Here is a 72,089-nt window from a genome sequence, read left to right as displayed (position 1 = left end):
AGGAGGCTGAGGCAGGAGGGTGACAAGTTCAAAGCCAGCTTCTCAAAAAAAAAAAAAAATCACTTTAATAAAATGGACTGGGATGTGGCTGAGTAGTTAAGCAACTCTGGGTTCAATCCCCCATGCCAAAAGAAAGAAAGAAAGAGAGAGACAGAGAGAGAGAGAGAGAGAAAGAGAGAGAGAAAGAGAGAAAGAAAAAAGAAAATGGTTGCTAGAAGAATTTACTCTGTAGGATTTCATGTGGACATATCTTCATACCACTATATGTACACTGTATATATATGGAGGATAATGATTGCAGTAAATTAGAGCAGGACTATGTTCACCTATTGTTTTACATCCTTGCCATCAGCAGTTATTCAAAGGTCTATTTTTTAAAGCTTATTTTATTTTATTTTTTAATTTGTTTTAATTAGTTACACAAGACAGTACAATGATCTTGACAATCATACATTTGAATCAGATGGGGTATGATTTCTCATTTTTCTGAGTGTACAGGTTGCAGAATCACATTGGTCATGCAGTCACATATATACATATAGCAATAATAAACTCTATTTTATTCTGCTGTCCTTCCTTTCCCCCCTTTTCCTCCCCTCCCCTCCCATCACTTTTCTCTACTCAATCTAATGTGACACACTTCTCCCCCCCCCCAAAGGTCTATTTTTGTATTTTAGCAGTTCTAATAAGTGTTTGGTGATAAGATGTTTGTTACAAATGATGTTGAATATCTTTTAATATGCTCATTTTCCACCTGTGTATCTTATTTGCTAATATCTGCTTAGGCCTTTTGTGCATTAAGACAATGAACTGTATCATGATTTTTTGTATATTTTGGATACAAGTCTTTTATTTGATATGTGATTTTCAATCATCTCTCTTAAGTAACTTCTCATTTAGTTCTCTTAAGTGTTATTCAGGAAAAAAAGAGTTTTTAATTTTAATAAAATCCAACTTACAAATTAGTAATGTTTTCTTTTATGATTTGTGTTGTTATTATATGTATTATCTTATCCATGAGCCCCAAAAAAATTCTTCTTGATTTTTTGATATCTTTATTTTATTTATTTATTTTTATGTGGTGCTGAGGATTGAAACCAGGGCCTCACACATGCTAGTCAAGTGCTCTACCATTGAGTCACAATCCCAGCCCCTCTTCTTGATATTATTTTAGAAGTTTTATAGTTTTGTATTTTATTAAGTCCATACTCTACAATGAGAATTTTACATAAGATGTGAAGTGTATGCCAATGTAATTTTTTTCATAAGGTTATTGAAGTATTCTAGCCTCGTTTCCTGAAGAAATGTGCATGGGCACACTTACATGTATAACTACATAACACTTATGAGTAGACACACACGTATTTTCCTGCTTTGCTCACTGAGGGCTTGTAAGTAATGAAACTCCACTAGTAAGAGTTTTCTGTGTGACTTTTGGCAAAAAATCAAATGACTACATTGTCCTGGATGTATTTCTGTGTTCTCCATTCTGCTCTGCTTATTTATTTATGTATAATTTCCTCAATAAAATGATATATTGATTAATGTAGCTTTATACTAAATTTTATAATAAAATAATTTCAGTCTTGAAACTTTCTTCTTCCCCAATATTATGTGACTATTCTAGATTCTTTTTTCTTTCCATAAATATTTCAGAGTCAGCTAATCAATATCCACAAAAGGATTTTTATTGGGATTGCACTGAATCTGTGGATTGGTTTAAAAAGAGTTAATATTTTAAGAATGTCAAGTCATTTGATTCATAGACAAGGGATCTATCCATTTATGTAGTTATTGGATTTTTTAAAAGTCAGTGTTTCGTAGTTTTTCTTGTGTGTATTTCCAATGGACTTTGTTACATTTATATGCAATTAGTAATCATCAATAAGGTATTTTATTTATTCGCTTGTTGTGGTACTGGTGATTGAATCCAGTGGTGGTCTACATCTGAGATATATCACTAGACCCTCTTATTTTATTTGAGACCAAGTCTCATTAAGTTGCTGAGTCTGGCCTGGGACCTGCAAAACTCCTGCTTCAGCTTCCTAAATTGCTGGGATTACAAACATGTGTCACCCTGCCTGGGCTTAAAAAGAGTTTTTTGTTTGTTTGTTTGTTTGCTTGTTTGTTTGTTTTAAAGGTAGTTTCTACCTCTGACATTTTCTTTGAAAATGATTGTTTACTATATCTTATCTGTTATGTCTAATTACCTGATAATATGTACAACCCACAATAATTTATTTTAAATATATGGTTCTTTTTAAGCAGCAGTTAGTTGATATATCACCATAGTTACTTCATTCTGGAGAAACCTGTTTATTGATATGCCCTTTTCTCTTAATAATGGTCAATTTTATTAACCCTAATGTTTAAGACACAGAAGATACTGAAGTTTTTAAAAAATAACAAAGTTTTATTTTCATTATGCAGTGTTTCTTCCCTTATAATGGCTTGTAAAACTGCAGCATTCCCCTTCCCTCTTTCACTTGCTATGTAAATTAAATAATAAGAATAATATAAACTTAAAGCTTAGCAAAGGGTCATATATTCTCTGGGGAAAGCTGAAAGCTTTTATTTTATTAAGTTTTTTTTTTTTTTTCATAGCTCTGCAATTCACAGAGCTGGAATGCAGCAATGCAGATGGAATTTAAGCAATGTGGGTGGGAAATGGTCAGTAGAAAGCAGTCAAGAGCCCTTCCATTTATCACTTAATATGACTTTCTGTGGGTTTTATTTTTAGGCTCCAGGCTTCTTCCTAACACTTTTGTCCAAGTCTTCTTTGAGCTTCAAATCTGCTTTATGAACTTTCTACTCCATCTTTGTAACTCCTAATCTATTCTTATTTCCTTCATAAAAAATGCTATTGAAAGAAATTAAACTGTCCATGAACCAGTAACTCTCACTGTGATTTTACTTTTGATCTCTAGGTTGCATTGGACTGTTTCATTTCCTCAGCCTAGGTTGGATAGATGAATATAAAGTTATTTATTATGACAATGATGGCTGAAATTGAGTTCCAAAACCAAAATCATATCGTTTATTTCTAAAGACTCATGTCTCAGAAACCTGTTGAGAAAACTCTGAAATTTGTAAAAGCTCACAATTAATGAATGGATCTTTTCAGTATGATGGAAATTGAATGAGCCATGAGTCTAAAAATGACATCTTTCCTTATACCTCACAATTGGCATCAAAACCAAAATTCTAAATGTGTAAGACTGCAGTCTGAGAATCTAAAAGCTTTGAGAAATTAATTTATAAGGATTTAGGTGTTCCACAGTAAGAGTTAATTTGAAATTTGCCTTTAGCAAGTGTATGTACTAGTGACTAGGTCACTGAAATTGTTTGCTGATTATAAGATATTAGGAATTCATACTTTTTTTTCCTAATACTGTCTTGTTACTGAAACATCACTCAGATGTCTATAGCTATTAATTTAATAAACTATTGGTCAACCACTAGTTTAATGAAAAACTTACAAAAATGTGGTAACTCCATGATTCCCATATGAATATTTAGAATATATGGAACACTATCAAAAATAAAACCATTTTACAGGACTGTAATTGCGTGGTAAAGAACCTACGGAGCCTTAAAGCCCAAGAAAAAGACCCTAGTGGTAATGGTGGTAATGTTTTTAATGACTTCAGCTGAGTGGCTTTTATAGAAGATAAATATCTTGGGTAATGGATTTTTTAAAAATATACCAAGAGACATTTGATTTACTGAACAGAGAACTTAATTTTATAGGATTTCTGAAATAAGCGTTTATGAAGATAAAATGAACAGTTATGACTAGTCCTCCCTTAGAACAGGTTTTCCAAGGGGGCAATGTTCATTGCTAATAGATTGTAATTCCCTGTATTTCCAAAGCTATTACATACAAGGTTGCCTAACAAAGAAAGTGTGGACCCAAATCCTTTTTGATATTAATTTTAATGTTGATGCTAATTGTAATTACCATCAAGTAATAATGGCCAATGTCCTAAAGTCTAAACTAAAAAATAAGAAATTAGATTGAATTTAAGTTTTCAACTAGAGGGAAAAGGTGTTTCCCAAGAGGAACATTCTACAAATTGAAATCAAGCATCATAAGAGAAGTCACTGGTTTTATCTTCTCATAACACCAAAACGAATGACTGTATTTTTTTTCAGTCAAATTAGATGTCATACCTCATTCTTTACCTGAATGCTTACATTTCTATAAATTAACTTAAGAAGACATAATATTCTATTTTCATTCTCAATTACAGAGTGAGAATGGTTAATATGATTACTACTAAACTTCTCCTTTTGAAAAAGAAATTCTAGTTAAAAGAGACAACTAAGTACATATTTCTTTCTCCACACTCTTCCAAATTCCATTTGAAATAAGTATATTACTACAGTACAAAAAAAAAATGGAACCATAAGATTGTTAGAAAATAAGAAATAGAATCAGAAGCAGGCCAAAAATTTGGAGATTATTTTGTAAAATGGAAGGTAACTGAATTAGAAAATATAACATATTCATGGCAGGAAGAGGAAGGGAAGGATTGGGTAGGCAGTTTCAACAGATGCCCATTAACTTGATGGGTCACTTGAGTAAATACAAATATAACCCACCAGATTCTTTCCAGGATAGGCCAAAATAGTCAGATTGTTATACCCATAGCACAGTAAGTCCCTGAACATATGATGTCCTGTGTAAGGCATTACTTTAGGCAGAGTAGCTCCAAAGCTGAGAGTGCCTCTGAGGGAAAGAGCAGGAGAGCTGTTCTGCTGACAGCAGCACTAATGCATGAACAAGTTCTTTCCTGAAGGAAATTGAGATTGTGTACCTTTATTTCTCTCAAGCTGGCATTGCCTGTAAGACAGGCCTTCAGGCAAGAACTGAAAGCAGCTAAAGATGGCATTATGCTAAGTGAAATAAGCCAGGGACAGAAATGTAAATATTACATGATCTCACTTATATGTAGAAACTAGAACAATGGAAGTCACAGAAGCAGAGAGGAGAAGAGTGGCTCCCAGAGGCAAAGAGGTGACAGGAATGGAGAGATTGGGCAGAAGACAGAAATTTCACTTAGACAGGAGGAGTAAGTTTTTCCAAATCTATTGCACAACATTGTGACTACAGTATTATATATTTCAGAATTATTACAAGTAAATTTCAAAAGATTTTGATACAAAAATATAATTGTTTAAAAAGCAGCTAAACAGAGGGGATAAAGACAGTCAGTGAGGAGGTTAGGTTGGCACCATGATATACATCACACCTCCAACCACTTCTTCATCATGAGATGACTACTGTGCCCTAGGAATCAGATACTCCTTACAACATAAAGATAAAATAATCTTATTATCACTCCTAGCTACAAAGGAAAGAGTAATATAAGTATTTTAGTATCCAGCATTCCTGGGAAAATAAAATGAGGGGCAAGTGAGTCAATTTATAGTCATTAACATGGAATGAGACCACAGGAGAATCTGCATAGTGGGATCTTGCTATTTGAATGCACATGGTGACTTGGGTATGTAATATGAAAGCCCGTGGGGCAGAAAAAGCTCCCCACATAATTGTTCTAAATTCATTAGTCCTTGAGGGTCAAACTATCAAAATTAATCAAAACAAATATCAGGCAGGTAAAAATAAATCCATAGTTCAACATAGATTTAAGTGACAAGCAAAAAATTTGTGTATTTCCTTCGACTTTGGCAAAAGCATAACATATACTTCTGGATTTTCTTAAAGATACCAGATAATGAAAAATAACATGACTGTGCTTTTTATCTGTGATGAACATATATTTATGAGATAACTAAAAGTCAGTTCCCATGTTTTCATTCATTTAATATTTGCTAAAGGATCTGGTTTTGCATAAAATTTTGTGTTTATTTTACAAAAAAATAAAAGTATCAGAGAATGACATAAAATTTGGAGTATTAACAAGAATCATTTCCTGAAAATGGTGCATGTCACATATATTTGTAATAGCATACACTGAAATAGAATGTGAATATTAATTTCCAACTGATTTGTATTAACTTGAATGTGCTAGCTGGTTTTATGGAAACAGACAATATTGTAAAGATACGGATTTGTAAAATTGCTCAATTTGAAACTTTTGGATCAAGTTTTAACTCTTTAGAGAATTCCTTTGCTGTTATTATCTCACATCCTTAACTGAGTTTGATATTGTGATTGAATATAATAGTGATAGTCAGGTGTGGTAGTACAAGTCAGAAATCCCAGTGACTTGGGGGGTGGGGGTGGGTGCACTTCTGAGGATTTTCAGTTCAAAGCCAGCCTTGGCAATTAAGCAAGATTCTAAGCAACTTAGCAAGTTCTTGTCTTAAAATAAAATAATAAGGGTTGAAAATGTGGTTAAATGTTTAAAAGTCCTGAGAGTTCAATTTCCAGTACATACATATATAAATAATATAGTAAGATAACAATATATTCACTTACCTGAAGTATTTTTTAGATATGAATTACAGCTCTAAAAAAGCTGTCATTAAACACACTAACTAATGCTAAAGAAAATAAAGAACTAATTGAGAATTTTAGTCAAAACTTCAGATGATTTATTTGTATAAATAATGCCTTTCATTTCTATTATTTCCTAAATTTATTAGATTCTTTTCATTTTAACATATTTATAATTTAATCTTCTATAAGAAGATTAAATATTGCTACTCATTATGTCATAAATACATACTCTTCATTAACATACAGGTTCTACATATTCAAACTTAATTCTGTATTTGTATTTAAACTCAGAAACGAAGCTACATCATCATTATCATCTCATATGTATTATACTTATGTGTTTTTCCCCCAATTTGGAACTAATAAGCACTTTTTTTTCAGTGTACAATCATTCCTTCTCTTTTCACATCACCTTTCAGTTGTAGGAGCAGTTAAGAAACATGCTTTTAGCAATTTATATGTCTTGTCCTGAATGAGTGTTGAAGACACATCATTCATGAAAAAGGCTCCTATAGAAAATTTCCTTCGTGAGGGGAAAAGTAATCACTCAGGAATTACATAAGTGAAGGAAAATGAAATCTGAAATGGAAAGTCATCAAAGAAGGTAACAGGTGAAAATGATGAGAAAACATTTTAAAGAACCAGAAAATGTGTAACAAAACAAGATTTGTTTGTTTCAGAGTCACATGAATTAGAAATCTTAACCAGCATAAGCCTTACTACAAATTTTAAGAACAGAATATTTAAGAGTTTTGCTGAGGCAGAGGTCGATGCAGGACATGAAGAGGCTCCCCAGGTTGCTTCTTCAAACCTGAGAGATGTGCCCATGATCCAGAATGGATGAGGTTGCTGGAGTGAGATCACTGACACTATAAACCATCACCACTTACACTACCTAGAAGTGCTGGTCTCAGGTGATATTGTCCAGGAGCTACACCTCCTAGACTGCCAGGCCATGAGTCTCACTTACTAGGTATCATCTGGTAGCAAGAGATGTCATCTTAAGAGCATTTTAGAGATGGGGGAGCTTTATCTTAGCAAATATTTCTAATTTATTTACTTGTAAGTACAATTGACAGGAAGATTAGACCAGATCCTGTTACTTCTTATTTTATTTCCTGCTGAGAGCTATTGCCAAGTAGGAATGACACATCAAAATTTTCTTGTCAGCCTACCCCATGTTGCTTAGAGGAAGGACTCTCCATTGTGGAAATGGGCTTGCCTTTGGACCCAGGTCATTTGCAGTGACATTGCATGTATGCTTGAGTAAATTGACCTTGCTCAAGGACCAGGGCGGATCTGGGTTTAGGGTGGATCAGGTTTTAGGGAGTATCCTGCTCCTTGGGTTTAGGGCGGTTCCAGGTTTAAAGTGTACCCTGATGGGAATAGGGCGTATCCTGCTGCCTCAGGCACACCCACTCCTTGAGTTCCCGTTGAGTTCTCCTGGGATTCAGAGAGTATTTGGGATTCAGAACATGGATTTCCCCAGAACGTGTGTAGAGTGCCGGTGTGAGTTCGGGAGTAAAGAATTGCTGTTTGAATCTACAAGGCTGTGAGTGGCTCGTGATTTTGTGCCCAGCCAGACTGCGGCAATTTCCCTAGATACATTCCTATCTTGGAGTAAATAGATCGCATGTCAGATGTTTTAATCTCTTAGAACGTAAAAGAAAATATACTATGAATCAGGAATTAAAGGATTCTTCTTCAGATAAAAATGTAGTGACATGAGATACCAATTCTAGAAATCCATCTACATTAGGTTTAATTGAGAATAATATCCATCAAACATAACATTATCATATGGAATTCTTTTTCATAGCAATAACCTCTAAACAAAATTAGAGTTATTGAACAGCATGTGATTCAAAATTTTTAAAATGTAAAATCAGTGTTCCAGGTCCAAGTAAGATAAACATACCTTTCAATATCTCCATTGGATTCAAGTATAAAACCTGCACAGAATGCAGTAATGCTTTTGGGGACTCTGAAACTTAAATATAAAGCATATATATTCCCCATGCAAAGACACTTCGCCGGGAGAATTCCAATTTTATTGCAAAAAGCTGTGTGCTTATATAGAACTAAAGGGGAGATGGTAGGGCTTAGATAAATGCCAGGCCACCCGTTTATTGGCAAGTTCTTCCAGATATCAGCTCCCGCGCCCAGGAATTAGTTCTCATTGGGGCTAAGGTTCCCCGCCAGCGAGGTTTGAAATTGGCGCCGGCGGGAGAGTTCACAAGGGCGGGAACTTTTCACGCCACTGCAGAGAAGAAGAAGGTAGGAAGGAGAAGTCCTTAGGCGCCATGTTGGGGTTTTTTCTCTGGGGTATGGCTGCCGTTTATACTTTTCCCAACATTCCTCCCTTTTTGTTTTCTTAGGAATTGGGGCGTCGTTAGTCAGATCCGGCTGCTTCCTGCTGGGTGGGGGCGCCGTAGGGCCTAGAAAGGGAAGTGGAGGAATGTTGGGGGGGGGGCAGGTCTGGGGATATCATAGCAGCCAGAAATAAAACCCAGTGGCTATAGACAGCTACTTCCGTAGGGGTGAAGTCTATGAATGTTCCCTGAAGCCACAAGTCGTCGATGGCATCGAACCAGTCCTGGATGGAGAAGATTGTTGGTATCAGCCACTGGTCCTGTAACAGAGACTCTAGGAAATACTGGAAGCGTTGCCTGGACATGGCATCACCAGCACCTGAAGAAGATCAGAGCGAATAAGAACAGAATGAAGATAAAGATTAAAGCAAAGGTCAATTTTTGGCAGAAGTTCCATGTTGGGGGACTGACAGAGAAGAGGCCAAGGGCCATGAGGAGGCTTAAAAGGACATAAAGACTTATGGATCCAGGATGGCAGATTAAGAGGTTCTTTGGGCTCGTTGTCTCCCGCTGTCTGGTGTCCGTTGCATTCCATCGTGCCTGGTAGGGAGCCTCAGCACTGAGTGAACTGTTCTCTTGGAGATGTTGGGGGTTCATCGGTCATCAGAGGCTGGTAGTGCCTAAGCAGAAGCTGGTTGAAAGTTTGATTAGAAATTTTCTGCAATTGAGTTTGAAGGAACTTTATTATGCAGGGCAAGAGAGCACAGAAAAGGAGCATCCCAATAAGGGGCCCCAAGATAGGTAGTAAGTACGTGGCAAGAGAGGATTGGAAGAACCCCGTTATGGGATTAGGGGAGGTGGGTTTAAGCAATTGGGTCGATAATTCCTGCAGTTTAACAACATTTTTTTCTATTAGCCCAGACTCGTTAACATAGTAGCAACATTCCTCTCTGAGGAACAGGCATGTACCCCCTTTTTCTGCAGTAAGAAGATCAATCGCTCTTCGGTTCTGTAAAGCCACTTGTGCCAATGAAGTAACCTGCCACTGCAAGGAGCCCAGAGACTCAGCAGTGGTATCAAGTGCTTCCTGCAGTTTTTGTTGTAGGTCATTGGATGCCCATAGAGCATGACCTAGAGCTCTGCCAGAGAGTCCAAGACTCGCCACTGAGGTTGTTAAAGTGAGGCCTACCAGAACCGGCAGAAAGACTGCCCTACCGGTGCGGGAAGGTAGGGCCAGCTGTCGGAATTCGGTGGGAGTATATAAAGACAGCTGAGGAACTACAGTAACCAAGAAACAGGTGCCAGAGATATTGATTGTTGAGGTACTTAAAGACCCGTTACACCAGAGGAAATGTCCAGGTTGCATAAACCCAGGGCTCGATGGGGTGCTATAGCTCAAGGAACAAATGGGTAAAGGATTCATTGTTGGCGGGTGGAAACAGATGAAAGGAAATGAAGTATTGGTGGAATAACTTTCCCATAGTGGGATACGTGTCACGTGTAGAGGTTGTCCTTTCTTAGAGAAATTGTAGGTTTCTGCTGAAATATTTCCTGCTGCTAATGGGACCGCTGCTAGAAGTGGACGACTAAGTGAAGCACAGAGAAAGCACTGAGAAGTAGGCACAGAAAGAGGGGTGGAGTTTAATAATCGAAGAGTTTGGTGTAGCAAATTGAGCCATGTGGGAGGGAGGCCTGAGGGGGCTGAAGGCTCTGAATCCTCTTTGGATGGGCTATGGATAAGATCTTGAAGTTTTGATTCTGACTCCTTGATGTGCTCGACTACCTGGATGGTTGCCTTAGGTGGCGTAATCAGGGTGCGGCCGACAGTCATCCACCCTGTGGGTTTGGCTGAGGTTGTCCGAGCATAGACAGCAGACTCAACATAGTCCCAACGTTTGGCCTTGGGGTCAGGTATATCTAAAGTATACCATCCATGGTTATCTGATGAAGAGCCTTTATGCCATTTTAGGTAACTAGAAGTCCATCCTACAGGGTAACCAAGTGAGTGGTAAGAATAGCTACCACGTTCATCATGGAACCTGCATGACCAATAGGGGCACCCATTATATATCTCAGGCCACCAATGGCAATAGCCTTTGGTTTGATCAAAAAGGAAGCAAATGAAAGGCCAGTTCCAGCTACCAGGGACGAAGGTCCTGGAAGTGACAATTTTAGGGAAATAGAGGTGCAGTTGTGGATGAAGCAAGTAGTTGCATCAGCTTCGCGGACCTTCAGCATGCCATGTTCTGAATATCGTTCCCGGAGAGTGAATAGATACATGGTAGGAGAGGAGGGTAAAGACCGGTCCCGACAGAACACAGAAAAGAAGCAGAGCACAAAAAACAAGCAGAGAGAGAAGACTGGGGTGTTGGGAAAGCTCATTGTGCCTTTTTTAAGAGGAATTGGGCTGTGGGGAACACCGTGTGAGCCACAACTTAAAGGGGTGAGATGGGTGTGGAGAGCAGGAGTAAAGGGGAGTTTCAGGAGGTGATTCTTGGAGTTCCTCTGGGGTGGTCCTGTCGTCAGCAGGTGGGGCCTCCTGATGATATGGCTTCAACCTAGAAATGTGAATCCAGGGAGTGAGATGGTTGTCTGGTAAGGAGAGTTTGGTGGCGGTGGGGGTACAGAGAATGACAGGATAGGGGCCTTCCCATTTTGGGGTAAGAGGCCCTTTCTCCTCTGGGGTATTATAATAGACTAAACTTCCAGGTGTTAAGGGAGGAGTGTTTGGAGAGGAGACTGGGTCCGGAAGAAGCCAGTCCTGATATTTCCAGAGTTCCGAGCGGGAGGTGAAACAAGAGAGGCAAAGACAAATCTCGGGTGAGAGGTCCTTGTGAAATGACCAACCCAGGGGGTATGAGAGGTCTTCCATACATTATCTCAAAGGGAGACAGTAAAGATGGTTTCTTAGGGAGAGCTCTGATTCGAAGCAAAGCCAAGGGAAGGAGTTTGACCCAGTCTAAGTTTAATTCCATTGTCAATTTGGTAAGGACTTCCTTTAGAGTCCGATTTACCCTTTCCACTTTTCCTGAAGCCTGGGGGAAATATGGACAGTGGAAATGCCACTTGAAGGAGAGGGTTTGAGAGACCTTTTGTGTGATCTTAGAAATAAACTCAGGACCATTGTCAGATTGTAGGGAAGTGGGCATACCAAACCTAGGGATGATGTCTGTCAGTAAGATTGAAGCTACAGTGGAAGCCTTTTTATTGGAAGTGGGAAATGCCTCAACCCAACCAGAGAAGGTGTCCACAAAGACAAGGAGGTACTTAGTATGCCGTACTGTGGGCATGTTGGTGAAGTCTACCTGCCAGTCAGCAGCAGGAGTGTGTCCCCAAGCTTGGTGGGAGGGGAAAGGTTTAGGCCTTAAAGGAGTATGAGGATTGGCCCGCTGACAGATCTGACAATTAGAGGCTATATTCTGTAGCATGGGGGTGAGGGAAAAGAAGCTCTGTAAAAAGAGGGTCAAAGACTGAGAGTTGGAATGGAATAGAGTATGAAGGAACTCTAAAATATCCTTGTTCTTACTGGAAGAAATAGGGGCTTCAGATGAGCTGTCTAAGGTGGCCATTATATGTCCCCCAGGGGGGCCATAATTGGAAGTGGTAGCAGCCATGCGTGCCGCCTGATCAGCCCTGGCATTGCCCTCAGTGATAAGAGAGCCGTCCTTCTGATGGGACCTACAATGGACGACTCCCAACTGGGTGGGTAAGTGGGAGGCCTCTATCAGATTGGTTATAAGAGCCGAATTAGTGATTGCATTACCTTTGGTGGTAAGTAGGCCTCGCTCCTTCCATATTGCAGCATGGGATAATAGAATATGGAAGACATATTTTGAGTCAGTATAAAGGGTGAGGGAATTGCCTTGAGCTAGAAGGCAGGCACGAGTGGCTGCTATGAGTTCAGCCTGCAGGTTGGTAGTTCCTGAAGGCAGAGCTTTGGCCTCTATAATCTCAGTGGCTGAAACTACAGCGTATCCAGAGTAATGAGTGCCATTCTGTCTAAAGGAACTGCCGTCAGTAAACCAGATAAGGTCAGGCTTGGTGAGTGGTCCCTCAGAAATGGAAGGATGACAGGGGAGGAAATCATCTAAGGTTTCCAAGCAATTATGAGTTGGCGTGTCAGACGTGGGAGTCATTGGGAGCAGTGAGGCAGGGTTCAGTGCAGAGCAGGGGAGGAACGTAATATTAGGGTTTTCCAGAAAAGAAGTGAGGAGTGACAGAACTCTGGATGGAGGAAGGGTTTGAAGGCCCTTATAAGCTAAAAGATCCTTTAAGTGATGTGGGGAGTGGATAGTTAAAGGGGCCCCAAAAGTCAGCTTAGAGGCTTCTTTGTGTAAAATTTGTCCAGCAGCCAGAGCTCTTAAGCAAGGGACCCACCCACGGATGGTAGGGTCTAGTTGCTTGGACAAATATGCCACCGGTGCAAATGTAGGCCCATAGTTTTGACCTAAGACCCCAAGTGCTTGTCCCCTTTTTTCATGGACATATAGATGAAATGGTCTTGAAAGATCAGGAAGGTGAAGAGCAGGTGCCTTTAAGAGGAGTTGCTGAAGCCTGCGGAAGTGGTAGTTGGGGGAGGAGGCAAGAGATTCACTAGGGGGTCCCTTTGCTAGGTCATACAGGGGTTTGGCTAGAAGAGAATAATTTGGGATCCAGGCCCTAAAATAACCTGCTAGTCCTAGGAATGATAGTATTTCGGGTTTCGTATGGGGCATTGGACGATTAGAGAGGAGTTGCCTCCTATCCAGTGTTATTTCCTTTTTCCCGGGTGTAAGGCAAAAGCCAAGATAGGTGACAGAAGACTGGGAAACCTGGGCCTTGTGGGGAGACACCCTATATCCCTTGTCTGCTAGGAAATTAAGAAGCTGGGCGGTGTGGGATTGAGAGTGTTCCCAAGAGGGACTACATAGAAGAAGGTCATCGACATATTGAAGGAGAGTAGCATCAGGACAGGTGGGGTGAAAGGATGTGAGGTCCTGGGCAAGAACTTGGCCAAAGAGATGGGGGCTATCCCTGAATCCCTGTGGGAGGACAGTCCAGGTAAGCTGACAAGAATGGCGGGTGTGAGGGTCAGTCCACGTAAAAGCAAAGATATCCTGAGATTCTGAGGACAAGGCAATAGAAAAGAATGCATCTTTCAAATCTAGGACTGAGAAGTGGGTAGTAGTGGCAGGGATCTGAGAGAGGAGGGTGTAAGGGTTGGGCACTAGTGGGTGGATAGGGACCACAGAGGAGTTGACAAGGCGAAGGTCTTGAACCAGCCTGTAGGACCCGTTAGGTTTCTTAACTGCCAGAATGGGGGTGTTGAAAGGAGAGTGTGTAGGCCTAAGATATCCCTTTCGTAATAAATCTTGGGTGATGGGTTCTAATCCGAGGAGGGCTGTGGTTGTGAGTGGATATTGTGGTTGACTAATATATCTTGAAGGGTCCCGTAAGACAATATGAATAGGACTGCATTTAGCTATAGAGGGTGTAGTTGTGTCCCAAACCTCAGGGTTAACTGGTTTAGATAGTTGTGGAAGAGTGTGTGAAGGAGGTGTATCTGCCCCTAGGAACATCATGAGGAAATGAGAGGTGGGAGAAGTGTGGGGTGATATGTGAATGGTGACTTTCAATAGTGAGAGTATGTCCCTTCCCAGAAGGGGAGTGGGGCAATGGCTCATAACGAGAAAGGAGTGTGTGAAGGACAAAAGGGATCTCTGCATATAACATGATAAGGGAGGGGTTTTTCGAGGGAAAATCTGTTTACCTCCTACCCCGACAATAGGAGTTTTGAGGGTGTGGTAGGACCCCAATACTCCCTCAAGACCGAAAAAGTGGCACCAGTATCTAAGAGGAAGGTAATGAAGCGTCCATCCACCAGGAAGGTGACCCTAGGCTCTTGCTTCTTGATGGTAATAGTCGGGAGGGAAGGCCCAGGGCTCCGTCAATCCTCCTCTGCCAAGCCCAGGAGAGGCTGGGGCTGCCGGGCGGCTGACCAACCTCCCTTCCAGGTTGTTGGGCAGTCCACCCCCCAGTGTCCCCTTTGGTGGCACTTTGGGCAGGGGGTGGAGGGTGTCCTTGGCGAAGGACAATCCTTGGCCCAATGTCCCTCCTTACCACATTTGAAGCAAGCTACAGGGGGTGTCTTATTAGGACGGCGTGGTGATGACCTTCTCTGAATGACCTGGGCCAACATTTGGAACTTGGCATTTTCAGCCCTCTGCCTACGGCGTTTGCTTTCATCCTCTCTACCATGAAAAACCTTGAAAGCGACAGCGAGGATTTCGGTCTGAGGAGTAGCAGGGCCCTGTTCAAGCTTTTTAAGCTTGGCTTTAATGTCAGGGTAGCTTTGGGCCAGAAAATATGTCATTAAGACAAGACAGGGCTGGGGATGTGGCTCAAGCGGTAGCGCGCTCGCCTGGCATGCATGCGGCCCGGGTTCGATCCTCAGCACCACATACCAACAAAGATGTTGTGTCCACCGAGAACTAAAAAATAAATATTAAAAATTCTCTCTCTCTCTCTCTCTCTCTCTCCTCTCTCACTCTCTCTTTAAAAAAAAAAAAAAAAAGACATGACAGCCATCAGGGGTTTCTGGGTCGAGGTTTGTGTACTGTTGAAGGGCCTTGGTTAGTCTATCCAAAAATTCTGAAGGTGTTTCTTCCTTTTTTTGAATGACCTCCTGCACCTTTTGAAAGTTAACAGCCTTGCGGGTGGCCTTTTTCAGGCCCGCCAAGAGGCAGGATGTAAAAAGGTCACGAGACTGCAAGCCTTCAGGGGTGTTATAATCCCATAGGGGATCCTGCTCTGGGACAGCATGAGGGCCCGTGGGGTGGTTGGGATTTGTCCTATGATTTTCATCAGCATGGGCTTGGGCTAGCTCCCAGACCCGTCGCCTTTCCTCAGGGAGAAGTGTATTGGCTAAGAGCATGTAGATGTCATGATGAGTGAGGCTATATGCCTGCAGGACCCATTGAAACTCCCGAATGTAAGTGGTGGGGTCAGTGGTGAATGAGCCTAGCTTTCTCTCTAGCTGAGTAATGTCCGACATGGAGAAGGGCACGTGGACTCTGATGACACCCTCGGGACCAGCTACCTCACGAAGGGGTGCGATTATCTTGGGGGTGGGAAGGAGTCCCTTAGACCTGGTAACAGGAGGACTGAAAGAGGCAGGCGGCGGACAGGAAGGAGAGGGAGGGGAAGGGGGTGTCTCTGCGGAGGAGGAGGTGGAGCAGGCAGAAGAGGGCGGAGGGGAGGGGGATGAAACGGAAGGCTGAGGATCCGTGGAACCAGGCGGAGGAAGAGGAGGGTATAGCGGGAGAGAAGGAGCAGATGGGGCTGGAGGATAAGGTGAGGGTTCATCTGCTGGGTCAAATGAGGAAGAATCTGCAAAGCCAGGAGGAGAAGTAGGGGAAGGGAGGGGTTTGCAAGCAAGGAGGACTTGAGAAGGAGAGCAGGAGGAGCAGAGAGCAGGGTGCTGTGCAAGAAGGCTAAAACCTTCAACGCAGGGAATCTCCCTCCACTTTTTCAGATGCTGGCAGTAGTTAAAAAGGTCTCAAAGTAGGTTTGAATCTAAGGAGCCTTCTGGAGGCCAGTGATTGCCATTATCCAGTGGATATGTAGGCCAATCTTGGGTACAGAATTTGATTAAAAGTTTGGGCTTGATGTCTGGTGTGAGGGAGAGTGTGGCCAGATTTTTTATTAAGCATTTGAGAGGTGAGGCTTCAGGTATAGACGAAGAGGTGCCCATAGTCACAGGGAGAGATGGAAGAGAGAAAGAGAGAAAGAGAGAATAAGCGTAAGCGAGAGAGGCAAAGGGAAAACCCGGGCTGGAACAGCTTCCAGGAAGCCCAGGGCGAACGGGGGTCAGGTGGGCGTCCTCAAAATGACCAGCCGTCGCCAGGAACTGCAGAGGGCACTACCTGGTCGTCACCAGTGGAGTGCGATCTGTGAGACCCAATGGGGTCGGAGCCACGGGCAACCTGACGTCAGGAAAGTTTTTGACTGCAGCGGAAAAAGTCAGTAATGAAAACAGAACTCCGGTTCCGGCGGAATGCAGTTCCAGGCCGGGAGTTCAGTTTTCCCCGAGTAGAAAGGCCAGATACAGTAGCCGGCGGGAGATAGTAGCGGCAGCGGCAGCGGAGAAGGGAAAAACCACAGAACCTTTCGTGTAAACTCAGAAGCCTCACGCCCCAAAGGGAAATGGATCACCAGAGGGTCCACTGTGGCCAGTAAAGGCCTTAGTGGTGGGAATTCCCTCCCCCCAACGGGCGTCCGGAGTGTGCCAGGTGATCAACGGTCACAGTACCAGCTGTAGCCCGAAGGGAGCTGGCGAGCCAGGGTCAGGGGGAGCCTTACCTACGGTCGAATCAATGGTGAGTGCAGAGAAGCCGCGTCTGAAAACAGCAGACTTTGGGCGGAGAGTCTTCGGCGGGGCAGGGGACAGGGCTCTTGTTGGAAAGAGCTCACCCGGATCCTCACACGGGGCACCAGAATGAAAGAATTCCCCACGCAAAGACACTTCGCTGGGAGAATTCCAATTTTATTGCAAAAAGCTGTGTGCTTATATAGAACTAAAGGGGAGATGGTAGGGCTTAGATAAATGCCAGGCCACCCGTTTATTGGCAAGTTCTTCCAGATATCAGCTCCCGCGCCCAGGAATTAGTTCTCATTGGGGCTAAGGTTCCCCGCCAGCGAGGTTTGAAATTGGCGCCGGCGGGAGAGTTCACAAGGGCGGGAGAAGAAGAAGAAGGGAGAAGAAGAAGGTAGGAAGGAGAAGTCCTTAGGCGCCATGTTGGGGTTTTTTCTCTGGGGTATGGCTGCCGTTTATACTTTTCCCAACAGGGGGGATCCCTGAGTTTGAATGACCATGAAACTAATTAGTGAGGTTCCATTTTTCTCCCTCTGGCATCCTCTGACCTTAACTAAATGCAGTCTAATACTCATAAGTGAGCACTTTGGAGTGAATGAGTAAAATCTAGAAAATACTCTAGTATTAGTTAGAACAGCAATAAAGAAAACTAGAATTCTAGTTCATCAGAACCAAATTAATTTGCCACGTAATTTGATTGACACCAGAGACATCCCAATGCTAACTTTAACAGAAAAAGCAAGAGCAACCAAACCAAACAAGCAAAAAAGAAAGCAAATTTTAGGAAGCCATACCAGCAGCAATTTGTGCTGAATAAAAAATATTACAAAATATTCCTGACAAATATCTAAAATAGCACTTACTTTCCCTACTAAATATTGAACTGTAAGAAAAATCAAAACATGCATGCAATGTGGGACTCTCCCTATAGCTTTTGATCTGGGTTCTGAGAAACAAAACATAGGAAAGACGAAGGGCATATGTGTGTTGCTGCACCTGTGCTCATATATTGGGTCAATGAGAAAGAAAATAGGAAAACATCAAGTGGGTAATAAAAACAATAATTCTTTAGGTCTGTAAGGAAATTACATATATCACACATCAATAATCAAAATCATCCTCCATCACAGGACAGTGTTCTGGGTAGCCTGGACCAACCCAGCACTTGCCCAGTTTTTTCTTATAGTCCTCAAGAATAACTATAGTATGTGCCATAAATACCACACCTCAGGACAAGGGGAATCTGGTCCAAAGATTTGGGTTCCACTCTGGTCCTCCCAGGACTGGATGTCCTCTAGAACCTTAGCCCATGATTCTTGTGACCTTGGGTATATGGTCCAGGGTGAACTGTTTTCAGGGTCTATCCTCTGAGATGCAAATGAGGCAGATGAAGCTTTCTGAGCCTTAGGAGGTCAGTTTGCAAAAAATCCTAGGAGACTACTCTTGTTCCTTTCTATCTATAACTAATAGGTTCATGTAACTTGCTGATCAAGAGTGTGTTCTGTCTCACCAGACTTAGATAAGCTGGTAATCAGTGTCCAGTGAACTTGATTCACACCTACATCTTTCTTTAAAAATAGAAAAAAAGAAAGTATTTCAGTAAGGTACGGTGGTGCACACTTATAGTTCTAGCAACTTGGGAGGCTGAAGAAAGGAAGACTACAAGTTTAGAAGCAATCTGGGCAACTTGGTGTTTCAGAATAAAAAATAAAGTGGGTTGGGATATATTTCAAAAGTAAAGCACTTCTGTATTCAATCTCTAAAAACAAACACGCCCATACACATAGACACACACACACACACACACACACACACACACACTCACAAAGTATTTCAAAGTGAAAAGAAAGAAAACCAGGGTGAGCAAGATATTTTAGCCTAGAAATTTAAAGTAATTTAAAATGAAAGATACGTGATATCAAATGCTAATATGCATTTTCTCCCAATCTCAATTTAGGATACAAAAATCTGGCAAGAACTCCATTCAAACAATATAAAAGAAAAAAAATGTTATTCAATCTATGTAACCATAGCTTTTCTTGATCTCATCAAGCACCCAAGGCCATAGAGCTATCAACTAGCATGAAATCTAAGAAAATAAAAGCATTACTAAGGAGACACATGAATGTAAGCTCTTGTTACCTGAGGAAAACACTGGGTTTCATGCAAACTGGTAAGAGCAATTCACCTAAAAATTTCAATCAGTTAAATTGAGCGGGAGATAACCTGAGAGAATAAAGACCCTGGAGCAAAGCCACAAATAATTACAAATAATATATATATATATATATATATATATATATATATATATATATATATATGAATGACAGATATACTGACATACTGATTAACCTCGTTTGCTAATTCCAAAATGTGTACAGGTACTAAAACATCATGCTGTACTCCACACACATATACAATTGTTATTTATCACTTAAAATATTTTAAAAATTAAACTAAAAAAAAGGAAAAAAAGAAACAAGGGAAATCTATACCCATTTTCAGGCTTTCAACAATATGACTCACGGAAAATCATTGGAAAGACTGGTCCCAGTACAAAAAACTATACAAAGCCTCCTATACATGACACACTTAGGATAGCCAGGGAATGGCCAGTCTGGGATAACTAGAAAGCCATCTAGATCATTCTTCTCTAACTTTTCTGTAAACAAAAACCTTAAGCTCCTGGGCACAGGATGGTAAACCCTGACATAACTATGGCATTGATGATACCCATTGCAACTGGAGGAAAGAAATAGAAAAAATTTCTACCTAGAGGGCCCAGACCATGACAGACCCTTAACTACTGACAGGGAAGAATCACTTTAGAGCCCTCATTCCCAACATCTAGGGACGAAGTTCTGTATTAGTCACTTCTTCAGAAAACAGAACCAATAGAATATATGCAGTTATAATAGGGGATTTATTATATTGGCTGACAAGAACAGAGGCCTGGAAATGGAACAACGACCATTTCCTAGTTGAAGAACCAGTAAAATCAGTAGCTGCTCAGTTCCAATTGCTCTGTTAGCAATTATCTAGACATGTCTCAATCTCAAACACATACCTAAAACTAAGTCTACATTGGAAAGACAGAATGACAAGTAAGAAAAAAATTGCAGTCTGCTCTCAGGGAAGAGTCAAAAGTGTGGGGAGAGAATAATACCTCTACGTTGCAGGGTTACAGGGAAACAGAGCTGTGATAGAAGAGAATCATAAGAAATGGTTCAGCCACCATACAAAACACATTGTAACCCTGAAAGAACTTGAAGTATGTGGTGGCCAAAAACAGAACAAAAGCAAAAACAAGGCCCACTCCTGAGTCAGTCCCTCTCATTGAAATCCTACCAAGCAAGAAACTCTTTTACACACACAAAAAAAAATTGAAGCTATGCTTCAAACGTTGAAATGCTAAAGTTTCTTAGATGATATGAATGAACATGTGGGGAATTCCAATACTTGTATTTAAAAACTATTGGATGGAATGGAAGAGAATTTCACATTTACTTCCCTATAGAACTTCATGCAAAGACGAAAATGTCTCATTAATCTTTCCCATCCCAGTACCATATATGACTGTTGAACACTTGAAATATATCTAGTATTACACAGATATTATAATACTAACTTTATTGAATTATGCATAATTTTAATTTTAACAGGTTTATAAGGTTAATTGTGGAGAGCAGTGTCTTGGATCATGGTCTTTGACTGCCTCCTGGCTGTGGCTGAGCTTGCACTGGCAACTTTCTCTAGTAAGGTGTAGGTCAAGATTGCCCAGTTTCTATGGTAATGCCCTTCCTGAGGAGGTTCTGTGAAAGCCGAGGGACTATTAGTCTTGACTGTGAGTTCAGACACCAGAAGCTGGGGATAGAGAATTATGGGCATAGTTAGATAATTATAATTGCTTGCAAGGCTCCAACCTTCAAGACTACCTACCTGCTTTGAAGAAACTTTTTAAAAGAAGCTTTCTGATGATAAAACCTGTATAGTAAACGTGCTAAACTAGCTCTGGGTCATTATACAAAGTCCCGCAAGGTCCCAGCTTTCTCTCTAGAAGTTTTTGTTTGTCTTTTTAAATCTCCCATCACCTTTTGCTGGTTTCTAAGATTTAGTGTGCAGTTTGTGGCAGTTAATGGCTATTACAATGGATAACTCAAGACACTACTTCCTTTTAAAAAAATCAGAAAAATAGAATTGGTCTAATAGTTTCTATTTTTGATATTTTTATTGAAAATCATTCACCCTTTCCTTTGTTTAAAAATAAAAAATTTATTAATGTGTTCATGAAAGATGGGATTCCTACCAAGAAAAAAAATGTTTCTTATAAGTAGTTTACTACATTTCTATGTGCATTTCTCTATTACTTATGCAAAATTTCTTCAGGAATTACATAAAACACAAATAATGTTTTTAAATATATTTTTAAATAATATACATCTCCTATTTAAGGTCCTAGGAATTAATTTGCCTGATTAGATTGTTCACAAAAGTTGAAGGAAGACTAAAAATTGATTCTTACAAAAAGATGTGTATTTATTCTTTTCACATCAATTTAAGTAGTGGCTTACAGAATATTTTACAATTTTAAATATGAGTTTATAAAAACATCAGAAACACAATTTACTAAAAACATGACTTTTTGCTTTTTTTCCCCTATGGAATAAAAATAACCAGAGCTCAGGACACACAGACATATCTGCTTTATATTTCAAGCATTTCCCAAGCTAAAAATTTTTATCTATTTCTTAGAATAATTTTGTAAAAATATTTTAGGAGTTATTATCATCTTACTCTTTTGTTGTTCTGTTAAAATTTATTGTAACAATGTAGTTAATGACTAACTGTTTTTATATTTGAAAATTGTGTGGGTGTTTCTTTAATCTTTAATGAAATTTTACATAAGTAATATTTAAAGAAATGCAAAAAGGAAACATCATAAACCCTTCTCATAAGAAATTATTTTTATTTTATTGAAATTATATCTTTCATCATTTATCTTTAAATCATGTATGTTTCTTAAATATCTAATTATACCTGTAGAGCAGCCAATGTTGAGTAAGATATTCATAAAACTTAAGTCTTGGAAAAGACTTCAGAGACATTCTTATTAATATGTTTGACTTCAATATAAACCACACTTTTTTTTCACAGAGGAGTATTCAGCTTATGTACACAACTATCTAAACAAGTATCAAGAGACTTAGTATTATCCTATTACTGGTTAAGAAAGCCCATACAGATCCGTAAGGTTAGTCATGGCTGTGTTAGTCCCCATCACCTATTTTCCCATTTTTTTTCTCATTTCATCTCTTTTCTCATTCCTGAATAACTTTTTACCTGTCATGAATCTATTAAATAAAAGTAAAGAGTGATGTTCAATATATTTAATCACAATAATGGTACTGACATCATCTTGTCAAAGTAGAGCAGTAAATCCAAATAATGCCAGCCACCTATATATTGTGCCAGGTGGGTACCAACCCTTACAACACACAAATTAATGGGGAAAAAAACAGAAAAAAAAATCTAGAAGAATTATGTGTCAAATGTTTTCACAATCATGAGACTAAATTTTCACACTAGACCAATAAATCGTTACCATCAATATTAGGACACTGTACCAATAAAATATTACCTACAATATTAGGACACTAAAGCTTGGTGAAATAAGTTAATTTCATGAGAGCAACCTCAGAAGGCACAACTAGAACATAAATCTATCTACAGTGCAGTTTTTATTTATTACGTTAAGTATAGAAACTGAATAAGAATTAAAAGAACTAGACTAATCCCAAATAATGTATAAGGTAAACATCATAGTTTTCTTCTTCCTTTGTGGTTTCTTTCAAAGGTATTTGGAACTGATTGTAGAATAAGAAAATTTATCACAAGCATATGTCTGTTTTCCCCTTGGAATACAGAGTTATGCAGAAAAGCCTTGTCATTCAGGGAAAAATTGCCAATGATCACACCTGAAAATGGAGATTAGGCCTTTGCTGAAGTATTATGTAGTAGAATGGTCCTAAAAATCTGGAGCTCTTCCACCGAACCCGTACTCTTCTGGGATCACACTCCTCTTCATTCCCTTCTAGCAACCTTTGTGTTGATTGCCCTCCCCAGTGAGGGGTCTAGTTCCAGCTTCCTTTTCCATAGCTCATTTAATCACATTCTTACTGACCCACAGTCTTCATGATGTTTCCTGCCAACATGTTGATGGCCACCAGTCTTATTATCCCCAATCCCATCTTACCATATATTTTATAAATATGTCTCTGTATTAAATTTGTTCAACACAGTTGAGTTGTTGCGTCAGTACCCATTTTTAGACCTGAAATGTTTGTCTGAAATCCAGTTATAACCTGTCACCCTAGTTCTGGTTTAAACTTCTCCTTTCCATGTAGTTCTTTGCAACAGAACCTACTCAATCCTTATCCCACTGAACCAACAAAACACACTCCACAGTTGGTAGCCTCCATACAACCTAAGGATCAACCTAGAGTCATGAATATAAATGTCCATTTGGGCATGTTTCCCTTAAACACAATCCACAACTCCAGAAGCACAGCCTAAGAGATAAGGCTCATGGTAATGGCATAGTCCCAGAGGCCTCTCTGAGTTCCCACCCCACCCTCTGGATGAGCAGCCTTGTGTTTCTAGACTTTTTCTTGGCCCTACTGGACACCCCTCTTCTCCCAGGATCTGTAGTTAATGATGCATTTCTATTATTCCAGGTGTTTTGTGATTCTGCTCCTCTGTGTCTCACCTGACCAACACACCCAAGCCTAACTCTTCTCCTAGTCAAGCACCCCCTAGGAGAGCTATCTATGTCAGATAAGAACCACGAAGGCATCTGCCTTTATAAGTAAGTTTTCTGTGAGAGGGAACCTGACCACAGGTTGGATACCTAAGCATTAGGCTGTCCACCAGCATGAAAAGGTATCCTTTGAAGGACATACTGTGAATATCCATGGTCACCTCTTCTGGAGCCCCTTCTGGATAGCACTGGAAATCATAGTCACTCTCCAGAGAGAGATTGAGACATATCAGAGAAAAATGCAAGTCTCAATAAAATTTGTCTTATTGTCTTTATCACTGAACTCTGGTTATTCAGAAATTTAATCAAAATATATTTATTTGTATATGTATATAATTGAACTTTAAGCTTTAAATTTCAAGCATTTTACTAAATATGAATGGCTTAATGTTAAGACATACATATTAATTTTAAAATACAAAACCAACCTGTGATTTTGTAGACATAAGCAATATTTAAAGAAGTCTTTGGATTTGGGTTATACATGCTAAAAACATAATATTTTGTTATACTAGGTATGACATTAATAGTTTTCAAAAATACTGATTTGATTCATCTGTAGAAATCATGTTTACTATATAAAGACAACTGCAAAAATCCCTCTAATTTTAGTAGGTTGGAGCTTTCTAAATCTTGTTAAGTTAGATGCGTGGTGAAAAAAAATATGAGCGCACATGATGCTGATGAAAACATTCTCAAGAAAACCTATAAATGTTTAAATTCAGGACATTTTACAAGAGTCTAGTTTAGTGCAGTTCCTTCAGTGAAACACGTTTTTTCTGTCTATAGTAATCATGTTAGGAACATTTTATCAGAAGTGCTCCCGTGTTTCTGTCGAGGCATTCAACTTTTGCAGCCCAGAAGACAATGAGTTAGAAAACTTCTGCAAGACCCACTGAATTTAGTTTAGTAGTGATGGCAAGATGATAGGCTCGAGTTTCCAAGCCTCACAAAGCAAATTTATATATGTTTACATGTTATACAAGATGCTTTTATACCTTAGAGTTCTGGATAAAATAACTGTCATGAAATATTTTAAGGGAAACAAGGCATAACTTATTTTGTTCAGCCTGAGAAATAGCCAAATATGCTCCATCTTTTCCAACTACAGCTGATAATCACTCTCTAGTCCCTCATGTTTGTGGGGATCATATGAATGAAACTGAAGCAATATTCCCAGAAGCCGGATATTTAATACTAATTCTGGATAGTTATCATTATAATAATCATCTCCACACAATCCTGTGTCTCCATCTCTTAAGCTAGTTCACAGGGGAACATGAACACACACACACACACACACACACACACACACACTTTCTCTCTCTACCTCCTGGGAAGTGATGGAGGTTAAGCTTTCAGCCACCATGACCATGAGACCTACAGGTGTACAATACCATTTTTTTAAGATACTAAATCATATAGAAAAAAGAAAACAGATGTATGAGAATTTTCAGTAAATGTTGCAGATAGAAATAACTGAAATGTTAACCTCTTAAAATATTCTCTGGAAATTATGGTTTTCTCTGAATGCAAAGTTTGCAGTAAGATTTACAAATTTCTTATAAAAACAAATTAATATATTAAAATTGATTAAAATATCTATGTTTAGGCAAATATGCACTTCACTTAATATATGTTACCTTTATTAAATGCTAAAACAATAATTATTACATGATAAAATATTCAGTTATTGTATATTTTATGAAAGACTTAGGCTTGAATAATATAAAAAAAATTCAAAATTCACCTCTATATTAATATTACATGGCAGTTGCAAATGAGCTATCTTCCACAAATAGCTCAAAATCTGAATGGCTGAATTTTAGAAATTATGTGATAAGTGTCATTATAGAAAAGTAGATTTTTAAAAACCATGCAAAGTAGACATTTTGGGATGAAAAGTAAAATTCTTTGGTACTAAGGGACTATTCATTGAAGTAGTTAAATTAAGCTACTACTGTTAATTTGGTACCAAAAATGGGGCTGGCTGAAGATACTTGGAGCTATTTTCCGGGCACTAAGATTACATTTTTATGACACAAGCCTAACCTTTGAAAGCTGGAGCAAGTTGTTTTAGAACCATTATACTCAACAGAACAATATCTAAATGAATCAGTTTTTATAAGATGAACCAACTCAAGATCTTTCATGGCTGAAATGCTGCCTAGAAAATATTTTTTTTCCCTACCAGAATTAGTCAGAATGAAACAATGCATCAGGTGGGAGACATACCAATGCAATTACTGCAAAATCTCCACCTGGCTAATGGAGTAATCATTTTAGAGACAATCAAGACTGCTGATATTACCCCTCATTGCTTAGTGATTCTTTTATAGCTAGAAGGACAGAATAAATGAAAAGAGATTGAGTTTATATTTCAAACAATTAATGCATACAAATCCTTTCATTAGTATCATAACATCTAAATAATATATTTAGACACAAATTTGGCATAGACTGCGTGAATCTGGGGACTGTGTATTAACCCGCCTTTTATTCCTTTAGCTGGCAATGACCTTTTTCCCCTTTGACTGAAAAAAAATATATATACCTTTGTTTCTGGCTAAGTTAAAGCCCTTATTTCTATGCATGCCAAGTTTATATACTCACTTTAGAGATGGTGACCATAGCACAAATAAACATCACTTTAAACAAAGTACACTTCAAAATATAAGTAGTCATTCTTATTAAAAGAACAAAAGGAAAAATAACAGGTAGAGAAACAATTTAATTTCAATTTTTATCTTTCTGTTTTTATTGGTATAATTATACATTAGTGGGATTAATTGTGACACATTCATACATGCACATGATATAATTTGTTTTTATTTCATTTCTGGTACCTTTCATTCCTTCCCCTCCTTACACCTCCTTGGTTTCTTCCTCTACTGTACTGTTCTCCCTCCTATTTCTGTGAGACCTGTTTTATTCTTTTTTCCTCTTTATCTTCTGAACATGAGAAGGAACATTTGGCCCTTGACTTTCTGAGTCTCGCTCATTTCACTTAACATGATGTTCTCCATTTCCATTTACCATCACTGATATCAATTCATTCTTCTTTATTATTTTTTTTAATTTTTATTTTTAGTTGTTCAAAACATTACATAGTTCTTGACATATCATATTTCATACATTTGATTCAAGTGGGTTATGAACTCCCATTTTTACCCTGTATACAGATTGCAGAATCACATTTGTTACACATCCACTTTTTTACATAGTGCCATACTAGTGTCTGTTGTGTTCTGTTGCCTTTCCTATCCTCTACTATCCCCCTCCCCTCTCCTCCCCTCCCCTCCCCTCTTCTCTCTCTACCCCATCTACTATAATTCATTTCTCTCTCTTGTTTTTTTTCCCTTTCCCCTCACTTCCTCTTATATATAATTTTGTATAACAATGAGGGTCTCCTTCCATTTCCATGCAATTTCCCTTCTCTCTCTCTTTCCCTCCAACCTCTTGTCCCTGTTTAGTGTTAATCTTCTTCTCATGCTCTTCCTCCCTGCTCTGTTCTTAGTTGTTCTCCTTATATCAAAGAAGACATTTGGCATTTGCTTTTAGGGATTGCTAGCTTCACTTAGCATAATCTGCTCTAATGCCATCCATTTCCCTGCAAATTCCATGATTTTGTCATTTTTTAGTGCAGAGTAATACTCCATTGTGTATAAATGCCACATTTTTTTTTATCCATTCACCTATTAAAGGGCATCTAGGTTGGTTCCACAGTCTAGCTATTGTGAATTGTGCTGCTATGAACATCGATGTAGCAGTATCCCTATCGTACGCTCTTTTAAGCTCTTTAGGGAATAGTCCAAGAAGGGGAATAGCTGGGTCAAATGGTGGTTCCATTCCCAGCTTTCCCAGGAATCTCCCTATTGCTTTCCAAATTGGCCGCACCAATTTGCAGTCCCACCAGCAATGTACAAATGTACCCTTTTCCCCACATCCTCGCCAGCACTTGTTGTTTGACTTCATAATGGATGCCAATCTTACTGGAGTGAGATGGTATCTTAGGGTGGTTTTGATTTGCATTTCTCTGACTGCTAGAGATTCATTCTTCTTTACAGCTAATAAAACTCCATTGTGTATATATACTACATTTTCTTTATTTATTTATTAATTGACAGTTACCTAGGGCAAAAAAATCAATAATAATATATCAATAAAGAATCAATCAATAAATGGGCAAATGAACTAAAGAAACATTTCTCAAAAAAGAAAAAAAGAAATACAAGGGCTGGAGTTGTGGCTCAGTGGCAGAGCACTTGCTGCACACATGTGAGGCCCTGGGTTCCATCCTCAGCACCACATAAAAATAAATAAATAAAGTAAAGGTTTTGTGTCCATCTATAACTAAAAAAAAACATGGCCAACAAATATATGAAAAATATTGAACATCCTTAGCAACCAGAGCAATGTAAATCAAAGCTATGCTGAGATTTTTATCTCACCCCAGTTAGAATGGTAATCATCAAGAATACAAATAATAATAAATGCTGGCAACAATGTGAGGGAAAATACACTTATATATTGTTGCTGGGACTGAAAATGAATACCACTGCTGTGGAAACCAGTATGGAGTTTCTTCCAGGTTGCAAAGGAAACTCCATATGACCCAGATATTCCCTTCCTTGATATTTATCCAAAAGAATAAATTCAACATAGCATACTGATACAGGCATACCAACATTATTAGCAATGCAATTCACAAGTCAATTTTTTAAAAGGTCTATCAATATCCTCCTATAGGAAAGGTATCATTCTAAATTAGATTCACTCTTAATATATTCATTTATTGTCTGTATTTATTTTGCAAAAAAGAGCTTGGATTATCCAATATTGCATAATAAAAAGAGATACATGTATACAATTCCCCAGGACATCTGCTATTATACCTTAAAAATGAGAACAAAAGCAATATCAAGACTTATTAGAGCTTGCTAAAAAAATGTGAATAAATATGTAGTTTGACCTTGTGAAAAGTAACAACTGAGAAGACTTCCATATCCTGTCAGATGAAGGAATTTGCTTCATTTTCACACATTTCTACATCATCCTTAGTCAATTAAATATGTTTTTGAAGTGCTTTTCTGATATATTGGAAGGAAGAAGAAATGAATTCTATTTATTACATCCTCCTCGACAGACCGTGTAACAATGATTTGCCAGGTCTTTTATTTAAACTGTGTTTAAATGAGTTGACCATTCAAATAGCAAATTTTTAATGCCATCTGTCAAATGTTCACTAAGTTCACTGTTTCCTCTCTTTCCACTCTGTCTTGCCTTAGATGTCAGCAAAAGGACAATAAGTGAGAAACACTTGTAAATGTAGATAACTCACTCAGATATAGGTGACAGTGAAATACTAAATATGAACATTTAAGTTTCCCAAAGGCTAATAGGGAAGAAACCAAATAAAAAATAAATAGGAAAGGAATAAAAGAGTGAGGTGGATGCTAAAACATCTGAGTGTATTGACAAGATGTTCTGTCACTACAGCCAGAACAGCTGGGCTCTTAGATTGAAACACCCTGTAAACAAAATAGTAAATAAGTTCTCATTATTTCAGTGCCTTGTTTTCCTGATGTTTGAGAGAGGGGGCTTTAATTCATTAATATTCACTTTAGCCTTTTATATTCAGAGCAGAAAAATATCTGGAATTGCAGCTGTCAATTGATCTTAAGGTTCATTAACATCAATTAATTTGTAATTATAAAGTATTTTGTGTTTTTTAAAATTTCAAGGAAGCATTATTTTATGTTTAAATATCCTATGAGGCATGCTAATTTAAATAATGAAATATATAAAGTTTATTACAATTTTAGCATTTAAAATAGATTATCTGATTTTATGATGTTTGGGGATTAAATGTGTATATATCATACAGAATGCTTTCACATACTCAAATGTGAAGGAGAAAAAAAAAGGAAGATGGATAGATATGATTGTCAATTTTATTTTATATTTTTTATATGCAACCCACAAAGCCAAAATTTTACGACTCAAAAAGCACATTAGACCTTTCCTGAGAAGATAATGCACTTCCAAAGGCATAGACAGCAATCCTTTGAAAAAAAATCAGTTCCTCAGCCAGCTCAGGAAGGCTTACCTCACTCTGATGATTTCCTGCAGTCTAAATGCTGTCATTGCAGGCTGTTCTGAACATAGCCTTAGGTACCAAAATGAGGTGAGACATTTTCTAGGCCTCCTGCTGTGCTTGGAGAAAAGGAAGTTAATATTTTCCCTCAGCAGTGAGGATCTGCAGTCCAATGTCTTTGATACAGAGATTGCCAGGGGAACGGGAGGTGATGCTGGAAATTACTTTATCCCTTTCCCTCTGTGAACAGTATGAAGAATATATCTAAAAGGCTAAGATGATTTAGCTTGGAAATAGGGTAAAAGATTGCATTTCTTCCTCTTTTTCTTCTTTTTGCTGATTAAAACTCATCTTCTACCTCCAAGGCAACAACTTGTCTCAGAGATTAAATTCTCCATTTTCTCTGGGGAAATACAAACACTAACTTGATCTTTATTTAGCAGTAATCTCTAAAGTGTAGCACGTGTACACAATTACAATGACTTTGTAGCAGCTCTCAACGTTTCTTTGGTACCTACAGAGAATACCTTAAGTGCCGATATTGGAAGAGGCAGCTTAGTATCATTTATATGTGTTCATTCCGTAGTTGAGTGAGGCCTAAGAATTTTCATTCAGCAACCCTCAACTACTAGCCAGACAGGTTTGGGGGAAGAAAGCATGATGGCATAAGGTCATATCTTCTGAGAGCCTAGTTTTAGGAAAAGGCTAAGATGGCAATGAATAATCATAATACAACTTATGAGTGGAGTGTTCAGTGTGTGAAAAACAAAATAGAGCTTGAAGCACAGACTTCTCAGTTTTATTTGTCTTTGAGTTCTATTTTTCATAGGCTGCACACACATATACAAGTACATGTTTGTATACACACTTAATTTTATACACACACACACACAAACACACACACACACAGAACACAAGTTCAAGAAAAAATAGTTTCTACTTGAGCTTTTTTACTAGATCTCAAGGTAAAATCAATCCTGGTGATTGACAGAAGAAGATGCAAAGAATAATCTCTTTTAGGATAGTGTTCAGATTAGGGCCCAAAATCAAAGCATTAAGAAATATAAAATTGGATTTAGCACCTAATATTTCAACACAGCAATGATAAGGAAAAAAAAACCTTCCTGGGGGTGGGGTTAGGGAAGTGTCATTCAGAAAGAAAATACAAACTCAAGGAAAAAAAAATTAAAAAGGCAGGAAGTTTTGCCCTGGACCATTAGATCAAAAAGAGGGAACACCATCCCCAGCCTCCTGGATCCAGAGAAACCTCTAGACTTTCAGGAGACCATCTGAAAGACTATCCCTGATATTTGCATAAGTCAGAGAATCACTCATACCAACTTTTGCATAGAATGAGGTAGTAATAGGGAAAGGGAGAAATATGAGTCCCCCAAATGACCACAAGTTGTGACAAATATATCTGCAAAGTGTTTTGTTGGTTTTGGTTGGAAGAAATTACAAATTAACTTTGGGTGGGGAGATTCAAAAAGCTTAAAAGACAGATAGTTGTATTTCATGATAAGCATGCCTACTACTCCCTCAGACATCCTGGAACAGCTCCAATTATCTCAGCAATCAGACCCCTTTGGCTAGAAACAATTGTTTAGTGGTATATTTGCCCTGTATTGTATAATAACGTTTACCTTGCTTTGCAATATGCCCTTGTTGAAAATATTTACTAAATAATAATAAAGGCCATAGCAACTTGATGCAGAAAGCAGTGAATTGGGATACACAGATGGACTGTACTGTCTATTCCTAAGATCAATTTGCATTTGTTTGCATTTTTATAAAATCTCCCACCGCAGCTTGAAAATAGTTCTCTGTAGTATACATGGAGCCCAAAAAGCTACTCAAAACTGCTTTGATAATATGCTGGATGGTATGACAGGAGCACAAATTACACCTGCCCTTGCTCTGCCTTCCAGTGCTGTCATCTGGACACTTCTGCTTATGATGAAATAGAGCATAGACAGAGGCTAGAGATACAACCAGAAAATCTCACTTCAAACCTAGCCTCTGCCCTTTCAGGTTTGGAAATTGTGTAAGTAATGTGATTTCTCTGGGCTTACTTCTTACACAATGCTTTTATCATCAAATCAAAGAAAACAAGATACTGTTTCATGTACTTTAAGCCACTAATATTAAAAGAAATGATTTTAGAAATTCACATTTCTTTATCACTTTCAAACTATGGGAAATTACAGAATGTTAAAAAGATAAGTGAAAGTCAATATTAAGCAGAGATAGTTGAAAATAATGAGATTATAAATATATACAAGTTTCAAGTCTGTCTTTGTATATTCCTACATTGTCTGCTGACATTTTTTTTAAATAAGTATAATCCTACATTCTAGTTCTAAGTAATGAAAAAGAAGAAGAAAAAAAGAAGAGTCATGCTGATTACAACTTTTACAAACAAATTTGAATGAAATACACTCTCTGACATTGAGTCTGATTATATTTTGGCTTACAATTTAGACTACTTTGTTCACATATTTTAAGTGTAATAATTATTTTAAAGGGAAGAAAACTGTTTTAAAACTAAGAGCCTCTCATAGAAAGGAGCAAAAACTGATAAAGAAGAAAGAATTATAAAACTATGACAGTTCTATGATATTGTTTATAATGATTATTCAGGAAAAAGCACTTCAAAAAATATTTGTAATCTATTTTATGTAAGTGAAGCATATTCTAGAAACAAGGGTTATAAGGCTAAATATTCATTTTTGTGAAGTTTACACAATTCCTAATGTTCAAAAGAAAACAGGCTCTCTCATTTCATAAGCTGTTTAGAAGTGCTTAAAAATTAAACCCATCCTGTTATGTCTAGAGGGACTAGAAATTGAAGGAATTCTGAAAACGCCAACTCTCAGGGCCAATAAACTAAACTTTAGAACCTAAATAAGTAAATAAAATAAAAACCAAATATTTATTAGTTCAAGCTTATCTAGTAATTTTCTAAGTTCCTCTTATTAGTAAATATTTTTTTTTCCATTTCAAATTGATTCAGCAAACACTTATGAGTACCTGCCACAATACAGGAACTCACGGCAGAGAGGAAATAGACCAAAACCCCACACTATGGTATTCACATTTTAGTGACAGGAAGGACAGACTCTACATAAACAAAGAAAAAGTATAAGTTGTATGGAATGTTCAAAGGCAATGAGTATTTGATAAAAGGAGAAAAAGAAAAGTAGAAGAGATAAAGAAAAGTATTAAGTTTGAAGAGCAGGAAAGGCAGAGAAAGTAGAGTGGTAAAGTCAGTAAACACATCAGCTTACAGCATGCACACGTGTAGTTGCACTTTGGTTTTCATTTTCTACCACCTTTTTCCTACTACCTTTCTGACAAACACGTGCTTGCAGATTGTTATGCACCTCACACAGTTGCGTGCATGTTGTTCAAGCTACCCATACCCTACTATCCTTGAGTTAATACCTTACTGAATAATTGATTTGGAGCACAGCTAAAATATCCATCAGCCATTTTGAATATGTGTAAAAAACAGCAGTGGTATATTGTCAGGACATTCCTTAGCTGGGGCTGCTGTAACAAGTGACTGCTTACAAAGTTGTTAACTTCAACATTAGGAGTTCTTTTTCCCATGTTCCCATAATTAGAAGCGTGAGAACAAGGTATCCACACTGCTATACCACAAAATCTAGTTCATCCTTCTCTCTTAGCTTCTGGTGGTTGGTTATCAATCTTTGTTGTTCCTGGCATGTAGAAAGCATTTTCCCTGTGTCTTCACATGGTCTTCTCTGAATACCTGTCTGCTTCATACACATGGTGTTTCTTCTATGAGGACATTAATTGAACTGGTTTAGGGACTCGCTCTACTCCATATGACTTAACAATTAAGTCTTCAATGGCCTTATTTTCAAATAAAGTCTTATTCTGAGGTACCCAGGGTGAGGACTTCTACATATGAATTTCAGAGGGCCACAATTTAAGTCATGATAGTCACCTTTATCATCTACAGGTCAATCCACATATATTAAATTTACCAGAATGTAACTTAATTTGCTTAGATATTTAAAGCCTAAATTTCTGTTTAAGAGATTGCTTTGCCTCACTATCACTGGTGAGAGTGTGAGTGTATACATGTATACTATGTATAATTATATAATGCATCTACAACAGAATACATCAAAAGTACTGTGAGTCAGTTTCTCTTTTTAATAATAGTGAAACTATTATTGCAATACATAACCATTACTTTATTTACTAGGGGAAACAACTATTCTTGTGTAAATAATAGAAAAATGAGACATTCTTTTAATGAACATATTTACTCAGGTTCATCCATTATTTGCTCCCTACAAATAAACATATATGTAGCTCTCAGAATTTAACAGGATATGTATAGTTTTTATGTTAATATCTAAACACTATTTGCTGTGTAATTACAATAAACTATCATTTTCCACCTAAAATAGGTGATTCATTGGCATTCACCCTCGATACTCCCTTGCCAGGTATGTTCACTCCAGAGCTAAAGCAAAGTTCACTCCTATTTTCCTTAGGTAGGAAATTAGAATATTTTAAGCTACTAATTTGCCTCTGGGCTCATAATGTCCTTTGTTGAGTTACCATACAGAACATATGTGTTAAAAATGAGAAATATACCCAAATACCAACTCCTGCTTATCTAGGACATCAAAGTTAAATATTAATAGATAACACTATTCAAATTCTTCATCTATCTATAGAAAAAAAATAAGTGATAAGTTGTTTCATTCACATAGACAGATATTTAAGTACAAATGGAGAAAAAATGCAAGTTTTTTAAGTCCAAAATTGTCTTTCTCTATTAAAATAGCCTAAATGACCTACAGAATTCAGTTCAAGGTTCTCAATCTATTGCTATATTCAATGTTTCATTCATTCATTCAGTAATTATTAAGCATCTGCTATGTGCAATGTTTTGGAAAACTATGATTGACCTGTGGGTTAGTAAGATAGTAGGGTGCACTAGAGAATTTTATATTCTGAAGAACTTCAAGGAAGGCTTTTCAGAGGAAATGACATCTTTGCTAATTCTGAAAAGATGATTAGAGATTAACTATGTAGTCAGCTGGGATGGGTGGAAATGTTAGATGACACAGTGAAGTGGATTTCAGAGAATTTTCAAAGAAAATAGCATAAATAACCTAAATAATGATTTGAAGCCAATAAGCAGGTAGCATCTTCTGATTTAAGCATGGCTGCATTCAGGCAAATGTGAGGTGGCACGTGAGGCAAGCAGGCATACACAGCCTTGAAGCCATGTTAAGAAAATTGGAATGGGTGCTATTCACAATGGGCGGCCACTGAGAAAGTTTTCCTTGTGAAGTGTATGTACAGTTTACTATTTTGCAAATCTCATTCTAACCAGCCACACCAGAGGCACAACAATGTAAGAAGTGAAATTTCTATCCACATCAAAAAGGACAAATTATTGCTGATCAGTAGGTAATTAGAACCTATAGATTTAGGTGATGATGATATGTCATGAGCTTTGTAATGTTTTGAACAACCAATAAAAAAAAAAGATTTAGGTGAGAAGGACTTTTTGCTCACCTATTGGCCTATTTGGGAAAGATCTATGATTTTGAGATATATATGATATCAATATTGGGTTCAAAAGATGATACTAGTGGTAAGAATGTTCAATCTTGTCCACTGACTCCCTACTCCACCAGTAGTTTAATTGGTCGTATCACAAATATACTATCTTTAATCTTTATGATTCTAGAGTTCCCCAACAACGTATATTTAACAAACATCTTTATAATTTGCATGCCTTATGATTCACCTCCTTTAAGTTGTATAATCAGTATTTTATTAATACATTAATAATTGTGCTATTATTACCATAATCCAGCCTAATAACATTTGTCACATCAAGAAGTTGTCTTGAATCAATTTTTAGTCCCTTCTCCCATGCCCCACTCTAAAGAACAAATGATCTATTTCTACCTCTTTAATTTTTCTTTAATAAACATTTAATATAAATGTAATGCTATGATTTAGATATGAGGTTCCCCTCAAAGCTCATGTGTGAGACAATGCAAGAATTTTCAAAGGTGAAATGTCTAGACTCTGAAAGTTATAACCATTGTGGATTAATGCACTGATATGTATTAACTGGGTGGTAACTCTAGGCGGGTAGTGTGTGGCTGGCTGGAGGAAGTTCATCACTGAGAGTGTGCCTTTGGGGTTATATTTTGTCCTTGGTGAATAAAGCTCTCTCTGTCTCTCTCTGTTTCCTGGCTGCATGTTCTGAACTGTTTTTCTCCACTACAACCTTCTTCCTCATTTTGGACCCAGAACTGTGGAGTTGACTGACCATAGACTGAACCTCTAAAACCATGAACCAAAAATAAACTTTCCTTTCATGTGTTCTTGTCAGGTATCCTGCTTAGAGTGATGAGAAAAATGACTAGAACAGAAGTTGATATTATGTAATATTTTTCTCTTTTCACAATTTGTTTGGATTTATAAATATTGTGCCATATATCTGCATATGTGCTTTCTATTGTTATATAAGATTCCATGGTCAGGCTATGCCACATTTTGCTTTTTATTTACCAGTTGACATCTATTTTTTTGCTATTTTGAAAAATGCTGCTGTGAATGCCTTTGTATCTTTGTTTCTAAATATTCTTTTGTTCTTTTTTTGATCCTAAAAGTAGAATTGTTAAGTTTTATGTTAAATTTATATTTGACTTATTTTTCCAATTTTTCTCAAGATAGCTGCACCATTTTACCGTCCTTCCAGAAATGTATGAAGATAGTAATTTTTCCATATGCTTGCTTATACTCAATATTATCTGTGACTTTATTAAAGTCATTCTAGTGGGACTGAAATAGTATTTCCCATAGGTCTGAATATGTATTTTTATAATGATTATTAGTAATGTTGACCATCATTCTTGTATTAGGGATTTATACATCTCTTTAGTAAAATTTCTAACAAATTACTTTATCCATTTTATTTGTATTTATTTACTTTTTTTGTTTAAGTACTGGGAATTGAACCCAATGGCACTTCACCAATGACCTACAACTTCTGGAATATAGGTTATTAGCTTCTATGTTTTGTACCAGAACTTCTATTTGATTAAGACTTACTCCCATTTGATAATCCATTTTGTGTTAATTTATTATATGAAATAGTTAAAAACTTTAGGTTTCTATTTTCTTTTGTTCTCTCTCTCACTTTTTTTGTCTACCTGTTCATCTTCTTTCCTTTTTCCCACCCCCTTTTTCTCTTTCCTCTCTTTTCTTCTTATTTTTTTTTTCTTTTTTGCTTGTGGACACCCAGTTATTCCCAATACCATTTACAGAAAAATCTTTCCTTTTCACATAGAATTGTCTTGTCACATTTCAGTTTATTTAAATATAAAGGGTTTTGGGGGGATTATAAGTCCTATTTTATTACTCATATACTAATATCAAACATTCTGATGACTCTGGTTTTATAATGATTTTGAAATAAGACAGTTATTTGAAATCAGTTCTTTTTCCAAAATTGATCTGGCTCTTTCACATCCTTTGAATTTCTTTCAGTCTTTAAGATCAGTTTATCAATTTCTATCAAAATCAAAAGCCTACCAATGTTTTGGTAACCAATGCATTGAATTTTAGATTGATTTGGAAGAAGATTACTATCATGATAGTACCATATTTTTCAGCCTATGTGTTTTTATTTAGATGTTAGGTAATGCTTTATTTTTTTTCACTTCATAATCTTGTCTGTCTTTTGTTAAATTTATTCTCTGCTTTCTAAAAAATTCTATTGTGAATGGAAATCTTTTCTGTACCTGAATTATTTTCTGTACTTTTCTTACTAATACATAGAAATACATTTGATTTTGCAAATTCATCTTATATTTTATGATTGTGCTGGTTTTTCTTCTTTATTTGGTATTTTGTACATAAAAGATTCTTTCATTTGCAAATGAGAAATTTTTGTTAAAAGATTCTTTCATTTGCAAATGAGAAATTTTTATTTATTTTTCAATCTGTATACTATCTCTTTCTTTCTTTTGCTTTGTTTCACTTACTGGCTAACAACTGGAGTAAAACATTATATCACAGCTGTGAGAGAAGCTCCTGGTCTCTGATCTGGAGCAGCAATCAGCACTTTCAACACTGAGTATAATGCTAGAGGTTAGTGTCTCATAAATGACCTTTACCACCTGGGAACTGTTCTCTCCACTCCAACTTGCTAGGAGTCCTTTGTTATTGTTGCTGTTTATGTCAATATTGTCAAACATTCTATCTAGATGTGATTTTTTTCTTTGTTTTATTAAAGTGACTTATTACATAAATGATTTCCAGATATTAAACCATTTTTGCATTATATTTGGTGCACAATCCCTTTCGGATGTTACTGAAGGAATTATGATGATAATTTATTAGGATTTTTGAGGTGATATTCATGAGGAGCTTCAGACAGTAGTTTTATAGTCTTATAATAAATTTACCTAGTTGTGTCAGACTAGTATTGAACTACAATTAATTAGTATTCACTTCTTCATTTGCTGAAAATGTTTAGTGATTTGATGGTGTTTATTCTTGCAATATTTGACAGAATTCACCAAGTAAGCTATCTGTGTTTTTCTTTATGGGAAGGCTTTTGAATGAGTTGTATAGTCCATTATTGTTTTCTGTATTTTCTTGAATTGCTCTAGTAAATTTGTTTCATTCTAAGAATTTTCCAAATTTTTTAAAATTATATAAATATTTTATTTAATTTTCACAATATTCCCATAGAGTTGTTTCATTTATTCATTTTTTCTAGTTATTGATGGACTTTTATTTTATTCATTTATTTATATGTGGTACTGAGAATCGAACCTAGTGCCTCACGCATGCCAGGCAAGTGCGCTACCACTGAGCCAAAACCCCAGCCCCTCCATGGAGTGTTTTAATTTCTGCATGGCTAATAGGAACATCTTCCGTTTAATTATAATAATGTGATTTTTTTTTACACTTTTCTACTTCAGTCTAGCTATAAGTTTGTCAGTTTTGTTAATCTTCTCAGATAACCAAACATGGGGATTTTCTCAGTATTTCTATTATTTTTCTCCATTATATTTGATTTCTTTTATACTCATTGTTGTTGTTGTTGTTATTTGTTTGCTTTGGATTAAATTTTGAATCTAATTTCATCAACTATAAGCTTAAATTATTTGCCTTGAGATACTTGTTCTTTTAAAGAGAAGATTCACTTTTCATGAAGTGGACTTTAAATATTAACGCTTTAATCATCCCCCAAATTTTGCTGTACTATATTTCTTTTCTTTTCATTCTGTTAAAGATATTTTCTAATTTCCCTTGTGATTTTTTTTCTTTTCCACAGGTTATTCAGAAGTATTTTGCTTAATTTCCAATATTTTGTGATTTCCCAGTCTCCTTTCTGTTATTAAATTCTAATTCAATATCCTTTCCATCAAAAAGCACACTCTGTATGATTTAAATCATTTCAAATGTATTGAGATTTGTTTTATAGCTAGTACATAATCTAGAGAATGTTCTATGAGTACTTGAAAAGAATGCATATTCTATTGGGTGATTCCTTAAGTTTCAATTAGGCCAAGTCATTTGTAATGTTTTTCTAGTCTTTCTGATACTTATACTCCTATTATTTTGTCAATTATTGAGAGTGTCGTATTAAATTTTCCAGCAATTATTGTTCAATTGTGACTTTCTCCTTTCAATTCCATCAATTATGCTTTAAATAGTTTGAGAGTTCACACGCTTTTATAATTATGGTATCATCTTATAAAATTGGCTATTTAATCTTAAAAAACATGTCACTACTTTCCCAGGTTTATTCAGGTGTTATATATAGTACATATTGTCTGTGTATAGTAATCTTATATAAGTCTATTTTTATTGATATTGAAAGGTCACTATAGTCTTTTTATTCTTCCTTTGCTTGGTTTATCTTTTTCTATCTTTTCACTTTCAGCCTATCTGTGGTTTTGAAAATAATGGATGCATTTTGTGAACAACATGTAGGTGAACCTTGCTTTTTTAAAATCTTTTTTTATAATCTCTAACCACTAAATGTAATGCTTAAAACTTGTGCATTTAAGGTAATTATCAATATGAGTGGATATGTGACTTTCATTTTGCTATTGATTTTGTAGATATTTTCTAAATTTTCTGGATTCCTTTTTTCTTCTTTATATAATTTAATCCTTTTTTGGATTCTTTGTTTTTTTCTTTACTACCTTCATTTATGTTCCATACTTATTTTAGCAAGCCTTGTAAATTTCTCTGTTGATGTTTTGTACTTTTAATTTTCATTGTCTTTTGGTAACTTCTTTAGAAGTCAAAATACACATATAATTCTCCTCCTTGTACATATGCACAGGCTTAGCCATAAACATGCTTTGTCTAATGATGATGGCATCCTCAGGCTTTCCTTGTTACTAAGATTATTATAACTTCCAATAGTAATACCACTGGGTGAGAGTATCATTTACTGATGCAAATTAATCGAGTCCTTTTTTGAATATGGCAAAGAATCCTGCCAGTCCTCACCACTTTCTCTGACCTGGTAGGACATATGTCCAGACAGAATTAGTGGTAGAATAACTAGGGAATCATAGACCCCAAAAGAATGTCACAGACTCCCACTGCTTTTACTTGAAGTTCAGCAATTTTCAAGGGTAATGTTTCTCAATTTATTCTTAAGAGTTTATTTGATAGCTAGGGTACTGAGATTATTATTTTTGTAAAATTTGCTTGTCTTGATAATTGTGTTTGTGAAAAGGATTTGGTGATCTCCTGACTAGAACAAAGCAGAAAATCCCTCACCAGAACTTTTGGATTATAACTTATAAGACATTAAATAATTCATAGTGACCAGGTTACAGGGTTGAACTATAAAAAGAATGAGGATCAAACAGGACTTTTCCATGGTTAGTATATACAAGACAGCTCAATAAGCCTGAGTCCCTTTTCTTGCTTAAAGCAACTTAATGTGGAAACATCAAGTCTACCTTAGGATGCATCAGGTGTTATAGATATTCTAATGCACAGTGTCCTATACTTCCAGAGCTCTCTCACTCACTCATGGTATCATTACAAAGTCATCATAAATATCTAGACATAATAAACTACATTCAACTACAACATGAACTTGGATATTATACTTGCTTAGCAATGCATTGCTAATTTGGTGCTAGATAGTGGCTAAAAGAAACTAACATTTAAGGTCTCCAAACATACATTTGAGATTCAGTGTTATTTTTTTTCTGAACAGAATGATATCCAGAAAAATTAAAGAGGAAAATAAAACAATCTTAGTAGGTAGTAATCTACTTATGCAGGCTGCATTTTTCCAGATTAAAAATAATACATATGATACATCTATAGTTAAAGGACAAATTTATTGCCAGAACCATCATGTTTAATTTAGTCCTGAAAGTTATGAAGAATATCATCTGGGTAGATATATTTAATTCATATATTGAACTAGAAATTAACATATCTGACATTGTGCAAGTTATGAAAGTCTGAAAAGCATTAGGAAAGGGTTCTAGTTTTCATAGGTTCTGTAGAAAATTAAGGAATGGGCAAACTGGTACTGCAATCATTTTGTGAATGATGTTGTGGTAGAGATTGATCAGTCCTACTAGGTAGTAAGAGGAGAGAGTACTGGAGCAAGGGTAAATGGTCAGGGTGGACATAAAATCCTGCACAGCTAAATTTGCTGTACTCATTGGAGACAGGGAGTAATGTTTTCCTCACACAGTGAGGAAATCATAGACAACAAGGACAATCTGGACATCATTCACAATGTGTGTGATTGATACAGTTAAAATGCAATATGATACAGTTAAAATGCAAGGTCATTGTGCGCTTAATACAGTTAAAATGCAATATGAATTTTTAATAGCTATTATTTCAATTATAAAGTCAAAACTGATAGCTCATAGTGTTCCCATTGCCTAGAATCTTCAACTAGAAAGTAATTTAGGAAATACCATATTCCTATTAATTTTTAAAGAAAAGTTTTGCTTTATTTGTTTACAAGTATCCATTATTAAAGATAGATAAACTATCTTGGGGCTCCACATCCTTCACCTTTTAAAAGTAGTCTGTAATGCCTTCAAAAGAAGGGAGATTTTGCCATCACTTGTACCAAGAACGATGACAATCATTTTACTATAAACATAGTATTCGGTGGTACAAAACATTTAAAACTTTCAAACGCATTTTCTTTTAATAATTCTTGTATGTTTCAGATTTCAAGCAACCATATACCTCCAGATTTACTGGGATTTATTTGATTATAATCAATCATGATCAGGAAAGCTGACTTGACCCAGAAAAATTAGAAATGTGTTAAAATTGCAAGGAAAGACATAGTAAGACTGAAATATGTGTGCCTCAAATAAAAATTACAATTAACACTATCATAAACTATATTTCAGGAGGCAACATAGACCATTCAAGTGCAAATAATTACTGAATAAATAAGGTGACATTTAGAAATTGAATATAACTCAAAGAGCTGTGAAAATCAATTAATCAAAAATAGCCTATTCGAAAATAAATGAAACAGGTACAAATGAAATCATATTTTAACCTCTAATTTATGTTTGTCCTGAGTCATATCTGCTAGACAATATTCAAAAAAAAATGTTAGACCTTTCCCCAAGGATAATATCTTCTGGGTTAAGTGTGCTAGGATAATTTCTCTTGTTACCCACATACAACTCAGACAGATCTAATAATATATATTGATATTTAACTTTCTTCATTGTCCTGTAAATTAAAAATGTCTTCATCCATAAGATTTTATTTCCATTTGTACAAAGCTGTGCTCAAAATTCTACTTATCACTGGTACATTTAATACTCTTCAATTTCAAATTTAATTCAGTAAGTACTTATTAGTAAGCTATTCTGTTTTACTGGTTTGGATAAGAGGAGTCCCCCAGTAAGCTCATGAGATAGACAATGCAGGAATGTTCAGAGATGAAATGATTAGATTATGAGAGATAGAACCTAAGTAGTGGATTAATCCATTAGACATATTAATAATTTAAAATGACTACTGTTCTGGATGGTAACTGTAGGCAAGTGGGGTGTGGCTGGAGGAGGTGGGTTACTGAGGGCATGCCTTAGGAATTATGCATTTTGTCTCAGTCTCCTCTCATCCTCTTTCTGCTTCTTGGCTGCCATGCCCTTAATTCCATGTTGTCCCATCTCAGGCCCAGAGCAGTGAGGTGACTGACAGTGGACTGCACCTCTGAAACCATGAGCCAATATGACCTTTGCCTTCTCTAAGTTGTCTTTCTCAGTGAAAAAATCAGACTAACACATCTGTTTTATGCCATATACCTGGTTTGGGAGAAATTATAAAACAATGCTCTGAATCTCTATATTTACTCCTTCCCCCCCTTCTTTTTTCTGCCTTTTCTACAGTTCTTTCCTCCTTTTTCTTTTTCCCCTTTGTTTTTTCTTCATTCCTTCCATCTGAGAATAAAATTATTACATGAGATATGTTCTTCCTCAGGGAGGTATATGTAAGAAAATTTTATTGGTAGTTATTATGTATTAAAGGCAATATCTACAAAAATATTGTGTCAAAAACAAAATAGATAATTTAAGTCAAACTTTTAAAAAGAATGTGAACTTATATATCAGCAATATTACTCAGTTAAATGAAAATAGAAAAGGAAGTTTAGAACTACATGCAATAACCATTAAAGGATTGCCTTTCATTTATTTATTACATCTGTATGTCCCCTCAATTACAGTTATTTTTAATTGACAAATAAAAACTGTGTCTTTATGATATGTAACATGATGTTTTAAATAAAATGTGCTTATTGTGGAATGGTCAAATCTACCTAATTAATGCATGATTGCCTCACATTTTTATTTTTTTATGGTGAGAACACTTAAAATTTACTATCATTGGTTTTTAAAATAGACATTTAAAATATTGTTATTAACTATCACATATTGTACAATTAATTGCTTGCTACTTGCATACCCCAACACCAGGGAATTTTCTTTCTACTTTGTGTCTGTTAGTTCTTCTTTATTAGATTCCACACATAAGAGAGATCATGCAATAATTATTTTCTGTGCTAGGCTGTTCTGTATATGTTCAGAACAGAAGCAATATTTTTCCTGAATATTTTAATGAGGAACATATATATGTATTTATACATATGAAGGGACTCACTGTATATAACATTTTAAAAAATTATTCCATCCATTAATAGACAGATTGAGTCCACACTTTTGGCATTTTAAATGTTAGAATGAACACAAGGGTGAAAATATTTGAAATTTTTTCAATATACCAATCTCATTTCCTTTGCAGACGGACTTAAGAATTGGATGCTGGACCATAAGATTGTTTTCATTTTTTTGAAGTATGTACAGGCTTTTTTCCACATTGGCTGCACTAATTTACATTTTTGCAGATAGTATGTGGAAAAGAGGGTATCCCTCTTCTCCACATATGTACTAACATCTGTTGTATTATGTCCTCTGTGTAATAGTCATTCTAACAGTTGTTAGGTGATATTGTGACTTTAATTTGCATTTCCTTGATGATTAATGATGCTGTAATTTGTGTCTCATATACCTTTGGCCATTTCTATGTCTTCTTTTGAAAAATACATGTTCATATCTTTGGCCATTTCTTTTTTTTCCTTCTGCTTTCTTTTTTTCTTTTTCTTTCTTTCTTTTTTTTTTTTTCTGGGTTACATCTTTATTTGGTACCCAAATCTTTTTATTCTAGCCAAATAATCTCAGTGCCAAATCGCCAAAACAAAACAAAATACAAAAGAAATTTGAAGGTAAACACATACAAATACACTCAAACAGATATACTCTGCTACTACCATTTCGATTACCACCAACAACATAAAAACTGCTACAATAATTAAACTAAAAAGAAGCGCAAAATGTCCACAAAACATTAATGCTTTAAGAAATATTCAATTAAAGTTATTTTAACCAAACATTACATTTCTAAGGAAGTATTCTATTTTCGTATAAAATTTTAGGGGTCAGTGTCAATTGAGTCACAGTGTTTAATCAAGCATTAGCAAGACTGTTTTGTAAAAGTCCAGATACTTAATATTTTTTTCTGTTCCTCTTATTTCTTTTTTTAAAATTATTTTTTTAAAAAAACAAGTGACAGCAGAATGTATTCCAATTCTTATTACACGTATACAGCACAATTTTTCATATCTTTGGTTGTATATAAACTATGTTGACACCTAGTGTCTTCATACATGTACTTTGGATAATGATGTCTATCACATTCCATCATTCTTGCTAATCCCCTGACTCCTCCCTTTCCCTCTCTTCCATCTTAATCAGGTTATTTTATTGCTTTTAAGTCATTTAAATTTCATCTGTATCTTGGATGTTAACATATGATGAGATGTATGGCTTGCAAATATTTTCTCCTATTCAAGAAAAGGCTGTCCATTCATACTCTTGATTATTTCCTTTATTGATCTTACATCCTGCAATTTTATTCAATGAAATTTCATGCCAATAGGTTTTTTATTATATAAATATATATGTATATATATGTGTATATATGTGTCTTTCTCTTGCCTCATTGACATATCTGCCTTATTACTGATGTTATAGGAAAAGTTTTTATAATTTCATCATTGAATATAATGTGATAACTTTTATTATTTACCTTCCTTCTTTACCTATGTTGTTGAGAGTTTTGATAATGAAAGGTTGTTGAATATGATCAAATGATTTTTTGGTATCTATTGAGATGATCACATAGATTTTGGCCATCATTCTGTTCATGTGATGTATATCATATTTATAAATATATTTAAAGATGTGTGCATGCTTAGCTATTTTTTCATCCCTCTAATAAAGCTCATTTGATCCTTAACAACAGCATTTTAATGTGCTGTTACTGTATTTTACTGACATTTTGTTGAAGATTTTGCATATATTTCTTTGGGGATATTGGTCTATAATTTCCTTTTTCTTTTTTTTTCTTTCTTTCTTTCTTTTTTTTTTTTTTTTTGACACTCAGAGATTAAATGTAGGGGCTCCTAACCATTGAACCACATCCTCAGCCCTTTTTGTAGAGACAGGGTCTCACTAAGTTGCCTAGGGCCTCATTAAAGTGCTGAGCCTCCCTTTGAACTCATGATCCTTGTTCCTCAGCCTTAAGAGCCACTGGGATTACAATGTGTGTCACTGTGTCTGGCTGTAATTTAATTTTCTTACAGTGTCCTTTTCTGGGTTTGGCATCAGGGCAATTTTTTCCTCATAAAATGAACTTAGAAGTACTCCCCTTCATTCAATTTTTGTAAGTGTTTGACCAAAATAGGTTTTAATGTTTCTTTGTTTGTTTATTTTTTATGTCTAGTAGAAGTCAGCAATATGGCTCTTAAGTCTTGGGTTTTTCTTTGACTAGGAGAATTTTTTTTAATTTGTTCTAATTAGTTATACATGACAGTAGAATGCATTTTGACACACTGTATACAAATGGAACACAGCTTCTCATTCCTCTGGCTGTACGTGGTGCAGAGTGACACCAGTAGTGCAATCATACATGAAAGATAGGAGAATTCTTGTTATTGATTGGATTTTCTTGATCTTTATTAAGTTGTGAGATTTTTCTCTATCTTTATGATTCAGTCTTGGTAAGCTATATGTGTCTAGGAATTTATCCATTTCATCCGTGATATGTAATTTGTTGCTATATTATTGTTAATAGTATTATCTTATTTTCTTTGGCTTTTCTCTGAGCTCAGTTTCAATATCCCCTGTTTGTTTATTATCTTATTTATTTGAGTCTTCTGTGTTTTTTTCTTAGTCTATGTAAAGGATTTTAAAATTTTTGTCTTTAGAAAAAAATAACTCATTGTTGATATTTTCTATTATTGACCTAGTATCCATTTCATTTATTTATTCTTTGTTCTTCATTATTTCCTCCTTGTACTAATTTTAGGCTTATTTTCTTTTTGATTTTCTTGTTGTTTGTTTTGTTGTTATTGTTTAGTTTGGGGTTTTTTTGGTGTGTTTGTGTGCTGGGGATTGAACCCAGGGGGGCTTAGCCACTGAGCCACATCCCCAGACTTATTCTATATTTTCTATTTAGAGACCAGTTCTTGCTGAGTTGCTTAGGGATTTGCTAAATTGCTGAGTCTGGCTTTGATCACAATACTCCTGCCTTAGTCTCTGGAGCCACTGGGATTATAGGAGTGTACACTGTGCCTGGCAGTAAATTGTCTACTTGAAATCCTTCTATATTTACTGCTACAAATTCTCTTCATTTTAGTTGCAGTATCCCATGATTTTTCAAAATTTACATCCATTTATGGCATTGTTTATATCAATTGTAAACTTTTCAAAAGTTTTAAATTTTAAGATCAAAGAATGATTTTTAAAATAATCATTAAACTATACAAGCTAAAATTAAATTATAGAGTAGTCTTCAAGGAAACACAATCTTATAATTCCTAGGCTAATCAGGAATCAATGCTTCACTTAGTAATCACACCCTAAAACATCTTATTAGAAGCTATGCAACCAGGGAGCTGGGGATATATTTCAGTTGGTAGAGTGCTTGCCTCATATGCATAAGGCCCTAGGTTCAATCCCCAGCACCATCAAAAATTAAAAAAAAAAAAAAACAACTATGTGACCAAACTACCATTCAGAATAGTTAATTTCTCTTGAGATATTTTACTTATTGTCTCTTTATTATAAACATCAGTTTCATTTAGATACCATTAATTTCAAGGAAGAGGATATACATACACTGGGCTACTATCAAGGTTCTTTCTTCACATCATACTAGAAATTGGCTGTTGAGGATTGGTCATTTCATAGTGTCAAAGATGCCACATAAGGTCCACCTTTCACCATTCTTGCTAAAATGACCTCATTTCTCGGGCTGGAGCTTCTGATTATGAAAGGTCTGCTGTAGCTCCCTAAGTGACATTTACTTAAAAATGTACACAGAGACTTTGTCATTGCTTGTCATTTCTATCGTGTTTTTCTTCTTTTTTCCTGCTACTTCATCATTAATTAGGAAGATAAACTTTTTCTAAGATGGCTCACAGCACATGTGGCTTTATTTATTTTTTGTTTTGTTTTGTTTTTTTGATAGAGTATGGCACAGTGCTTCCTCAAATGTAAAAAACTAAAAATAGCAGGATATAAGAGAGAAATGAAAGCTGACTTGGTAAAAAAAACTGTGGCAACCATTACATGCTACATGTACAAAAATAGTAAATGAATTTAAATCATTTCATTATGATAAAGAGCAACTTATATTTAAATAACTGTAAAATAACAGTGCTTATCTCATCAAGTATGAGAAACAATGTAAATTAGCAAAATGAGAATTGAGACAAAAACATACAGAATAAATGAGCACATGGGTTATTTAATATTAATTTTTTAAAACCTATAATTGGCTAAAATTGAATTACACACAAGTTCTCAAGGATATACATACCTATAATTACTGGACTAAACCAGGAGCCAGGGTACACTCACTGTGCTTAATATAACGCTGTGATATAATAACCCTTACCATGGTCTTTAATGATATACAAATTTGCTGAGATCAATAACCTATACAATTCAGCTTTGTGATTAAGTCTATTATTTTGCTTCTAGAAAAAAAATAGTTTTATATGCCAAGGAATTGATTGATCACAACTGAATGCCCAAGGACTCTGTGAGGTCTCTCTACTGTAGCTGAATCAAGCTCGCAGTATTTCTAAGCATATGGATTAACTGTTACTTATCTTCACCCCCCATCCAAATAACAGATGATATCTGCTCTGTCTTACATAGTTTCTTTTTATGAATGTTTATCACAGCCTTTTACCAAAAACCTATAAGTAATTTCTACACAGATTTCTGGAGCCTCCATGTTCTTTGTTTAGATTCTTTCTTATAAACCACTCTACAAATTCTGCTTCAGTAGCTCCAAATATCATTCTGCTTCCACAGCAAAATATAACTTTTTGTTCATGTTTTGTCTCTTCTTCTCTGTGCTAGTGTCAATAAGGGTGGTCTGGACAAAACACCAGCTGGAACCTGAGTCTTACTGGGTGGATTGCCTTTTCTTAGGGACTAAGCCAATGTCTGGCCAACACCTAAAAATCATTTGCTTCACATATTTTGTGCAGTTTTTCATCTGTTCATGCTGAATGGGAATGTATAACAGAAACGACAATGCATTATAACACACAAAACACTTTTAAACATAGTGTCTATAATATGCTTAGTCCCTTGGGCTTGATTTTCCCAATTTTGTTAGTGAGACAGGGAGTATACTCATAGAATAATAAGAATGATAAGAAACATGTATGAAAGAACTGGCATTTACCCATTATCTAGGACTTTGTTGAGATGGAAATATAGCAACAGGTTAAAATGACAGAATATATTCAACTGAACAAGGCAAATCACTACTGTTACACTAAAGGTAATTACAAATATAGGAAGTGTAATGAACCCCAGAATGAGTACTAAGCTTGGTTCTACATTGAAGCATGTAATAAAAATCCATTCTGGGAATATTGTATGAGAAGCATACAACAGTCTTCAATACAAAGAATAATGTAGAAGCCCAGTGGGCTAAATAAGAAAGTTAAATCCCGGGAGTTAATCAATAAATGACTAGTTCCTTTAAAAGATTTTTTTTCGTAAGTCCTGTCTTTAGGAAAAATAGATTAGTTCGAGAATTGTAATTTGGCTGAGGGCATGAGGTGCTTAGTACCTGTGCATGAACTGTGAAAGAAAGCTTCTGGGGTCAAGACAGGATGAGCCCCTCATAGGGCATTTTGAATGTATTTTCCTTTAACAATCGGGTTAAAAATTCTCCACAACTCTAAAACAGAAAGGGTGGATATTTACCTGAAAAATTCATCAACTGCACTCTATTCTGATCCTCATTACTGCTAACCTCTGCATTTGGCATTAGCTCCATAACTAGGGATGTGTAAAAAGCAAGCCCAGACACATGTACCTGTCTAGTTATGAATACTTTATGTAAATTCTTTGTCAATCTTAGTTTCCAGATGTGCTAATAGCACCTACATAAATGGGGTCTTGATAAACATGAATGTTAAGTGCATGATTCATTGTGTTCTATAAATATCAACTATGACTAACCATGAGTCATAGTTGATATTTATAGAACACAATGAATGAATAATATTTATAGAACACAATGAATTTTGGCATGCCAAAAGTAGAAAAAAAACCTTTCTTCTATTATCTTTTTATATAATAATTCTCTAACTGGAGTACTTCTTTCAATTTGAATCAATCTTAAAGAACATTTGGATATCAATCTATTGGCTAATCATAATATCACTAAGATATTATGTTAATATAGTGATAAGTTGGTGGGAGAGACAATCAGTGTATTTTAATTGCATTAATACATAAGTGAATTTCTATATCCTACACATTGACATGAATGTGTTATTATAACAGGAGACAATGGTATTCAAGTATCACAGATCTGTTACAAAGAAATTTGCCAAAATATCTGCTCCAATAAATTTTTATATGATTTTTATTAATTTCTATTTAGAAGGATAAAGTACAAATATGACCTGTTAAAATTGAGATGAAATATTAATCCATATAAACTGGAAAACTGAGAGAACACTCCTAAACTTTCTAATAATTTACTATTATAATATAAACAGGAGATAACTCTCAGTATAAAGATGTATTAAAGTGAGAATAAATTAAATTATTGTAGGGTAGGGAATAATTACTGTAGAAAGTGAACTACATGAAGAAATTGTTTATTTCCAGTTTCGGTTTTACTATAAATCTAAACCCACAATTCATACTATAAGCTAGATATTTTCAATCTCAAACTATAGATGAATAAATATTAACTGAGAAATTTTTCTAAACTCTGCAATTTCTTCAATAGAACTGATAATATTATTGTATAGGAAATATTATAATAAAACCAAGCCATTTACTTAATTATCCATGAGTTTAATTTTATTTCTAAGAGGCTAAGAGTATAATTGTTGACTCAATTATTCCAACAAAATATATATCTAGGTTAGTACCTATTTATTAGGTAATTACACCCACACTCACACATATTGCTTTGCAAATTATTCCAAAAAGAGTTCAACAATTATCTTTTATTTTTTATTAGCTGTTCTAATTATTTTTTAACTAAACCCATGGATTTTCCCAAAATAGTGAGCCACAGATACTACACAGAGAAACACACACACACACATATACATATATACACAAATATGTACATATATATGGGCATACACACACACACACACACACACACACACACACACACATTCCTGAATTACAGAGTGTGTCATGGGATACTTTTAGGGAAGCCATCAATGGGCAGGGAAGACCTAAAACATATCTGAGAAGCCTATGATTAGAAGTATTCTCTTCAATCCATTTTGTTATAATAAATGCTTACATGAAGGGTTTGTTTGATAAAATTGAAAAATCTATTTTTATAGTAAGTATACACAATTGCAAATGATTCTTTCTCCCTTATAATATCAGGAAAATTTATTACTCTGTAAAATCAACCAAGCCTCTGTTTTCTTTCTGAATTTTAAATTCCTAGAAATCAGGGATTTTTTTTTTTTTTTGGTCAGGACTGCCAACCATACTTCTCTCTTCTCTGTCCTATTTTGAGTACTCAGGGAACATTATTCTAATAATATAAATCCTCCTTCTTTGGGAATTATTATTTCTTGTTTTTACTGAAACTTCCTTTTGTTTGATCTTCATCACTAATTCATCCATTTGCTATACAATGTCTAATTTTTATTGAGCAAAATTCTGTGTTGCTTTTCTCCATCTCCCTCTCCTCTCCTTCCTCCTCTCGATCTCACTCCCACTCCTATTTTCTCTCGGGTGATCAGTTCCTGTAGATTTTCATATATAATCTTCTTTGTTGATATCTCACCTGTTCAGTTCCTATAGGGCGATGTGAGTAAGGTCAACTTGTGTAGAAAATGTTATTGTGATGTATCAAGGAATTGCTGAAATTAACAAAAGTCTGTAGACTGGATAATAAGTCTGTGTTCCTGCTCAGATTTACTCTATCGTCTATTAAAATAGTATCTAATTATATGATAAAACATAAGGTTTGCATTTAAGTTTTATATTTGCATATGTCATCTTAATAAACTAAGAATAAACTGGTCAAGGATTTGACTTCTTTTTGTCTTTGTAATACAAGTAATGTATGCATACCTGATTTGGAGTGTATTACCTGGATATCTATGACTAGATGTACTCTTGAAGGGAGGAGTGGCCAGATGAGACAATAGCATTTGACCTAGGGACTGAGACAAATGAGTGTAAATTGAAGGTATGAGGTTAGGAAAGAAATTTTTCATTGAGGAAGGACAATTATAGAAAAGGTTTAGATATGGAAGTCTATAGGACATGTTAGGGACCATGGTGGCCCCTGTAAATAGATAAACATGGGATTAAGAAATGATGGCTTAAATTAAAATAGGACAAGTTATAAAAGCCAAATCATCATCTTTCAAAAAATAAGTGTTATTGTGTATGATTAATGTATAGAGCATGCATGATGTTGTGTGTACATATAGAAAGTAAAAAAGTTACTATAGTGTAGCAAATTAATATATCCATCATCTTACATAATTACCCTTTTTTTGTCTGACTGGCAAGAGCAGCTAAAATCTGCTCATTCTGCATCAATTCCATATTTAGCACAGTTTTATTACCTATAGTCCTCATACTATGCTTAAGATCTAAAACTTGTTCATTTACCTATCTGAAAATTTGTTCTTATGACTCATTCTCACCATTTCCCCTACCATTGGCCCTGCCAAACACTTTATTTTTCACTACTTGATTTTTTTTTAAGATTCTAAGTGTAAGTTTGATCATGCAATTTTTTTTTCTTTCTGGAGTTTGACTTATTTAATTTATCCTAGTGCCCTCTATGTTCATTCATTCTTATGGCAACTGGTGGCATCTCATACCTTTTAAGGCTGCATAATAGTCCACTGTTTGTATATATCACATCCTTCTTTACCAATTAGTCCATTAGTGAACATATAATTTTGTTTCCATGTCTTGACTTTTGTGCATAGTACTTTGATTGACATTAAAGTATAGATATCTTTAGAAGGTAGTAATTTCATTTTGGGGTGCGTATACTCAGAAGAAGAATTTCTGGACCAAATCGTAGCTCTGCTTCTAAATTCTCTAGAAATTTCTATACTGTTTCCTATCAATCTACATTTTTACCAACAGTATACAAACAAGACTTTGCTTTTATCTCCTAAGTCAACATCTTAATGAAGCCTGGAAACTTTAGTTTTAAAGGGAATAACTTAGGCAGTAGTTGGGAAATACATAGTTAGGGCCATAGTCAAAGGTGTATACAGTGCCTAGAGATTTAACACTAGTCAGACTGAAGAATTCAGCATAGTTGAAGAAAAAATAATGTGTTTTAGTTGGTATAATTTCAAGTTTGCGATTAACCTGGGACATTCATGTAATTTCTATTAGCAATTATGGTATATGAACATGTACTTTGAAAATATTATGGTGAGGAGGCCATTTTACTGAGATGGTCAGCAAAATAGTCCTGAGCATTCTAGATATTGGTGTCATGAGACATCCATGGACTGTGTGTGAGAGCTATGCACATTTGAGCATATGAGGGGACTGGTCTGGCCTTGTGCGATGATTGGCCTATGTGACACAAAAATGCCTTTCCTCTCACTCTGCCTGTGATCCCACAGAGCACCTGAGATGGGTGTGACTTGCCAAGATGTCAATCAGTCTGCTGACCACAAGACATCACCAAGCAAGACTCCACCTCTTGAAACCCTACCTTTTGCCTTATTTGGGTGGAATATTCTTTCAAATGTCTTCTCCCCAATAAATAGCGGGGGGATTAGAATGTGCTCGCTCTCTTCCCTCTTGCCTCCCTTGCTCCTCTTGCCTGCCAGAGTGGGAGATGACTTTTGAGGTTGCAAAGCCTTCCCTGACCCCCCAAAAAGGTATTTTGTATTTGTGCCGTCATGTAGAGTGACCCTAACTCTGTTGCCCATATAGGATGTGGGCGACAAATTGCTACACATGAAAAACTTTTTACTTGCTATTTATGTATATTTTTGACTTATTAATATGTTAATATATTTATTTGATTTATAATTATATTAATATATGCATTTGAAAATAATCCCTAAGTGTTCATCCTTGTAGTAAACACTGGAACTATAAGTAGTAGTATGACTAGAAACCTGTTAATGAGGAACATGAAGACAGAGAATCATTAATCTTAAAAACACATACATTCCCTGCAGTAATATACATATTTCAAATCTTACACATTAAAGTGAAAATTTTAGAGGATACTTCTATTTATAGAACTGAATAAAATTATGAAATGAAATACATAAAGAATAATATGGAGAGAACAACTATTAAAAGACAAAGAAAATTTAGGAATATCCCAAGAGTAGTTACAGAGTTGAAATTTGTGACTAGTACTTGTTTTTTTTTTTTTTTTAAGAATTTGTTGTTCTGTCTTTGGGAGACTAGAAACAGCCAGCATTATAATTGTCACATATTTTTTATTGGATTTAGCACACTTTTCTATCAGAGCTTCCTGGGTCTGGATGAAGGCCTTTGCATATAAACTAAATCAACAAATTGCCACCATCCTTGGATAAGTGTTGCTCTTTAATCACATTAAGTGATTGAAAGCATATCTGAATGTCATTTGCAATGTTGTGAACATAACATGCTCCTTTAAGAGGTCAAAGAACATTTAATTTTTAAAATAAATTAATCTTTTAAATGTTCATCATTAATTGAGCTAAAACTATCATAACTAATGTAACCACACAAATTGAGATGAGCTAAAAAGAAAAAGAACTTTGACTTAGGTCTAATGTTTTGAGATTAGTATTACCGATTTGTTTTCTGAATTAATGATGGGGCAATTCAATTAACCTTTTGCACGTGATGTGTGTTGGTATAAGCAATTTATTACTCCCAGCTTTTTCACTTTCCAGATTGAACCCAATGATGATGTTACTCTATACTGGAGAAGAAATTCAAACATGCTAGGTAGATGATTCATTTCCTTATTTTTAATATATAAAAATGTTTTCACAAGAATGCATGTATGTACAATCTTTGTTAGGTACATCAATGCATGGGAATGGTTTCAACTTATGTGCTGAAATACATTTTTTAGGTTATTACAATGCTACTTCACTTTTATTTTTAGCTAATACATAAAAATATAAAAAAGTGTACGTATTGAATGAAGTACTGTTTTAATCATCTTAGAATTGCTGTGACCAGAAATCCTAATGAGAACAACTTAGAGGAAGAAAAATTTCTTTTGGCTCGTGGTTTCTGAGGTTCAGCCCATGGTCTGCTGACTCTATAGCTCTGGGAAGGGTGTGAGACAGAGGGAGGCAGTTCAGGACATAGCATCCAGGAAGCGGAGAGGGAGCTCCACTTGCCATGTACGAAATATAAAACCCAAAGACACACTCACAGTAACCTACTTCCTCCACCCAAACCCAAACAGCCTAGAGTTACCACCCAGTTAACCCATATCAGTGAATTAATCCACTGATTAGGTTACAATTCTTATGCTATAAGAATGCCACCCCTGAGCATTCCTACATCTCACACATGTGCTTTTGTGCAACACCTCATATGTAACTTCTAACAGTACATAAAATGTTCCAACATATATTAATAAAGTTTAAATCTCATAAGTATATTTAACTCTTCAAACATTTGACTTTTTCGTATGAGGAAAACTTAAAAATATTTCTTCTAGCTTTTGAAATGTACAGTACATTATTGTTATGTATAGTCACCCTGTTGTGCGATAGCACACCAAAATTTCTTAGTCCCATTTTAACTAGGGTTCAGTACTCATTTATTAACTTTTACTTATTTCCTCCCCATGTATAAAATACATAATTGAAATACCCAAGATATTTTAAATATTGTAAGATAAATTCTCTCTCTCTCTCTCTCTCTCTCTCTCTCTCTCTCTCTCTATATATATATATATATATATATATATATATATAACTACTCTTGATTTTCACTTGAAAGTAATTTGTAATTATGAAGTAACCACATAGTTGGAGCATAATAACCTGTATAAGATATTTGTGTGTGTTGTGTGTGTGTGTGTGTGTGTGTGTGTGTTTTGAGGGAATCATGAGCTATAACAGACACTGCAAACTAAATACTCTATACAAGTATATTGATGATCCAAACTTGTCACTTTTGCCATATTGTTAGTATGTTTGATTTCCTATAATTCTCATTTCAAATTTGAATTTAAAACTTGTCCTAAAACTTAGAATACAACGGGGGCTCTGGAAAGAGTTAACATAATAATGTTTATATTGTGATACCTTGATCTTTCTGGCAGGCTTCTGAGTACCATGTTTGAGAAGCTCATTCTTTTTTTTTAGCAACTTTACTGAGATATAATTGACATGCCAGACAATTCTCATTTAAAATGTAAGATGTAATGTCTTTAAGTGTATTCTGACTGTGCAACCATCACCACACTCAATATAAAATATTTTTATTGGAAATTTTAAGTAAACAATGAAGTATTATTATTTAAATTTTTATTGACAAGCACTTATAGTACTTATTGAGTGCAAAATAATATTTCAATATATATTCATTACATGTAAGTAATGTATATGATCAAATTAACATTATTATTTCTGTCTTCTTAAACATTTAACATTTTATTATGTTGCAAATCTTCAAAGTTTTTCTAGTTATTTATAAGATATAATAAATGATCACAAACCACAGTCACTTTACAATTCTGTAACTGTAGAAAATAAAACTTATTCCTCCTATCTAACTGTGTGTTAATAATTGGTGTTATCTAATTGTTCTCTATCTCACCTCTCCATACTTCCTCACCTCTAGAAACCAATATTCTACTCACTACTTCTATGAAACCTTTTTTTTTAAATTTGCTTTTACATATGATTGAGAAAACATGGTATTTGTCTTTCAGTGTTTGGTTTATTTCACTTGAAATGCTATCCTAGTTCCATCCATGTTGCCACAAAGACAGGATTTCATTCTTCTTCATGGATGAATTATCTTTATATATATATAAATGTAATATATATGTAAATATACACCACATTTTCTTTATTAATTAATCAATGGACTCATTAGTTGATTTCAATGACATTCTTCACAGAAATAGAAAAAAAAATAACCTTAATATCTGTATGGAACCACCAAAGAACCCAGTCAGTAAAAATAATAAAGATAAATGAGATTTAAAAATCAGGTATTAGAAGGACAAATCTGTAGGCAACATAATACCTGACCTTGAAATATACTTCAAAACTGTAATAACCAAAACAAAGCATGTAATAACCAAAAAGAACTATCATAGGCCAATGACACATGATAGAAAACTCAGAAATAAATTTACAAATCTATAGCCAATTGCTCTTCAACTAAGACCTCAACGACATACATTGAAGAGGCTTTTCTATAAATAGTTCTTTTTATGGGTACAGCTTGGTAATTTTAAGCAGAAAAAAGCTTCAGTTAATAAATAATTGAAATTTTAAATTAATTTAAATTTGCCAGGTTTTATTAAGAAAGATTGTATCTGGTAATTCTATTAAGAAAAAGCATCATTAAAATATCTTTAATATTTTTGAAAATATAGATATTTAAGTTTTCATTTGATCTGTCAACTTTGGCAAGAGTAGTCTTATTAACGTTTCAACATATGATTCATTTTTCGTTTTCTCTTGACTTGATATCAATTGGCTTTCAACTTGATTCTCATTATTTTCACTTTCCTTTTCTAGTTGATGTGGATCAGCTCAGTAGTCTGCTAGAATGCATAGGAAGATTTGTTTGGAAATATTTATAATGACCACACTTTTAAATGTTCTCCAACCCTGAAATGCTAGACAACTTTCGGTAATTTTGTCCTTAGTCTAGTTTATTTTTATATATAAATATTTTGTATGAGGAAATATATATATATTATACTAATAAACAGTATAAAAGTTCTCTTACACAGAGGAAATAGAATGTTATAAATTTTAATGACACATTCAAACAGACCACAGCTTTACTTCTTATATTACCTATATGAAGCCAGGATAAAACATTGTTAGTAATCAAGAAAATGCATGTTAAAACAATTGTAATTTGTCTATACCACAAATTTGGATACTCTTCTGTAAGTTTCTCATATATCTAAGTGTAAATCTACCATATAACCCCCAAATTATATTCTCTTTATTTACACAAGAGATATGAAGATTTATGATTATAAAAATTTTGCAAAAGAGCAGCTTCTCAACCCCTGTGCCCACTGCCTTTGGAATAGTGAAAATCTTTAAATACTTTCCATATTCATCCAAAGGAGAATGGATTAAAAATAGTGCTATATCCACAAAATGAAATACAATTAAGTAATAAAAAATTAATGATTTGGTAAAATACACCCAACATGAATCATCTAAAACACAATTCTAAGTAAATGTCTTAATATATTCTTTCTGATCCAATTTGTTTGAAATTATAGAATGTAATTATCCATTCCAGATAATTTTAGAACAGTGTTGCCCCTGGAGACATGAGAAAAGACATTGATTGGGAAAGGGATTAAACTCTCTAAGGTAGGTGTAATCATAAGTATTTTGGTTGTAGTTGGTTTACTCACATGCAAGATTTGTTTTTTGTAATGGGAATATAACTCAGGGGCACTTTAAGACTGAGCCACATCTCCAGCCCTGCCCCTTTGTTTTTTTCAGAACAAGTGAAACAAAACAAACATGTAAAATTATTACCAATCACACTTCTCCATGACTATTTACTTCTCATCAAACTTAAGGTTAAAAATACAATGTTTTCTCTGTTTCTTTGACTCTCAATTTCTATTTCTTTATTTTTTTATATTTTTATTAAGTTATTTATTTTAATTAGGTTTATATTAGTTAGGTTTATATGACAGCAAAATGCATTTTGTTTCATTGTACACAATTGCAGCACAACTTTTCATTTCTCTGGTTGTACATAAAGTATCTCATTCTACTAACTTTCCTGCTCCAGAGCCCCCACCCACCTCACCCTCACCTAGGCCCCATCAAAGTTCCTCTATTTTTCCCATGTCCCCCCTATTATGGATTAGCATCCACTTATCAGAGAACATTCGGCCTTTGGTTTTGGGGGATTGGCTTATTCACTTAGCATGATGTTCTCCAACTCTATTGATTTATCTGCAAATGCCATAATTTTATTCTATTTTAATGCTGAGTAATATTCTATTTGTATATATACCACAGTTATTTGTCCATCTATTGAAGGGCATCTAAGCTACTTCCACAGTTTAGCTATTGTGAATTGAGCTGCTATAAACATTTGATGTGACTGTGTTACTATAGTATGCTGATTTTTAAGTTTTTTGGAAGTTGACCAAGGAAGTTGACCAAGGAACCACTGGGTCAAACAGTGGTTCCATTCCAAGATTTCTAAGGAATCTCCATACTGCTTTCCAGAGTGGCTGCACCAATTGCAGTCCTACAAGCAATGTATGAGTGTGCTTTTTCAACCACATCCTCAACAACATTTATCGTTCTCTATATTCTTGATAACTGCCATTTGGACTGGTGTGAGTTGAAATCATAGAGTTTTTTTTTGATTTGCATTTCTCTAATTACTAGAGATGTTGAACACTTTTTTATATACTTGTTGATATAATGTGTATCATCTTCTTAGAAGTGTTTGTTGAGCTCATTAGCCCATTTATTGATTGGTTGTTTTTTTGTTTTGGGTTTTTTTTTTTTTGGTGTTAAGTTTTTATGAGGGTTTTTTTGTTTGTTTGTTTTAATGTATCCTGGAGATTAGAGCTCTATCCGATGTGCCTGTGCCAAAAATTTGCTCCCAAAATGTAGGCTCCCTTTTCACCTCATTGATTGTTTCTTTTGCTAAGAAGAAGCTTTTTAGTTTGGTTCTATCCCATTTATTAATTCTTGATTTTATTTCTTGTGCTGTAGGAGTCTTGTTAAGGAAGTTAGGGCCTAATCCAACGTGATGAAGATTTGGACCTACTTTTTCTCCTATTAGGCATAGAGTCTCTGGTCTAATTCCTAAGTCCTTGATCCACTTTGAGTTGAGTTTTGTGTGATGAGGGATAAGGGTTTAGTTTCATTTTGCTGCATATGGATTTCCAGTTCTTACAGCACCATTTTTTTTAAAGAGACTATATTTTCTACAATGTATGTTTTCAGCACCTTTATCTAGTATTAAATAACTGTATTTATGTGGATTTTGTCTCTGTGTCTTCTACTCTGTACCATTGGTGGTCTACATGCCTATTTTGGTGTCAATACCATGTTGGTTTTTTTTTTTTTTTGGTCCGTTTGTTTGTTTGTTTGTTTACCAGAGCTTGTAATATAGTTTAAGGTCTGGTATTGTGATGCCTCTTGCTTCAGTCTTCTTGCTAAGGATGGCTTTGACTATTCTGGCTTGCTTACTTTTCCAAGTGAATTGCATTAACCTCACTCATTAAAAGAAGAAAAAGTCAACAAATAAACAACCTGACATTACATCTCAAAGCCCTAGAAGAACAAACAAAATCAGGGTGGAAATCAATGAAATTTAAACAAAAGAAACAATTTTAAAAATTTACAAAATAAAAGCTGGTTATTTGAACAAATAAATAAAATTGATAAATCCTTAGCCATTCCAATGAAAAGAAGGAAGGAAAAAACTCAAATCACTAAAATTTGTGATGAACAAGGAAATATCATGGCAGACACTACTTTGAAAATTTATACTCCAGTAAAATAGAAAAACTCAGACACTGAAAAATTTCTAGAGGCATATAATCCACCCAAACTGAGTCAAGAGAACATACACAATTTAAACAGATCAATTTCAAGCAAGGAAATAGAAGACCCCATTAAAAGCCTACCAACCAAGAAAATCCCAGGACCAGAGGGATTCACAGCTGAATTGTACAAGATCTGTAAAGAAGAATTAGTACATATACTTCTCAAATTATTCCATGAAATAGAAAAAGAAGGAACCCTTCCAAACTCATTCTATGCAGCTAATATCATCCTTATACCAAAACCACATCAAGGAAAGAAAATTTTAGACTAACATCCCTGATGAACATTGATGTAAAAAATTCTCAATAAAATTCTGGCAAATTGCATATGAATACATAGTTGCTGAGAGCCATTGCCAAGTAGGAATAACGAATCGAAAATTTTCTTGTCAGCCTACCCCATGTTGCTTAGAGGAAGGACTCTCCATTGTGGAAATGGGCTTGTCTTAGACTCAGGTCATTTGCAGTGACATTGCATGTATGCTTGAGTAAAGTGACCTTGCTCAAGGACCAGGGCGGATCCAGGTTTAAGGTGTACCCTGCTGGGAATAGGGCGTATCCTGCTGCCTCAGGCGCCTTGAGTTCCCCTTGAGTTCTCTTGGGATTCAAAGAGTATTTGGGATTCAGAGCCTGGTGGAGTACGTGAATTTTGCCCAGAACGTGGATTTTGCCCAGAACACGTGTAGAGTGCCGTGTGAGTTCGGGAATAAAGAATTGCTGTTTGAATCTACAAGGCTGTGAGAGGCTCATGATTTTGTGCCTAGCCAGACTGCGGCACATAGTGATTAAGTAGGGTTCATTCCAGGGATGCAAGTCTGGTTCAACATAGAGAAATCAACAAATATAATCCACCATATCAATAGACTGAAAGATAAGAATTATATGATTGTATCAATTGATGAAGAGAAAGTATCTGACAAAATATAGCACCCTTTCATGTTCAAAACTCTAGAAAACTAGGGATAGTAGGAACATACCTCAACATTGTAAAAGCTATCTATGCTAAATCCAAGGCCAGCATCATTCTAAGTGGCAAAAACTTGGAAGCATTCCCTCTAAAAACTAAACAGGACAGGGATGCCCTCTCTCACCACTTCTATTAAACATAATCTTTGAGACTCTATCCAGAGAAATATACAAATGAAAGAAATTAAAGGAATACAAATAGAAAAAGAAAAATTAAACTACCACTATTTGCTGACAATAAGATTCCATACTTAGAGGATCCAAAAAACTCCACCAGAAAACTTCTGGAATTAATAAATTAATTCAGCAAAGTATAAGGATACAAATTCAACACCCATAAATTAAATTCATTTCTATACATCAGTGATAAATCCTCTTAAAGAGAAATTAGGAAAACTATGCCATTCACAATAACTTCAAATAAAATAAAATACTTGGGAAACAACAACAACAAAAAAAAAAGGTGAAAGACCTCTACAATGAAAACTACAGAACACTAAAGAAAGAATTTGAAAAAGACTTTAGAAGATGAAAAAATCTCCCATGATCTTGGATACGCAAAATTAATATTGCCAAAATGGCCAAACTACCCAAGGCGCTAAACAGATTCAATATGATTCCAATTAAAATCCCATTGTCATTCCTCATAGAAATAGGAAAAGGCAATCATGAAATTCATTTGGAAAAATAAGAGACCCCAGACCTTTTTATGTATTTATTTATTTAAAAATAGGTTCTCACTAAATTGCCAAGCATCTCACTAAGTTGCTGAGGCTCGTTTTCAACTTCTAAATTCTATTGTCTCAGCTTCACAAGTCACTGGGATTATAAGTGTGTGCCACCACGCCTGGCATGTGCAAGAATTTTTGAAAATATGGGCAAAATACAGTATAACTGCTGCATTTTATTGTATGCAAACATCACATCAGAAGAAAAACTACAAATATTTAATTCTAGTTAAAATTATTCAAACAGAAATAGTCAGTGGATACATAACATTTTCAATTCTCATTTTTATTAACCAGCTTTCATGCATTATTTTCCTAAATGATTAATTTTTCTTTGTAACCCACATCCACTTTAGAGTTCAGTTTTTTTTTATATGAATTCCATTTATTTAGATGAAGCATCTATTATCTTCTGGTATTGAGCTACTTGTAATTATTTTTTTTTTAAAGAGAGAGTGAGAAAGGAGAGAGGAGAGAGAGAGAATTTTTAATATTTATTTATTTATTTATTTATTTATTTTTAGTTCTCGGCGGACACAACATCTTTGTTGGTATGTGGTGCTGAGGATCGAACCCGGGCCGCACGTATACCAGGCGAGCGCGGTACCGCTTGAGCCACATCCCCAGCCCCTAGAGTTCAGTTTTTTAAGTTTGCACCGATGCAGACAGTTTTTCATCCTCAACCCTTTCAGAATACAGAGCCATTGAAACATCATGATGAATAATTTTATTTCCCTAAAGATATTCAGTGCTGTTATTCATCTCTTCTTTCCCCTTATTATTTCTATATGTTCCATTTCTAGAAAACTACATACTTAAAAACATATACTATCTAGTCATTGAAGACTGGCTTTTTTCACTTAATCATGTGAGTTTCCTCCTTGTTTCTTCATGGCCTTACAGCACAGTTAGGAAGATACTTTTTTGCCTAAATAATGTTTCATTCCATGGATATTCTACAATAGGTCATCCATTAACTGATGTATCCCCAAGGCTCATGTTTTGAAGGTTTGGGTCCCAATGCATTTTAGAGGTGGAGTTGTGGAAAGAGATTAAAATAGGAGGACTCTCACATCTTCAGTGAGCTAACCCATTGATGCGTTCATAATTTATGGACTATGGGAGCTGCTGAAATCTATAGGAGGTAGAAACTTATCGGAGGAAATAGGTTACTAGAGGGACAGTCATATCTTATCTTGGCCCCTTCCTTACTCTCTTGTCTCTGCTTCCTGACCATGACATAAGCATCTTTTCTCCACCATACCCTTCTACCATAATATTCTGCCTCATCATAGGCTTAAAGCAATGGAGTCAGCTGACCATGGACTGAAACCTCTAAAAATGTGAAATAAAGAAGTTTCCTCCTTTATGTGTGTTTTCTCAATCATTTTCCCACACATAGCAAAAAACTGAGTAACACAAGATTTCAGAAGGTAAAATTTCCTCTACTATCCTTGTTTTTGTCTCAACTTTAAAAAAAAATTCCTATAGATTTTTTTTAATTTGTTCTTTTCAGATATACATGACAGTAGAGTTGATTTTGACATATTATACATACATGGATCTAATCAGAATCCTGTTTTTCTGGTTTTACTTGATGTAGTTTTTTACTGGTGGTATATTCATCTATGAACATAGGAACGTTATGTCTGATTCAATCTACTGCCGTTCCTATTCCTATCACCACTCCCCTCCCTTCATTCCCCTTTGTCTAATCCAGTGAACTTCTAGTCTTCACCTCCCACTTGTTGTATGTTGGCACCTACATATCAGAGCAAATACTCAATCTTTGGTTTTGGAGGATTGGATTATTTCAATTAGCACAATAGTTTTCAGTTCCATCCATTCTTCAAATACCATTATTTAATTTTTCTGTATAGCTGAGTAATAGTCCATTGTGTATATATACCACATTTTCTTTATCCATTCATCTCTGTTGAAGGGCACCTAGGTTGGTTCCATAGCTTAGCTATTGTGAATTGAGCTGCTACAAACACTGATGTGGCTCTATCACTGTAGTGTGCTGATTTTAAATCCTTTGGTTAGGGTCTGAGGCCTTCAATTTTTCTTAGCTGTAACCCCATTATTGTACCATACCTCTAACGATGTGATGGTATGTGTGGTGTGGAGTGAGTGAAATGTTTTGTAATCATATGATTAGGCCTTAGTCTTTTAGTGAGCCTGAATTGAGTATATTCTTTACCTGAAATCACTTAGGCTTTGAAAATTCCTGTTTGGTTGGTTCTGACAAAAATAATTTTAGTCAAAGTATGCCTTGCTAAAAAGAACAGAGAGCTCTTGGTTTATTTCAAGTGGCTAACTTTGCCCTTTACCTTACAGATGCACAAGAGACTATTTCTCAGATTTTTCTCTTTGAGAACCTGGTAAAGTTTCTAGAAATACAATAAATGAAGCTTTCATTTACCTGCCCCCAAGTCTAGAACCCCTGAGTCTTTCTAACTAATCTGTACTGTCTCTAGCCTTTTGTCAATTATAAAGTTACCTTGCAAGCATGGCCTCCAACTGTGGCATTTCCTTTAGCTCCTGGCAAGTTGTGATTCTCTTTCAGTATTTTTTCTATCTGTATTTTTGCAGTGTAAAAGTGACTGTGTGGTCTCAATTATCTAATAATCTAAGAATTTTTGATTGCCAAATTGTTTATGTTCTTCTTGCCATGAGACTATGTTCTTCTTGTCATGAGACTTCCAAGTCAGAAAACCCTAAATATTCTCTTTTAACATTTAACAATTTGAAACAAATTTTAAAATCCACAGAATCATTTACCAGATACTACCCCAATAATTATATTGGTATGAGCTGCTTCAGTGTGCTAGAAATTAAAAGCCAACTGGGCTATGACATCTGAGACAATATCAAATATTTTTTTTTTATCTTGAACCATTTATTCCTTCACTGTAATTCATCATCCTTAGAGAACAAATTTGTGAATATTCTGTGCTTGTTATCAAAGAAATTAATGGACTATTTATCTTGATTCATATTTTAACATTAATATTTAGCATTCATAAAATTTTGGAATGTTTTAACCGACTTTCGGAAAGACTTTGGTTGCTTCTTGTCAGCTATAAATACTTAATAAAAAACTGAAGTGAGATCCTCTGGAACCCAGGAGATTTAGGGAGGTTATAAGTAATGACCAACTTATTTTTAATACTGTCATGATTCAGCTGATAGTTTCCTTGTACACTGCAATGTGCACTTTTACAAATGCTCTATAGATGTGATAACTGTAGCAGTAAGCAATTTAACCATCTGCTTGGAATTTACTTGGAGGTTAATTCTCCTCAGTGTTCTCCAAAATGAACAAACAGTAATTGATTTTAATAGCACTCACAAACTACCTTAACCTATTAAATATTGAAGTAGCACTCACAGAGACATCCCCTGGATACAGAAACAATTAAATGGATATCAATGAGATGTCATCAAGAGTTTATGCTTACACACTTAATCTGTCTTCACCTAACTTTAATAGTATGTTGCATTAGGGAAACTATAAATTGTAAAATGTCAAAATGTTTTATATGTTGTAGTAAATATTCATTTGTCACTTAAACAAAATGACCTGAATAGGTCTTGGAATTCTTAAAAGTACTCAAAAATACATGTCATGATTAGGTGAATAAAATAATAAACTTATTATATCTAATCATCACTTATATGGATGAAGAGTTTTGAATCCATTATGAGCACTGTGGTAGACAGAATAATCATCTCTCTCCCAACTCTCTTAAGATATCCACCTTTAGTGTCCTGAAATTTACTTGCTTGACAAAGGTATTTTGTAGATGTGATATGTTAGAAATCTTGAAATGGGAAGGTTATCTAGCATTATCAAATCAAGCCCAATATAATTACAAGGGTCCTTGTTAAATGACATAGGCAATTAGATTCAGTTTTAAAGAGATTTGGGAATGCTGTGCTTAGCTTTGAAAATGGATGAAGGAATCATAAACCAAAGAATGCAGGTGGTTTTCAAAAGCTGGAAAAGCAAGAGAACTTATTCTCCCTTAGAGTCTACAGATGGAAACACAGCTTCATCAATAGCCTCCAGAGCTATAAGACATATTTACATTTTACTAAGTCATTAACTTAATGGTAATTTGTCAAAAGAACAACAAGAGGCAATGGTGGCAGCTTCAAGTCTAGGCAGCTGTTTCCTGGGCTAAGTGCAGGCCCAGTGTCCATAGTCTTCAGTGACCACTGCTCTACTTTGACTTGTATGTTGACCACCTCTGCTGTCTCCTTGGAACATTTTGAGAATCTACCCAAGCTCTCTGTAACCATAATGAAAACCAATGAGGGACCCTGGAGCAACTGCTCAGGTTGAGTCAAGACCATAGAGAAGAAGCTTAACAGAGATTTTGATTAAAAAGTACCAGAAAGCAAATGAAGTACTGACAGAAATGGAGGAAGAGCTTCAGTATTTACCCCTATCTTTCTGTAATCCCATGGTGTTCAATCTGCAAAACTAACAGAAGGACCTTGGCAAATTGCATCAGGAGATGAGATGCACACCTCTGACTGCCACACCTGGAGACAAAGGAGATGTGAAGTATTAGCACATACAACTTAGAGAATGAGCACAGGAATCTGTTATCATCACAAATGACATTGATTCTGCAAGGTACAGACAGCCTAAGGAATGAGCATTCTTATTGGATTGCCACAAAAACTAATCAGATTGGCTCAGGAATCATAGAAGAGCTCGGAGAACAAGGAGGCTGGTTGGAATACACCAAGAACAGACTAAGAAGTACAAGTGAAAACTTGAGCAAAAGTAGAAAGATTCTCTATCCAATGTCCAGAAAGTAACAATCAAACAGCTGCTTCTTTCCATTATCATCTTATTTGAGCTAGCCATCCTGGGAGACCTGGGTTATTCACAAATTCTTTTGCAAATATTGAAGTCACTATAGCAAAAGGTTTATGGGCCAGAACCTTGATACTGTAAATCAATGTTGTTAGGTCATGCCATGATAATGTTGCTGCTGTGGGCTAATGGTTCAAGCATTGGCTGCATAGCCAGACTGGGAGGAGGAAGGTTAGCCAGAAAGACCACATAAATGTGAAGGTACAGTAACAAGACCAGTATGATGTACCAAGGTAATAAATGTTTCTAGTGACTTCTTCCAATTTACATAGTACTATAACATAATAATCTTACTTCATGAACCACAAGCACCAAAATATATTTACGGTAATATTACTGGTTACCAAAATGGAGATAAGAAACTACAATTGTAAAAATGTGTAGATGTTCTCATTAAGGTAATAGTGATCCATACAATGATTTAATATCTGTCCCTTGAAATGTCCTCTGCAATGCCCATTTTGAAAGATGCCAGTCAACAATTTTTCCTATATTTTCACATGTTCCTCATGTTCTGATTCATCTGATGAACTGGGAGTAAAGAATTGTTCCTAGAAGACATGCCCTCCTTCCCTTGTCTGACCAAACCTGAAGCAATGGTGTCCACTGCCAGGATAGCCATAGCCATCACATTTCATCTGAAGTGGCCAAATGCAGACTGACTTCAACAAGATCCAGTGTAGACAGCAACCCTGGAAGAACATTATATGGAAATACCACAGAAAAATCTCTAGCTGCTAATTTCAGTGATGGTTTCTTACCAGGACAGAAAGAATAAGCCAAGGTCAAAACAGGAACATTTTCTACCATAAAATTATCTACTGAGGGAAAGCCCCTTGCACCTCATTCTCTTGGCCATGAAGTTTAGTTAAAACACAGTGTACTGAAGGACTGAAAGAAATTTTAAGGTAATAAAATTAATACATACCTGTTCAACTAACATAATAGACCTAGCTGTCAGGCTTTCTGATGCTGTATCTGTTTTTTTTTTCATTATTTTTGTTGTTGTTTGGGGGGTACTGGGGGTTGAACCCAGAGCCTTCTGCTTGCTTAGCATGCGCCGTGACAATGAGCTACATGCCCAGCCTCATCTGTCTGTATCTATTAAAGCACCACACATATGTCCTAAAATGTGCTTATATTCTTGCCCCTTCATGCCTGAGTTCTAAGGGAAGTTCCACATGAACGCATTTTTTTTTATGTCTCTCAGCAGACTGGCCCAACATCTTGCACTCGGCCAAAGGAAGCTGCAGTCATATGCAGTCATATGTGTACTCCAGTGGCCTTCTGTGAATATTTGAGAACTTATGCCAATGTCCTCAGCATTGTTCCTTTGGCCTGGAGGCAAAGTAAGAACCTATAAAGACATACCCCCATACCATCTCTACTTGGCCCACTTCTCTAGAACTAGATTCTTAATTGCTTATTCTGGCTAAGGTTAATCTACCTCTTTAAGAGTCATCTGAATAAACTAGTATTTGAGAAAAGAATGAAAGAAAAAAAAAGAAAGAACGAAACCACACACTGAATTGAAAATTCTAAGATATTTTTTATGATGAGGGCAAGATAATTATGAGTCATTGCTGAGTTATTGTTATGTGCTAACCAGCATGTCTAATAAATTGGGGGCATAAATTAACAGCCATATCAAATCTTTACATGTAGATTTGGTGGTTATCTCCATGTTACAAATGTCAACATAGTGACTTTGAGAATCTACATCACTTGCCTGGACAGATGTGGGAAGCCTAGAGCCACAATTCTAACAGCATCCATGTATATGAAATATAGTGTTCTAAACCACTAAATACACTTTTTCCTGTATAAAATTCTTTAACAGAAATCATGACAGTGAGCTAATATTGTCTTGCTCTCTCAAAGGTACTTGTTAGGATTAAATCCAACTTCATTTTTATTAAGAATGCTAAAACAGTGAAAAAAAAAAAGACAATCTTAAGTCTTCTGTTCCCAAGACACTAGAATAGGAATTATGAGGGCCATAAATGCAAAAGACAGAGAATATTCCTTCTTGGGGAATTTTATAACCAACTTGAAAATAATACAATTTGGAATATTTAGATGAACATTTCTATCTTTAATTAAACTCATTTCTTATATACTAACAAATTCAACTTTATATTTTGAAGAAAAAATGATATTATTTTGCAAAGCATCCAAACAATTAGGGGGAAATGTTAATTAAATCTATGGTAAACTCTCCAAGCTCTCATGTCTCAGCTGCTTAAGGGGTTTATGGCCATGTCTGCTCATTCACTTTAATTCCATTAAACTCTTTGCCTTCCCAAGTTTTCACATGATGAAAGTTTGTATCTGTGAAGTAGGAAAACTCTAGGATTCAAATGTACCTGGGAATAATTCAAAGCATGTAGTGTTTCAGAACATTATTTACTTCATTGGTAAAAATGGATATAAAAATGCTTACTTTATGACTGGAATCTGGTATAAATGATGTAATGGGCATAATGCACCTGGCACAGTGCCAGAAACTCAGTAAGTAGAGATAATAATACTTTGTATTTCATATTTTTAAAGCTAGTCCTTAGTATAAGTTCCAGTTTTATATCAGACTATAGGATTTTTGTGATACAATTTTGATCACACTTTTGCATCTCACCTAGTATTTGCCTAATTAAATCCTACCTTCTTCTAAGATTTTGAAAATTTTTGTAGGGAAATAGGAGTCTTCCCTTTCTTTATTCTCATAATTCTCTGAACTATGCTTGATATAGTCATAGGTTAAGGACATGGTTGTCACAGGCTAGAGAGAGTTGTTAATAAATAGGTCTAATAACTGGAGTATTGTTTTACTGGGAGGCTATAACGGTTGTCTCCAAACTATTTTAGAGCAGTCTGTTGATATAATAAAATTTTGTCAAAACAAGTTTTTACTAAAAATTTTTCTTTCAATAATTGGGGCTTCTGCATGAAGTCTGCTTAATTTTCTTCTGTCACATGTCTCATGGTTGTTGGCGGTCTTTCAGAGATGCTTCACAGAACTGACGACTGCTTCACAGTTTTCCTCTCTCCTTGGACAGTCTCTTAATATGAGTTGTTGGTTTTCAAATGTAAAATATACCAAGAAAACTTTTCTCAAATAGCATATGCTAATATAATTCTTAATACTATTCTCACTTTCATATTTTCTTCCTGAGATGCTTGGAAAGGTATTTTTATCATATGTTGTCTTTTTGTACAATTTTAGCAAAACTGCTGCTTCTTGTGTTTAATTTCAACTTTGCAACTTTACGCATATTGAAGTTGGTTTTTCCTACGGTTCACAGTCTTGTGCTTAATAACAATTTAATATTTTACTGAGTAAATAATTAATCAAAACATAGTAAGAATATCTAAAATAAAGTAGCCCTAGAAATTGTTCCCAAATTTGGTCCACTTTGTATTTCCTCTGAATACTGTAAGATTCTAATTTATATTTTCCCATCAGCAGAAACAATTCATCTCTTATATTTGACTTAAATGCATTTACTGAAAGACCTTTTCTGTGTTTCTGAATCTCAAAAACCAGAAAGCATTATCTGATTAACATTTTTAGTACTTCAAGGACGGGGTAATGGGAAGGTAGATGGTATTATCAGAAGGCAAAGTGTTATTGTATATTTATCATTTATTTATTATTAAATAGCATATACCATAAATAGTGATGATTTCTTAGTGATGATTTTCATGAGATACAGTTGATATTTTTCATGATGTACAGTTGCCAAAATTTTTAAAAGTATTAATTAATTAATAGTGAATATTTAAGTTGTGAAGAGATACAAATAAAGTAGAATACAAGAATTAAATTAATATGGGCTAGAGGCACCTCAGCAGTAGAGCACTTGCCTAGCATGTGCAAAGCCCTGGCTTAAATTCCCATTACAGAAAAAATGTAATATATTCACAAAACAACCTTTAACCAGTGTGTTCAGAAGCAATATTACTATATCATTCGGTATATTATGTTAGTGATATTGCTGATGTAAATTAAGGTCAATACAATCTTGTTTGCTTTATAGATGTGGAAAAGATAAGGATACAATAATATCTTAGGATGTCAGATGGTAAAAGTGGAGTGATTCCTATTATTGTGAATGCATTCAATATCTTATCCAAGTTAAGTGTGATTCAGGAAGAAAGTGCTTGGATATAATGTTTTGTAATGAGCATTTCTTTTAATTATTGGTATAACCTGTTCCCCACATATAAGCATAAATTAGACAACTTTCAGAGTAACAAGGAAAATTTCCCTGAACCATTTATTTCCCTGTTTGCATAAGATAGAATATTAGATTCCTTCAAAATTCTCACTTTAAATTACTTCTTAATCTCTCAGGAGTATATTACATACCGAATATTCTTTTATTCCTTTTCTCCTGTCTTCCTTATGGACTTCTACCTCAGAAACCTCTTGAGATGGTATTTTGCGCCTACTACCAGTGTCCTCCACTGCAACAAAGCCAGGCTTTGATAAAAGTCCTTCTGTTCCTTGC

At 35.4% G+C, this 72,089-nt stretch overlaps 1 pseudogene across 1 annotated transcript; it reads left to right on the top strand.

The window, feature by feature from the left end:
- Positions 1-16,648: 16,648 nt before the first annotated feature.
- On the top strand, positions 16,649-67,613 carry LOC308643468 (vesicle transport through interaction with t-SNAREs homolog 1B-like; annotated as a pseudogene). The gene is made up of 2 exons: positions 16,649-16,712; positions 67,037-67,613. The product of its transcript is annotated as a vesicle transport through interaction with t-SNAREs homolog 1B-like (transcript).
- The last annotated feature ends 4,476 nt before the right edge of the window (positions 67,614-72,089 follow it).

The sequence above is a fragment of the Spermophilus citellus genome (assembly GCF_964194105.1).
Source record: "Spermophilus citellus genome assembly, chromosome: 3".
NCBI classification, from domain to species: Eukaryota; Metazoa; Chordata; class Mammalia; order Rodentia; family Sciuridae; genus Spermophilus; species Spermophilus citellus.
Note: the sequence above shows the minus strand (reverse complement) of the source record. Positions and strands in the feature narration are given on the sequence as shown.